Genomic DNA, 55,759 nt, shown 5'->3' with positions numbered 1-55,759 from the left:
TGATGTATATGTTAGCATATTTTTTATTATAACTCACAGGTGTGAAGTTCTAAATACACTTCTCATGGTGATGAGGTATCCAGCTGATTTGGCTTCCAGAAGACATTTAACACTACTGACCTGTGGGAATGGGCTGTTCCTGCTGGGCTCGGAGTTAGTGGCATTGCTGCTCCAGGCCCAGCTGGAGCAGGACACTGTCTTACCCTTGAGCTGCATTCCCATTGCTGACATAGAAAGGCCCAGTGGTGCCAGCACATCCAAGCCATGGATATGCTTATTACAGACCCTGAGCCTCCCACATCTGTCCCTACACTGAATAAATATGGGTAAATCCTCTGGGGAGAGATGTGTGTAACAACTCCAGACTCGGTCTCCACGCTCTAATTTAGATGTGAACAGCAATAATGTAGTCTTCATTTAAACACAGAATTTTTATGTCCCTTAACAGCAGGGATAGAGTGTAGAAGATTCTTTATCAGTATTGCACGGGCAATGTGCACATTTAACTTCCATGGATTGTCCCGATTGCATGACAGCAGAGCAGTTTTGGTGTCTCATGTAAGCAGGTACATTTCTGAGCCTTCACAGCCCTTTTGCTCTTCCCTTGGCAAGCCCAGCATCTCACTGGGACAAGGCTGTCCAGAAGAAATTCCCCTTCTGCCCTCTGGCCCCAGGCTGAGCTGCTGGCCCCAGCAAAGCCAATGGCAGAGGGAAAGCTGAGCTGTGCTGTACACAGCTGGTGAACTTTGTTTTCTCTTTAGGGAGATCATGCCATTGACTGCTGTCCTTCTTGGCTCCTTCCCAACTTGTTTTCAAGCACCTATGTGTATGTTGTACAGAAAGAAGGGATAACATCCAAATTAAGCTCTCTCTCTCTCTGCAAGGTACCACAAATCACCCTCATCTTCTAGCATCTGTTTGTGATGCTAGAACATCTAGACTATGTGTGCTACTATTTTTGGGTTAAGTTCTTTAAATGCAGGTATTTTTCCCTAAGCACATCCACATATATCTGTATCTATTTTGATACAGATTTTTCACTTATGAAAAAGGTTAAACGCTTATGAGCAGTTTAATTCATTTGTATTGCTTGCTGCCAAGATAACTCTTCATAGATTTGTTCAAAAAACCAATTTGTTGTTACTTCAAATATTTCTTCAAAAGGAAATTATTTTTTCACTTTAGTGTTTTCCCTCCACATTCCCTGACCTCAAACTGCTCTAGTCCATGAATAAGTCTATTCTTGTTGAGAAGGAGAACCTACCATGATTCTCCAAACAATCAGAAGGAATCAGCTTTGGGGAAAAGGCCATTGGAAAATTTCACATGAAAAGACAGTACAGTCACCCCATTTTTTCTGCAATTACCAGACCTGGGACTAGCTCACATTTCTGATTTCTCCTCCAGGAAACTTGTGCTAAGCAGCAGCACTACTTTGTGCTTTTATGTAAAACCCAGTCTCATCAATACTTTTCCAAAGATACTCACTGCATTAAATAATTTTCAAGAGATAACAATCTCCAAAGCCAGCTTCCATCAGTGAAATGCATTTACAGAAGGATCCTTTTCACTGACTCCCTCTCTCATGTGTTAAACAGCTTTGGGCCTTAAGTCCAAAGGGCCTTGAGGGATGGGTAAAAGGGAGGCCAAAAAAACCCAACTTCACAAGGCCACTTTCTCTTCCTGCACAGGAGAATGTTTGGAGTTGCTGCCAGCCTGCTCAGCTGGAACAGCAGCACTAATGGGAGCATCATGCTCTCGTTTGTAAGGACCTCTCAGAACCCCTGAGAGCTGCAAAGCTCTTGGCTCCTCAGCGCTGCCCTGCTGACCAAGAGTGCCTGAGGGCTCTGCTCTGCACCATGGGGACCCAAACAGCTGGGCCTCTCCAGCTGCTCAGCTCCAGCAGCTGCGGGGGTGCAAAACACAGCGCTGCCACCCGAGTGTCCTGCCTTAATGCCTTTGCTAATGATGCATCCTTCTGGAGAGCTCCTGGCACTGGCACCCCCTGCCCGCTGCCACCCCTGCCTCCTCTTGTGCTGCAGGACCAGGGAAAAAGATTCCCCCCTCTCACATGCAGCCATGCAGGAAACACTCCTGCCTCTCTGAAGGATAACTCTGAATGATAAACGGTATAAGCCAGGAATCTTGGCAAATTAAAAAGTTTAATTTATGATGCTGCATAATTCTAGCTGCTTAGCAGGTGTGACATTACTTGCTTATTTGAAAGCCAAAAGAGGTAAATTAGATGAAAATGTGCTTTGCAGGAGGTTGTTAATCAGAAAGGACTGCTGGCTCCTTCAAACCGCAGGTGTTCTCAGCCAGTGGACTGCGCCACCAGCAAAGACCTCTCCACCCCATGGGCTCACAGATGCCCATGAGGGCTGTTTGCCTTGTTGGTTTTGGCAGCAGCTGAGAGGTCTTTAACAAGGCAGCTTTCCCTCAGAAGGGCTCAGTTCCTACTGCCTTTTCCCCCAGCACAAGAGCCGATCACTGATTCTCAGCAGGAACTGGCGCGGCTCCTTGGCTTATTCAGTATCCTGCAAATAGCTGCTGAGCAAAGCGATTCTGGGGAGCAGAGAGAATAACAACAGTCTGGAGCCATTCCCACCCAGTGTCAGAGCAAAGTTCATCTGCCAGGAGATTTCTTTTGTATCCAAAATGCATTACATTAATCTCTGTAACAGAAGAAAATTAGCCTCTCTGTTTGGCAAAGTTTTAGTATCGCTCATGCTCGCTACTTCACTTGCTCAAAAATCTGAAATCTCCTGAGAAAATGAGTCCCGGGAGGTCTGAGAACTTCAGAATAGAAATTGCTAAAATGCATATACAGGAATAAAAGGTGCTTTCTAGATCTTCAAGTGGTTTCATCCAACAACATCTGGAAGTAAATGCTAATACTAAGAGGATAGGTGGGAAGGAGTCAAGTGTTTATAAGCAGATAGAAAAAACTGATGTTGGCACTCAGGGCTTAGGGATCTGTCCTAGGCTATGTCACGGACTCTTGTTGGCCCTTTAGCTTGATTGTGTCACCTTCAATTCTCAAGGTTATTATTGAAGAGGCACAGAAACTGGAGTAAAAATCAGTACAGCAAAGCTTAATTCGAAGCCTAGTTTCATCAGTGTGCAGACAGGATCTTCCTGTGACATGATATGAAACATTCCTGCACATTCCTTAAAATAACCTTTTTCTGTGCTATGTGAGTTAGATTGCCAATTTTTTCTTTTTTTTTTTTCAATTCCCATCTCTGTGTGTCTCTGCTGGCTTTTCAGCCTTCCAAGCAGAGCACAGCTGTGAGAGAACCAAAACCCACAGCCCAGAGGGTCACCAGCTGGATGCAGACAGGTGGTCAAGAGCTCTCTCCACTAAGGTCTGTGCTGAACTCACCATGCCACTCCTTCTGGGCACACATTTCAGTCCTGCTGTGTTTCCCTGCCTCTCTCCCATAATAGGTGTGATTTGATATTTTCTGGGGCGTCTGGAGTGCATGTGTGGAGGTGATACTGAGTGAATCTGAGGCTGAGGAGAAATTCATCTTTCTACTAATTCTTGCTCATATTTCTAACTCAGTTGAACCTCCTAATTTATTGTCACCTCCACCTTTTGTAACAGCTCCCTAACAGGGCATGAAATACCAGTGAAATGAACACCAGATTTTGGAGAGCCCAGAGCAAATATGTCCTTCTGGTTTGTCATTGCCATTTATTTTTTGAACTTTCTTTCCCTCCCCTTAAGTCCTTGATTCAATCCATGACAGTTTCTTTGCAGCTCAGATGGCTACTCATTTTTCACACCAGATTTTGTGACACACCATATCAAAAGCCTTACTGAAAGCTCAGAACCGCTTAATCGATTTCATTCCCATCATCCATTAATTTAGTAATTCTATCAAAAAATAATCTAGCTTGGGTGGTACGATTTGTTCTTTGTGAACGTGCACAGACTTTTTTTCCTGGAGGTTTTCTATCGCCCAGAGATGTATGGAGTTCTTTTCCACTTAGTGTTTCATTACTGAACAGCAGCCTGACATTAGACTCACCAGGAGACACGCTCTGACAGCCGTGGCAGGCAGAAGAAGAAGATGCAGAATCCTTCCACTCATTCCACTGCATACAGTGAGAATCAGAAAGCTAGATTTTAAGACAGGTGACATCCCAAGGGACCCATAACACACGGGGAATCTGGTGGTTTCAGTCTGACCATTGTAAGTTTCCTTTCCTTCCCAATAGCTTTGCATCTAAGTCCTCCAAATGTTTTTGCCATGTCCTGAAGTCCCAGGATCCATTTCATGATGCATTACAGAGTCTTTGCTTTTAATCCCATAGGGTAGCACTTAATGTTCCCAAACAGAAAAGGGATTTTCTGGATCTTGATCAAATTATCAGCAGACAGCAGGTTTTTAGAGAAACATATTTAATATAAATTATTTCTTATTTCCTTTCACTGAGAAATTGAGTGTCCTAGGTCAGGATAAACTTGCAAACAAATGAGATATTCTGACACATCCTGGTCCATTAACTTCTTCAGGTCTATCTTCCAAATGAGAAAAGCACTTTGAAGCCTGATGGGGCAACTAAACAATGAACTGCTCAAAGGCTGTCATTTTCAGTTCATCTGTCAGGAACTTTTTCTGATTCCAGGTTTTTCATTTCTCAGCCAGGGCATTAAGCAGGTGGGATGTTTCACTTTCAAGCTTTAACAGGTGTTCATCTGTTGTGATTGCAGGCACTGTCCCTCAGTTAAGCTGACCACTGGGCACCTTAACCTGCAGTGGCTGTTTGCTGAACATGGACAATTTTCTTCTGGGAGCCCACAGAGAAGACAGAGCGGAATCAATAATTTTAAATCCCAGTTTAAAGTGGCTTGAGAGTTTTACTGGCCTTATTTCCCTTCCCCACTACTTTTTCACTCAATGTTCTGATAGCCTAATTGCCATATGGCTTGCATTAGCTATATTTTTGCTTTAAACAAGCTGTGTTAAGTCTCTGTTAATGTGGATAATCAAGATCTGATTGCATGATGTTGTGGGGGACAGAAAAGTTTGGGAACAAATGGTCTGCAACACACACCTTGTTCCCCTCCTTTCCATTCACTTTTTTCTGGTCCCAGTCCAGAAACTTTTTCCTAATTGTTGTTTGGAAGCAGCCAGCTGCAGGAATACTTCAGGCACAGCAGACAGGCTCTAGCAGAGCTTGAGGAGCAAGGAGAAAGGAGAGCTGAAAGAGGGAGGGAAGGGGAGAAGCAAACACACCTTTATTGACTCTTATAATAACTGAAAGAAGCAGGGCAAAAGGGTAGAGACTTGACTTTAAAAGCTCTGTTAACTTTGTTTTTTCCAAAGGAAATTTTCCTCTACATCTTATTATTACAAGATCAGAGATGGCTCATGTGTACTGCAGAGGCTGTGGTCACAAAGCACACTCACAATGAAAAGCCATTTTGATTTCTATCTGCTGTCTCCTTGTCATACAGAGACACTATCAACACCTGCATGCAGACCATGGACCTCAGCCCAGCAGGACTCCCAGAGAAGATAAAAAAATCTCATTTAACCTCCTCAGTCTCTGCTAGGAAGCTGTGATTCCCAGTGTAAACAGCAAAATGGCCTATACACGCTATTCCTGAAATCTGAGGACAGTGAGACCACAGAACTGTCTGATGCCTGGCCTGATACTTGCTATGACTTCCTATAAAATATCCTCATTGGAAATGAGATCGAGGGCCCTCTTTCCTGGGAGCAAGCCATCACACAGAACACAGTCACTTCTTCCTGCCAGACAGCTTCTCAAAGCCTGCTTTCTGCAGCTCGTGAACAGCACCACTCTGCTCTCTGCAGCTCCTGAGCAGCACCACTCTGCTCTCTGCAGCTCCTGAACAGCACCACCCTGCTCTCTGCAGCTCCTGAACAGCACCACTCTGCTTTCTTGCACAGCCTATCACACACCATGGCAGGAGGGACTATCTGTCATTTCTCCCCCTGCTTCCTGTGCACCTCTCCAGTTAGGTTAAAGCGTGCCTGAAGGGTCACAGGAGCATCCTTCTGAGCCTTGGGAGGTCCTCACCAGGACAAAGAACATTTTCAGGCTAGGCTGAAGTTACTTTATTATTTCTTCTGGCCCCTCTTTCCAAGGTTGTGGCCTCCACTGGGCTTTATGCCCAAAGACACTTTTTCTCAGGAAGGTGCAGACAGCAATGCCTGGATTTTCCCTTTTTATGTCAGAGTGGCTCAGGGCTTGAAATGATTAGAGGTGATTAGTCTGACCACTAAGACATTTACCCCCAGCTTGCTAGCTGGATCCCATCTGATTTTTGTCAAGAAAAACAAAGCAAACCACCATTTCAATGACTTAGAATGAGGTGCTGATTTATATTTATTTCAGTAGAAAATTTAAGCCTTTACGAAGAGGATAAAGTTCCACTGAGACTGAGTGACAGATCCTAACATAAGAAGCTTTAGCATTTTATTCATTTATAAAAGTGTATTTGTATTCACTGTAATGCGTGACAATTCCAAATAACCATCTTTTTTTAAAATGTGCTTCCAATGAAATATGTTAACAGAAGCCTGTGTTGAGAAATCCAGTATTTGCAACACATTTTATGCAAATAGCCATCCTTCAAGGTTAATGTCTGTTCTCCAAAGGTGGGGAGAGAGTTCTTACAGTCTTGCTAGAATGAGGCACTGAATCTGCAGCCAGCAGGAAAAAAAAAAGAGGTTAAGTCCTGATTTCACCTTGGTCCAGCTGTGACAATGCATTGACCTCAGTGCTGACAGCCTAATTCAGGTTTAACCAGATCTGCTGGCTTTAGTGAGTGTTCCCCTCCCAGCTGTACTCACATTATCCAGCCATGTGCTCCAGCTCTGCTCTGTGTTTCCTCCTGCTTTTCTGGTAGGTCTGCTGTAGTTTTTGACTGAGTAAATATAAGGGACAAGTGTGAAAGGTTAAAATCTTTCATCTAGCTCTTCAGAGGCAAAGAGGCAATGTGCTAACTAGCATCTCCTTGGAGCAGAGGCATCTTGAGAAAAATGAAGAGAAAACAGGAGGAAACCAACATTTTGAAAAATGACCCACAACTTCAAAAGAGCATTAATATCCCTCAGATAAATGTACTGAGGTTAGAGAACACTGGAGATGTTTATAGATATGGTGTTAGAACTTTTCAAAGCCAAAAATAGGAGTAATTGTCGTTCTGACCTTCATATTTATTGTCATTGTTGTTATTATTATTGAGTATTTGTGTTTCAAAATTTCCTCTGCAGTACCTAAAGGGGTTTATGACAGACACTACAGGAAAGCTTAAGACAGGTATTTTAAATATAAGAATGTCAAAAAAAATATATGTAATCCTGTCGCAGAAAAACAGCTGCATCATCTTTTTCTCTGTGTGTGTGTGTGTCTTAGATGCTGAGTTAGATCCCCAAACGAAATGTCTCCAAAACTTGACCGGAGGATGACATTTCTGTTTTGTGGCAGCTCTTCAGGTTGTGACATTTATTGTTGCTGCTGTGCTTTTTTCTCTGCACAGGGACAAGCACAGCCTGTTTCCGCTGCTGGCACAGAACAGGAGCGCTGGGTTTCGGTCTCGGGCGCCTGTGGCCCCTGGCCATGGCAAGGCTACCGTGGGACACAGGGCTCTGCTCCCTCGCTCTTCAAGCCTGCAGAAAAAGCCCTGCTGACACAGACACCTTCCTGTAAAAAAAATCTGACTGGTGAAGCAGCCTGTTTCCTGTGTGATAAATGAGCAGCACGAACTAACCAGCTCTAATGGGCAGGATACGGGTGAGTGGCTCGAAATTGGTATAAGAATAGGAACAAATGGAATGGACTGAGGGATAGGAAAAATGCCCATTTGCAGTGCATTTCTTGTCACAAGAATAGAGATGGATTTCTCTGAGCATGATGATATCCCCTCTTGCCCCAATGGTAGCATTTTTGAAGAGGATGCTGCCACTGCAGTTTCTGACTCCCTGGGATCAGAATGAAAATGACACCAGGCTTATTTAAAATTCGCATCCCAAATATTTTTTCTTTGCATATTTACACTGTTGATTGGCATTAGCATGCAGTCTGGTACCAGATGAAAGCATAGACTAAGTTCATCAAAGATAACAAGTAATTCTGAGTAATGACTAAATGGCATTCCTAGATATCTACTCTTAAAAAAGAAAATGAATAGTTCTGGTTGTAATTACCAACACAATTTCCATACACTAAGCTAGCATTTATGAATATCGAACTAGGCTCTAATTGACTATGTTAGCTATGTGTCAGTTTATTTTTCTAATGCAAAAAAAATTTAGTTGTTATCACTAGAACTGTTTGTTAAAGTTGAAAGCAGATAAATCATTAATAGGGATGTCATATATTCATTATGGTTAAAATATATATCTCCACTTGTCATTTGGATGAATCTAGTTTCTTTTCTCATCTCAGTTTATTGACATCACAGATGAAAAGAGCTTCTTTACTTCATTCCTGTTATATCTTAAAGCCTTTACAATTGTTTGTTGATGAACTAGTATTTTGAAAATCAAGACTGCTGAGGCTTAAGATTGTAGTGACAATTACATGCTGTTTTGTTGCAAAGCTAACAATTTGCATGGGATTGATGATAGCTTGACATTAAGCAAATAAGGTATTATTATTGTAATTTACTTCAGAATTTTGTAGAAAACACTGCCTTGGTCCAATGCACAGATATCTTTGACCGTGCTATGGAATTTCCTTCATGCCAAAATTTAACCACTTCAGCAGCTTTCACCTTGGCATTTGCAACTGCACAATGCAAACACAGATCTGCTGAGCTCCATCCGCACTCAGGCATGGGAGTAGCTCCTGCCAGGGGACTGGTTCTGCTGCAGGTGACCTGTCTGTATTAAGGAGTTCAAACACCCAGCTCAGAGGACTAACCCTGGAAGACCAGCTATAAGTGTGTGTGGTAGCATACAAGCCTGAGAGATATTGTTGCCAGATGAACAGATTTTTCATCGTTTTTGTGGATTTTTATTGCTGCCTGCGCTAATAGCTACATCCTCATTAGAAAACAACTAAATACATTACTGGTACTGAACACACCTTGATAGACCACTGATTTTAAAGGGACATCTGTAAAGCTTGGCACAACAACAACAGAGAACCAGACAATGTGCTCTTCCTGCCATACTCAGTACCAGGTGCAAGAATCTACTTTGGGACATTCAGACACGGCATATGCCTGGACTTAAATTTACCTATAGCAAAACAATTGTATTCAGCACAAAAAGATATGCTGTGGCAAGCAGGGTAAAGCCTGGGAATTTTGAAACTCAACTCTTACACTGGCAGCTTTTCGCCCATGATGGGTTTATGGTGCACATTAGAAAAAATGTATTCTTTCGTGGGAAATGATCTTTAGGCTTTGGTGCTACAACCTCAGGGCTAATCTTATCTCTCCTAGCTGGATGAGTGCAAGAGAAAGCCAGGAAGGCACTGCCCACTTCCATGCTGCTCACTTGATCCTGATCTGCATCTTATTGGAACGTGTGCTTTGATGGTTTAAGGATTTGTTGGCAGCCTGACCTTCAGTGTTTCAATTTCTTACTGAAAGTCAACAGTTCTGATGATGGTGAGGACATACAGGCATCCTCAATTCCAGGCCAGGTCCAGCTGCCCAAGTAACCTGGAAGTTAAATTGTCCACTCAGTGTATCTCTTGACCAACATCTTCATCAACATGAGCTTTGAATTACATCTTTCAGTTGAAACTGGGCATGTGCTGGTGCCACATGTCGGATCTCAAGATTTCAGTCCTGAGATGCCGGGCCATCGAGACCACCCTTGGGGGGGCTCGGGACTCCTGGAATGTTGCCAGAAGTGTCTGGTGGCTGCACTTTGACCCTACACAGGATGAGGATAGGAGGACTTCACCAGGGTGAATGGTGAAGGGATTAGTTAATTAGAGAGTGAGACACAAGGTTTAAGATTTATGTACAGGGGGGTTTAGAGAAGTAAGATGGAGGAATTGGGGTGTGTCCTGTCCTTCTTCTTCTTCCTCTTCTCCTCCATCTTCTTTGGCCACGGTGGCACCTTTGGATTGGTTATTACTGAGAGTGCACCGAGTTATAAGAATAAATGGTATTGGGGAAAAATGATAAATATTGTACACGTAACAATGGGTATAAAGATACGTGGCTGCCCGGGAGGGCGGACAGTGTGCTCATGGCTGACTGCTGAGCAGATCTCTGTTCGGCTGAAAGAACATCTTTTAGATAAACAATTAATAAACATAAAAACCGAAAGAAGAACTGAAGCCTCTTCTCGTCCTTCGATACGCGGGCTGCCCCAAGGCCACCTCGGGCCTTTCCAGGCCCCTCAAACAGCCGAGATAACCGGACAGCCACACTCAGCTTAATAATGAGAAAATGAAAGTCTCTGGTGTCCTGTCAGCTGTCCAGAAACATAAACTCCCCGCATGGAGTCACAGACTGCCAGATCTAGGAAAATATCACACACTTCGATAAATTCATGCACCTACATAACCTAGTATTGCACTGGGGGCATGTATGGATTAATGATACAGATCCCACAAGATGAAATATGGTGGTTGATGCTTTAACACACCAAGAAGATTATTCACTGCTGACTAAGTCAATAGATGTTTTTTAATGGAGCATCTTTGCAAAAAGATATCTTCCCTTCCCGTCCCCCTATTGTCTCTAAAAGCAATGATGGCATATCCATAATTTTCCTTCCTGTTGTTCCCTATTGAGGCTGTACTGTGGAGTGTATGTTGATGCAATTTCTGTATTCTGTATGAGCCACTTTTTTTTTTGTTTTAGCACTTAAGACATTCAAGCATTATTACTTGAGTCAGAATGTAAATTTCACAAGACAGCAGTGAAACATTTGAACACCACAGATGAAATTTATTTTGTTTTATTTTCATTTGTACTGAATTTACTCAAATTGCTAACTACTGAGAATGCAGAGAGTATACTGTTACACATCTATTTCCAAAGTGTTGCTACTGTTTTCATTATTAATATTCTATAGTTTAGTCTTTCAGGAAAAAAAATTAAAATATGTTTTTCCTTCTTTTAAATCTGCAAAGATTTGTGAATTTTAACCTAGAACAAGATAAAGAGATTTCTTCTGTCTGGTATCTTTTCCCAGTTGACTCCATGGTATTCTAACTGTAATGATAATGTGTCCTGTGCATCCCAAAACATCACTTGCCAAAGAGCAATACAATGGATTGCATATTCTGACTGGCCAAGTCACTTTGGTCATTTCGAGCTTCAATAACAAATTGTTAAACAGAAATAAATGAAACAACATAGCCAATATATTTATTATGTTCTTTATCCTTATCCTACATATATTAAAAACACATTGTTCTTGTAAATATACAGTGAAAGGCAAAAAAGTCCAGTGATGTTAAACGCTCTGGGGCAAAAGCTGCTGACAGCAGTTAGGTGTGAAAGCCAAGCCAAGCCCAGAGGTGCAAGCAAATGAAAGGAGAAGCTGAAACTCAGCACAACCTGCCTTGCAAAGGGCTGGTGGAGAATGAAGAATCTTGTTGCTCGTCTCCATGTCTGCTGAAGCATTTTCAGCAGGTACATGGCTATGACAGGGAAGTGTACGAAGGATGGAAGCAGAGGCAGACATCCCAGGAGAAGAAAAGTCTGACATACACAGGGTGAAGGGATTTGAAGGACTACCAGAAAGGGTTCTCCAAGTTCATAAACATCATGGAAAACAAAACATGGCCCCACTGCTGAATGGATCAAGGGAGCTGGTGACATATGATGTGGACAGGCTGAGGTACTCCATGCCTTTTTTGCCTAAGTCTCTGCAAGGAAAACTATCCTTCAGAAATCCCAGGCACTTAAGACCAGAGGAAAGGTCTGGGCCAGGAAGACTCACCCTAGTGGAAGAGGAGCAGTTTAGGGAGCACTGGAACCAAGTGGATGTACATAACTGCAGGGGCCTGACAGGCTGCACTCATGATGAGAGAAGTGGCTAATATTGCCAGGACATTCCTAATTATCTTTGAACAGTCATGGCAACTGGGAGAGATTACTGAAAGAGAGAGAATATCACTCCTATCTTCAAAAAGCCCAGAATAACTATCTCAAGAAATACAGGACAATCAGTTTCAGCTTAGTCTCCATCAAGGTTTAGGAGAAAATTTTCCTGGAAAACATTTCCAAATACAAGAAGGACAAGAAGGTTATGGGGAAAAGTCAACAAGGATTTGCACAGGGAGGAACATGTTTGACCAACCTGGTAGCCTTCTACACTGATATGACTGCTCCAGTGGACAAGGGGAAAGCAGTGGACACCATTCACCCTAAATAGAGACTTCAAGATCAAGTCCTGTAATATCATCATGGACAAGCTGACAAAATATAGATCAGACAAGTGGACAGTGATGTGGATTAGAAGGCAGATGAATGCCCAGGTCCAGAGCTTTGTGATCTGTGGCCCTAAGTCCAGCTGGAGGCAAATCCGCAGTGGCACAAGTCATGGGGAACAATACTGAGCCAAAACTGTTCAACACCTTCATTAATGATCTCAGTGCTGGGGCAGAATCCACCCTCTGCAAGTTCACAGATGATATAAAAGAGATGAGTGGTTGATACACCACATTGTGCCACTGTTGAGGGACTTTGGCAGGAGAGCAGGGCAGAGATGAATCTCATGAAGGGAGAGTACAGAGTCCCACACTCTGAGAGGAATAATTCCAGGCAGCAGCACACACTGGGGGCAAGAGGCTGGAAAGCAGCTTTGCCAAGGAAGACCTGGGATTCCTGGTGGATAACTATCTGTCCCTGAGCCAGCAGTGCACCCCTGTGGCAATAAAAAGGCCAGCAGTGTCCTGGGCTGCATGAGGAGGAATGTTGCCAGCAGGTAAGTGATTCCTCCTGTGTGTGCAGCACTGGTGGGACCACACCTGGCATGCTGGGCTCACTTCTGGGCTCATCAGTAGGAGACAGATTTTGACTTTCTGGAGCAAGTCCAGCTAAGGGCCACTAAGATGATGAAGGGATGGCAGGATCTCTCATGTAAGGAAAGGCTGAGAAAGATGGGACTGCTCAGCCTGGAGAAGCATCAGGAGTAATTTATCAATTTATATAAATATCTTATGAGAATGAGTGAAGAAGACAGGGCCTGGTTCCTGTCAGTGGTGGCCAGTGATGAGAGAAGAGTCAAAGGACACATTAAACCACATGAAGTTCCATCTGAACATGATAAAACACATTTCTACCATAAAGGAGGCCTAACACTGGATCACATTGCCCTGAAGGGCTGTGGATACTCCATGTGTGGGGAAATTCAAGATCTGACTAGACATGGGTGAGCAATGGGATTGGACCTGAAGGTCTCAGAATCACAGAGTGCCTTGGGTTTGAAGGGACCTTAAGTATCATCTGGTTCCAACTCCCCTACCATGGGCAGGGTGTCACTCAGGAGATCAGATTTCTCAGGGCCCCATCCAACCTGGCCTTGAACACTTCCTGGGATGGTATATTCTAACCTCACACATTCTGTGATTCTGTAACAATGGATATAATCTGGCTGGTTGATTCCACAGATTTAGGGATGCTTTTTCTATTTCAGTACCACTTACAACGGGTCACTTTCATCAGATAAAATTTTGCAACAGGATTGTAACTGCAGATTATGCTTCCAAGGAAGAGACTGATCAGGATAAGGGAGGAATCAGCCATGACTTCCAGTTTAATCCAGTTATTTCAGGGTCTAATACCTCACCACACTTGGTGTCAGTCAACAGACAGTCTATCCCATGGTTTCACAAGGGCAATCAAGCAATGGTCACATAATAACAAATTAGGAGAACTCTCTTGGCATTGTTTGTGACCTTAGCTCACCCCTGTGAAAGATAAGTTACCCAAAGGGCAGTAACCAGAGAGCAGCTCAGCAACAAGAGCCCTTTATAAGAAACATGGACAGGGTTAGGACTGAGGAATTGCAAGGCAGAACTTTCATCACAGTAAATTTGCTGGACTGCTCCACAGGGAGCCATAGAGAGAGTTAGGGAGCCTCAGACAGCAGACATTCCAGGATCCCTAAGTTTATAAATACTTCCCCTGAACCAAAGTCTCCATTCAGAGCACAACTAAACTTTAGGAAAGTCTTAAATCCCATTTTATGTGGCTTAGGACCATTTCTTATTAGAGCTAGGAAGACTAGATATAAATCTCTGTCCAAAACAGTAATCCTCTTATATTTCATTACTAGCACCACAAGCCTGTGTGAAGTGGTCTCTATCAGAACCATAATAACACTGAGTTGTGGCTAAGCTCTCTATCCCAAGTTCAGTCACAGCAAACCCACTAACACATTAAATCTGTGCCTGCCTTTGATTTATTAGCACTCCCTAAGCCTTTCCACAGTCAGGTATGGATCTGAGGCAGCAGCTAGCAGCTGAAAAGAAAGTTAAAAGATATTCTAGCATCACATCTCTGCTGTGCCTGACTATGGGAGTACTTCATTTCAGGCCGTGTTATCTTAACAAGTTGCTGAAGATAGTTCAAACTAATCTGTTATTTTGCCTTCTATGAATTGGGTAATGTATAACTCCTGGCTGAGAGCTGGTAACTGGCTACAGGGGTTCTGTTCCATCTATGGGAAAATTCAAACAGCCGAATGAATTCAAGCTGTTTTTTGTCCTAACACAATTCCTTAGGGCTCACATGGGCAATTACTGAGTTGCAGGTGTTGGCCATGACTAACACATGAGGAGCAGCTAAGGACAGCTTCCAACTTTCTCCTCTTGTGTTCTGATCTGCTCAGCAAGATATTAACCCTGTTTCTTCCACTGGGTTGTGAAATTAGCACTTGAGCTCCAAGGAGAGCTTGACTGGACTAAACTAGTCAGGTTAGACTAGTGTCCTTGTCTTTTGGTTCCTGGGGGAATAAAATGTCCTTTGCTGGGACTGTCTACACCTAACTCAATGGCTCTCCAAAACCAGATGCTGCATTTAAAAAAATCTGTTGTTTTAGCCTTTGCTACAGGCAGGAAAATTCAGGTTTTTGATGGTAACCTATGAAATGTAGGACAAGAATACAAAAGTTTGGTTCTTCAGCAAAGTCAGTGCATACTTCCTGGGAGATGGCCTTTGTCAGTAGTCACTTCTGTCTGTACCTGCTTAAGACTATTACTGCACACAAGTCGCCATTGATAAACATTTATTTGCTATTCATTCTCCACATGCATATTTCTCCCCTCACTTTAGCACATGTACAAATTTTTGTTTCCAGCAAGCAGCTGGTTAAATAATAGCCCTATACATACTTTTTAAAAATAAATGGACATTTGGAACATGCTTATCTTCCTTTTAAAAGGATAGTAGAGTAGAAAATAGTACTCTGAAAATTAAGAACAAATACTTCACTTTTTTCACACAAAATTTGGTGTTAATTACTTTGAAATTGTTCTTTAGCTAAAAATGCTGTTGAGTTCTGTTGTTGCCCTCAGCAGCCATGTAACAAATACACTGTTGACTTGTCACTGGTAGCCATGGCTATTTGCTTTTAAGAGAGTGCTATTATATTCTACTTGCTTCCTGTAAGCAAATAACAACCTGCAGGAAAAAAAACAAGGATCCATGTGGCATTGCCCGTGTGGTTAAAGTGCTTCTCCTCAGTTCCAACAGCACCACACACAGGTGTGGGGCAGTGAATTTGCTCCCACTCAGAGCTCAGTAACTATTTTCAGAAAATGCACTGGATTGCGCGACTATTTTTGTTGTTAGAGAGCCATCTTGTGGTGCATCTTATTAGTAATACATAATAAAAGAAATTTTAAAAAACCCCGGTGTATTACAGTTCAGAAATTGTTGTTTATAAAGACTCCAGTGGTTTTGCATCTTCCACGTATCCACTCTTCTCAAAGCTCCTTTTGAAATGGGCATAACCTAATCTCAAATTGCACTTCTGAGTCACAGCAGTATTTGTTAGGGACTGGGGAAAAGGACATATTTCTCTTCCTTTAAAAAAAAAATTCAAAGGGTTTGGAGTGCAAACAAAAATAGCTACAATTTACAGCACAGTTTTATCCCTTCCTAACACCCAATGTACTGATCAAAGCAGAAGGCAGGTGGTCTAGCTCTATTAATGAGATATATGATTTTTTGCAGCGACAAGACTTAAAAAGTATCCTGGAAACAATTTAATTTCAAATAAAGTTTGCTGTCACTGCAGTTATATAAAAGATTGATTTTTAAAAATAGCAAAAGTACACATTGAAATGTCATCCAGGATGCTGACAGATTACAAGATTTTTCCAGTGGCAGGGACATTTGACATCACACTTCAAAATCCCATTTTCAAATCTGCAGTTAACTGAAAAAGATCAACACAATTGAACTACAGTCAATAAACCAAATCAGAAACATCTTTGAATTTTGGCAGATTCCTCCTTCCATAAGGTGCAAATCCTTGCACACTGCTACATAAAATAATGCAGCATGCAAGATATCACTGAGCTTCCAAAGAATCTGTGTTTAGAGGAAAGAAAAAGACCAAGTCCTTTGATAAAACAGAATGCCTCTATGCATTGAAAATTCCCCCCTGCATCTTTGAATGAGACCCTAACATTTTTTCCTGTATATATATATAACTGTTCGCTTGTCCATTAATAAGCTGTAATTATCTATTGTCCTTTCATTGAAAGGAAAAAAGTACCATGTAGCCAAAGATCATTCGTGGTCCACCCTCTGCTATCAGTGAAGTCAGTGAAAATGAAAAGGTAATTATAGAGGGTCTTTAGAGTAGTATATAATGACTAACATCTTTTCTAAAATCATTCAGGTTTAACTTTAAAAAAATCCCCACAGTATTATGCAATTGCTTCTGCAGGACTTATTTATTTAATCTCCTTTGCTCATCTTGTCTGATATTTGTTCCAGGTGGCCAACAGTCTTTCACTAAAAAAAGTCACAGGGGGAAGCCCAAGGAAAAGGAGTCAATGACAGGGTTAACCCTGAAGAACAGAATAGTCTGTACTAGATTAGAATATTTCCTTTGGAAGGGACCTACAATGATCCAGTCTACCTGCCTACTGAGAGAAACTGCTTCAGTGCTCAGACTGGAGAGAGGGCAGGTGTGGCTCTCAGACTTTCTCTAAGCAAGTAATGAACTTGGAAGTGAAGCTATGAACACAGGCTACAGCTGGAAAGGTATTCCCCTTTCTTTCAAATTCCCTAAGAGTTAGAAGTTAATAAACTGAGCAGGGATATCTACAGACCTCATGCTGACATTGCCCTGCACCTTTCTGCATCTTTCAATCATATCTCCACATGCTTTTCATAGCACAGCTATGAAAAATTAAAACTAATATTCTAGTAATGCCATTCTTATTGATAAAGTCACTTCCCTGGTTCCCTTTGCTCCTTCCTCCTAAAGCATAGCCCTAACGTTTGATTTCGAGATGATCACCTTCACTGAGCTTTCAGCTATTCTTTGCATCACTCATCTACCAAGATCCAATCCAATCTGAACCAGCTGGATCCAACCCAATTCAGACATGCCTGAGATGGCCCCTAAAAGTTAATCAGAATACAGTGGACAGCACAGCCAAAAACACATGCCAAGACCAGGTAGCCCTGCTGAAGAATACTCAGTGCTGGCAAAGACTGTTGTGAACTGTAATGACTCCTAGTTATAGATGTGTCTCTTCTGAATCACAGTTCTTTGGACTCTGCAATTGCATTTAATTAGGTAATGAGGTCCTCTCTGTAAAGCAACTTGTATTCATTATCTCCCTGGTCGATCTTTATGTCATCTTTAAACCATCCAGGCAAAGATTCTGTATCATCATCTACCCAATTGATTTTTAAAAGAGCATTGAAGTACTTTAACGACCCCTTTGGAACCTGCTCAAGGCACCCAGGTCTGACAGCCTGGTATCAGCTGCATTTCAAGACCTCTTCAGTCCAACTTTAATTCTATATAGTGTGTACACTGGTTGTCCTATGAGAATCATAACCTTTTTTTTTTTTAAGAATGTGCTTTATTATATCAAACCCTCTGGATAATTCCAACACTACCATATCAATACAACTGTCTTGTTCCATCAGAAGCACAGTTCACTATGAAATAAACATGACTGTTTGGAAAGTTCTATTTTCCATGAAATAACACTTATTGACAGTTTATGATGTTTTTGTTAAAAAATTAACTTCATTTTTACTTTGTATGGCTATTTTATTTTTTTTTTAACTTTGTATGGGATTTAAGCAAATAAGTAGATCCTTCCCTTTCTGTAAAACTGTAAATCCTCACTGGCCTGTCCTCTGGTTTCCAAGTTAATATGAAAATTAGTGTGATTTAATATTATTTCAAGAAGAACTTTACCAGCACATTAATTATTGATATATATATATTTAATTTTTAAAGATGCTACCCTATATTCTCCTCTCTACCTCCCTCAGGTAAAGTAAATGTTCTGTCCCATTCAGAAAATGAGATGCTTGTTGTGGTGATCTTGGCATTACTGCCATAAAGAAGACACCTTCCCTACAAATAAAGGTCTCCACCTTGTAACTTGGGCAACTGTGTGATCAGACACAATTCTGCTATTTGCACACAAATTTCTGAACAGTGACATTCACTAAGCAGGTCCTTTGGTCAGGCTTCCCATGCATAGCTGAAAAAAAAATCATTAAATAACTGATGGTTTTCAGGAATCTAGAATTTAAAGCTTTGACCCCACACAGCTGGTCACTGTTCACTGGGGCAGGCTCTGTCACAGTGTCTCTTCCATACCCCAGACACGATTAAAAGCTGTTTTTCTGGCAGATCTCTAGAGAAGGAAATTATGCAAGCCATTACAGTGTTCCCCAAATCATTCTCACTTTTACTGCGGGGAAACAAAATGTGTGCTACAAAGTGGTGACATGGACCAGATGAGCTTGACACTTCCCACCCCCAGTACATAACATTTTCATTTTGACTCTATTTAATGAATATTACACAGTGCTGCCAGTATGAATAGTGAATGCCAAATCTCTTGCTCTGAAAAAGGAGAGGAAATCTGCAGCATAGAAGACTGACTGGATGGCCCCAAACCTGGCAATGCCTGTTAAAAACAAGAGCTTCAGAAACATGAATGGGAATATCATGCCTGTCCCACACAACTGGTAACCTGCACTTTCCAGCCAGGGGTTAAAATGATACACTGATGGGTTTTCACTGTACTGAAATTACAGGTGGAATCCCATTAGCTTAAATGGATTTAGGATTTACCACTGAAAAATAAAACACTGAGAGTGTTTTGATTCATGTTAAATTTTCTGGATCATAACGTTGTTCTGGGATATATGACTTGCACCTTGCAAATAAAGAGAGAGGAAAGCAAAAGCTAAACATGCAGGAGGTTCATGGTTTCTAAACTTTGCTTCAGAATCTTAATCATGTTCTTACCATGACATTGCTCCCTTGTGCTCTCTGCCACCTAAATATATGTTCTCTTATGACAATCTTTAGATGAAGTATTACTAGAGAGATATTTTATAGAAGTGATGAATCTCTTCACCTGGACGACTAATTTTCTTTATTACACTGTTTATTCAAGCATTATTTTTTTTTCCAGATGTTGAAAATAATGTGTACAGCTTCATTCTTAGAGTAACTTCACTGACATGAAGAGAACAATTGCACTTTTGCAATTTTTTATCTAAAGTTTTTGAAAATTTTTGATAATGCTTAGTTATGCTTTTCAGCATTAGTTTCACATATTTATTACTCTTCCTACTGAAAAAATTATCTACTTGAGTCAAAGGAAAAATGAAATTTTATCTCTTCTTCATTAGAAAGAGAAAGTGGTATCAAACACACATAGTAACAATAAGCTGGTTTTCTGCATACTGGAAATTTTATTTCAATGTTTCATTTATCATAATATGCTAATATGGACAAACTATCAATGCTCTTTAATTCTATTTCTTGTCCCATATTTATTTCTAAACTAGTCATAGGATCACAGAATGTCCTGAGTTGGACGTGGCCCACAGCTCCTGCCTTGCGCAAGACAACCCAGGAGTGACACCATGTGCCAGAGAGTACTGTCCAAATGCTTCTTGAACTCTGTCTGGCTTGGTGCTCTGACCACTTCCCTGTTCCAGTGCCCAGCCACCTTCTCTGTCAAGAACTTTTTCCTGATATCCAACCTAAACCTCCCCAGGCACAACTACATGCCATTCCCTCAGATCCTGTCACTGGTCAGCACAGAGCAGAGATCAATGCCTGCCCTCCTCTTCCCCTCAGGAGGAAGCTGTACAGTGCAATGAGGCCCCCTCAGCTTCCTCTTCTCCAGGCTGAACAGACCAAGCGACCTCAGCCACTCCTCATACAGCTTCCCTTCAAAGCCCTTCCCCATCCTTTTGACCCTCCTTTGGATGCTCTCTAAGAGCTCAATATCTTGCCTATATTGTAGCTCCCAATACAGGACTGGAGGTGAGGCCGCCCCAGTGCCGAGCAGAGAGGGACAATCCCCTCCTTTGCCCTGCTGGTGATGCTCCCCAGGACAGGGCTGGCCCTCCTGGCTGCCAGGCACTGCTGACTCAGGTTCAACTCGCCAAAGACCAAGAATTCAAAGTTCTTTTCCATGGCACTGCTCTCATTCCCCAGGCTGTACGTTCATCCAGGGTTGCCCTGCTCCAGCTGCAGAATTCTGCACTTGCCCTGGTTTAACTTCATACGGTTGGTGTTGAACTTCATACAGCAGTCCCTCTTGTAGAACACAGAAATCCAGGTTTGTCAAACACAGCAAAACCACAACTGTTTCCATGAAATTTCATGCAGCCATGAGCTTCTATTGTCTGTGGATAGGTGACACACATGCCATGATTGCTCTTGGTATTTCATTCTTAAGCATTATTTACAGCTATCCTGGACAGGCTGGTTTAAAGCTAGAGATCTGCATTTTTTTTTTCCTATTATAAAACCAAGCAGAAAAATCTATTCTTCTGCTCCTGTCTGTCCTTAATCTGCAGTTGCATGTACAGAATTAGCAGGTAATGAAATAAATTAGGAAGGATTGACAGTTAACTGTAAGAAATCAGCTCTTCCCATGTTGTTTATAAAACAATAGTTGTCTCATTTAAGATGATAATGAGCATCAGAGCTAAAGTGAGATTATAAACTTTTAAGTGAACCTTAATTACATTTTTCAATTTTCAGTAATTGCCTGAGAGTAAATCCCTCCTATGCCAGTCAGACTAGAATATGAGGCCTTTTTAGGTGTTCTCCTTTCTTAAAACACTGGAATGGCTTTTTGCAGGATTTTCTTGATATCTTTTATTCCCCATGTCAGTAATTGAGGGCTCAAAACTAAGTGGCCAAGGAAATGCTTCTTTTAACTAGACAACATAAGCCCTCTACCATAGTTTTTATCTTTATTCTCAGTTATTTGGATTACAGTGGGAAGCAAAAGCCCTTAAATTCAGTTTGATACTATGAATAATTCACATAATTCCTCTAACTCACTATGAAAGAGACTGTAACATTTGCTGCAGTGAATAGGCAGCACCTAGTGGTCTTGAAATGCATAAACAGATCACTTTCTTAACAGTTTATTCTGACTTTCTCTGGGATCTAGAGATTTATCTAGAGTGAATTTATCCTTTAGTATTTCACAGAAAAATACAAGAAAGAAAGAACTCTTGAGTTTTTAAAAGTCTCATTGCTTACCATAAAGGGAACCCCATATACAGACCTCATGCTTTAGAAAAAAAATCTGCTACTTCTTGTAGTGAGCAAAGTATTTTAATGTCTTCATCTCATTGTAGTCCTTCCATATTTAAATCAAGGCCTTCAAGTTAATCAAGTAATAATTAGCAATATTGATTATCAAACCTCTGAGTTTGTTTCTCTTTATTAAACAAAAATTTGAAAAATATCTAACAATAGCTCTCTGAAATCACTCAGAAAAGTGCAGAATTAAAAGTAAGGAGAAAACCTGGTCAGTCAAGTTTATTATAGCAACCTGAGCTCCATAAGATTGCATACTTTGAAGGTTTCTTTCACATTTCATCATATTACAGTAGTCAGAGATTATTGGACCATTAGATTTAATTCTAATCTAAGAATTTGTTTGTAGGTCCCTTTATCTTCAGGATTTATTTTTTGCACTTTACCGAGTTTCTCATTTCAGTAGCAAATATATTTCACTTGAAGCATTGCTAGAAACAGGACTGAGGTAGATATGCTTGCATCAGGAAAATGGCTCTGTAAATCTTTTAGTGGACTTCAGAACTTTATTGGAAACTTCAACCACAGGGGAAAAAAAAAGTATGCACTTTGATTTCAGTTTGATTTCACAGATGTCAATGAACATTTTTCTGTGAACCAAGGAATTCAGCAAAATCTAGTCCTAAGACAGCCTTCCACAAGGGATGGGGACCTGCTTACCTTCACAGGACAGACCAGAGTTCCTGTGGCAGACTACACAAACCCATGGCAATAGCTAAAGGATATTAGGTGTTCTGTATGCCCAAATTTGTTGAAAAATGAAGGTTAAGTGAGTGCCTGCTTCTCCTGCTTGCTTACTTCCTTCCAGTTCTCCCGAGTCCCTGCATATGAAGCAGCTAATTTGGTTTCCAAGAAGATGTGGAAAGCTGCTCACTTCTGCCTGAAGAAAGGCATGGATTACACATGTAAAGCTTTTTACATGTGCAAGATGTGTCAAAGGAAAACCTACTCAGAAGTGACAGTGATCAGAATGCAGCCTATTAACCCTCACACTAATGATGCTAGTAAGAAAGTCCCCCCCTCACATAAAATCCTTTTATTGTCTTTAATTTAATTTAATTCAAATGTGCAATCAGGAGGCCAAAATCCATGCTGAAATAAATGAGAAGACCTGCTTAAAACTGATAGCAAAATAAAGAATTTTCAAAGTTGTTTACAGTAGGACTTTTCCTAATTTTTATTTGCTTTCTTGTTGGATTTAGTCATACTCAATTTGACATGATGACACTGGATGATAAATATCCCACACATGTAAGGAATTTTTCAAAAATGAGGCTAATATGGATGAAATAATACTAATATTGAATTATAAAGGGAAAAATACTAAGGAACTAAAGCAAGGTGTGATATCACTCAAAGTTGCTATTTTTGAAATCTCAAAATGGGTTCTTGGCCTAGGTAAAAGTTTCTTTCAGTTTACTCACACAGTAAATAAAATATTCAAGCCTAGAAAGGAACAAACATTAAAAATTAGGTTTCTTGCTCAGAATAAAAGCTGCTCAGTGAGTACATATAAAACTCACATGGGAACTCACATATAGTACTCACATGGGAATCACAGTGGACCACTGCACTGCAAGGGAAAAGTAGTCAGAGTTGATGAAGTTTCTGAAAACAGGAGAGAAAAGGTAATTGTTAAAAATTAAAGTTAAAAATATTGTTAAAAAATATAGAAGAGGAAAAAAAGAAGTTGCAGATAGATATTTTTTCACAAGTTCATGCAGTAAAAAAATGAGCAATGAAGCTAACAAAAGCCACTGACTTATTTTATACTTCATAAGAGTTTGTCTTAGGGTATTAATCTGGGAGGGAGAATCTGCATTCTGCTATGCACCTTGAAGAAGCTCTATAAAACTTTGAGCTCTCTGGGAAAGAAAGATGTTAGCTATACCCCTGTGCTTAGTATTTCTTCCAATGTAGGTCAGGACTACTATTTCCTGGATCACTCCTTCGTAGTGCTATGAATTTTCCAAAGTACTATAGCAGAAGCCTTTGAAATCCCACATTTTGACTATTCTGGCATCATAGGCTTCCAGTCTCTGTCTTGTGTTCATTTTGACTGCCATTGTCTTAAAAATCTTCTTGCCACCCTTTCCAATACAGTGTAGTCCAAGAAGTTTATGAAGGAAATCCTCAAGACTTAACCATCACAAATTTTTCCAGTCTCAAAGAGTACACAGCCAAAATTACCAAGGCCTCACCTGTAATGTGGACATAACAGCATCCCTTTAGATGTTTACTGCAAACATAAATAAATTATAATAGTAACATAGCTCAGATGTGATGGCATAACTATCAGAACAGCCTGTGAGAAAGATTGATTAAAGAGACATTCAAATGAACTACACTGTTGTAGTCAATTGAGTAGTAAGTTTCCTTCCACGGGAACAGTGACCAGGCAGTCAATATTCCATCAATATCCTTTAAGCTTAGAGAGACCGGGTTTGGCAGCCAGGGAAGCTGATCTATCCAACCAGCCCTGTTCTGCCCCCCCTCTCTCCAATGGAATACTTAATGTATTTTCTTTACAATAATTCTCTTGAAATAAGTTCCACCTGGATCAAATCTAGAAAAGCACAAGATGTAGCAGAAGGCAAAAAGAAACCTGCATGAAAATAAAGAGTTTAGGCCTGGGGCATGACAGATTGTTGTGGTGTGTTGCAATGTCCTGTTTTAAACTTCCGAGTCCCTTCCCAGGTGTGCCTATGCCTCTCTCCCTGCCCCCTCGCCCCCTTGCTGAGTGTGCCCTGTCAATCAGGCTAACATACCAGCAAGGCGTCGTGTGATTCGACAATTTCAAAGGATGCTTCTCAGGCCTGGGGGTCATTGGCCTGTCTAAGTGTCATCCTCCCTTGAGACCCTGCCCCCTTCACCTGGTTGGTAACTCACCTGTCCCCTCCCCTTCCCCTGTCCCCGAGCTTATAAAGTTAATGAGACCATGCGGCCGGTATTCTGTTAGCAGCAGTGGCCCAGTGCAGACCTCTGTACCAATGGAATAAACATCTGGCTACCTTCTAGCAGAATCCGCTCTCTTTTATCTCCACCATCGCCAGAAGCTCTCTCTCCTGAGGAGAACGGAGTCCTGTCTTGTGCCCCGCTGCACTCTGCCGCCAGCCAAGGTATCTCTGGGGTAAAACACCGCAGTGCTGCCTCTGGCCCAGCAGCGAAGGTCAGAATTGGCCTAGGCACCATCTAACTGGTTATATTGGGATACTATTCCAATAACAGATGACATATAGGGGACATATACTAAAGGCTGTACAGTGGAAATTCAATGTACAGACACAAAGTGACATCTCCAAGCAGTTCCTCACATTGGACCAAGTGACCTCCCTTCACATTTCTAAACATAAAAACACATCTTGGCTGCCCTAAGAGTGTCTAGGATGCAGAGGAAGGTTGGAAATTTTAGCTACAGTTTGCCCTAAGAGCACAGCTGAATCATGTACTAAAATAGCCCTTTTTTCCATACATATGCTTGTTAATCAAATGAGAGGTTTGAGGGTTTGGGGACTTTTTTTCCTTTTTTTCTTTGCTTTTCAAGAGGATAGAAGCTGCTTTTCTATTTCATCCCTGCTGCTGTAGCAATCCTGTGAGTTCTGCTCCAACCCTTTTTCTGCTGCCCAATACCAATTTAATTTGTAATGAAAACATTGCAACTCAGACTACACTACCTACTAGCACATTGATTATTTTTCACCAAACAATTACAAGGAAATCAAAATCCCATCTCTTTCTCTGTTTTTTGAGCTAGTTTTTGATTGAGATTTCCCCCCTCCTATGTTCATCTTTTATTTGTGTTTATAAATGAGTTGAAGTGCAGGCCAGGAAATACAATAAAAATTGTACAGCTTCACAAAAACTTTTTATGTAGTAATATAGGTATATTCTTATGTTGGTAAGATTCTGCTAATGTACATACACTTAATAGTTCATATATACAGGCTCCCATTTAGGGAAAGTGTATGAACCACACCAATATAAATCTCTTTATAAAACTAAGAGCAGTTACATAATGAATGGTGACAGATGCTGAAGAAAATGTCTGGATTCCAGGATGTAGGTGACATAAAAAATTCATGCATGCTTACTGAAATGACCCCACCAAGAAGCCAAAGAGATAAAAAGGAAGAGTGGCAATGGCTGGCAACAGCCTGGAGGCACAAAGGAATACACTTCATGTTTGTGGGTTCTCTGCAGCTGTGGACTAATCAGGACAAAGCTCTTATTGCTGAACAAATGATGCAAACCTCTCAAAGCTATGCAATTAAAGCCTGGTATTCACAGTTCAGTTCATTTAATGAAGGACTGAAAGTATTAATGTTGCTGAATATTTGTGTGCAGGTACAGGAATAAGGTGGTCAGCATAGATTTGCTTGAGTTATCTTGTTTGAAAGTGAATTGTTAGCACACAAAATAACAACTGGAAGTGAGGCTACTCTAATGACCAATAATGAATGTACAGGAACAGTCTATAACATACCTAGGGGCCTGAACAGAGGAGTCTTGAGGATCTAGCAGAGTTAGAGATTTGGAAGAACATTATTGTTATAGAGGATGGACCTAAGGGATAAAAAACCCAACTAAAACTAAAAGAGTTATCTTGTTATGATGCTGTACTTGCTAGATTAATTCACTCTCAGTGATTAATTGCCCCTTCAAATATCTAATTATAGCATTACATATAATCAATAAGGAGAGGGTGGGGTGAGTGTAATGCACAAGAACTGTGGGGATTGAAATGGTTTTTTTTTGTTTGCTTTAAGGTTTAGACCATTCTACTTGTTTGAAGAACTGCCAGTTTTTATTGTAATGAAAATTAGTGGCAATTAAGAAAAATGTTAAATTGGTTCTAGTTCTCATTTTGTTTGTGGGGTTTTTTAAATTTTCTCATGTGGGGGTTTGTGTTTGTTTTTTCTATTTTTGTTTATTTGTTGTTCTTGGAAACTTAGCCTCACTATATACAAACAGCCTCACTTGGTCAAGAAAATTAGCTGTTGAGAAAATCATTCCTATATGGCAATGGTTTCCTAAACGTACCCCAATTTTACATTCCCTTGACAAAGTTTCTTAGCTTACAAATGGTAGTGAGATTCTAGGAAATGGAACCGAATGTTCTCGCATCTCCACCAGCTTTGACTGTCTGTGCCCCTCATGTTCATAATACTTGATCCTACATGTAGATTTCAGATTCTCTTAAGAGTATTAATCCCTCTTATGTCTAGAAGAGAAGCTGTGGATGCCTCAGCCCTGCAAGGGCTCGAGGCCAATTTTGATGGAGCTCTGAGCTACCCGGTCTAGTGAAAGTTATCCCTGTCCATAGCAGTGTGACTGGAATTAGATGATCTTGAAGGTCCCTTCCAACCCAGGACATTTTATGATTCTGCTCCTTTTGCTGCAAGCTGCATTTGAAAAATCTCTATTCTCTGAACTCTAGGTCCTCAGAGCTTGGAGAGATAGAAATTTCCTCAAAAACTACAATGAGCAACACTCATTCCTGTCATTTGTCCCTCATATGATTTATTACACTACTTCCTCTTCAGTCATAATTTCCTTTGCTTGGAATTTGAACAGCTGAGCTGGCCCAGGTGGTAGTTACGAAAATGCCGGTGCCCAGGATCAAGCGGGTACCAGGTTCAGAAATCAGACTGTGAAATCCATCCCTGGATGACTCCAGATCTGTGTGTGCTACCACACACAGGAGTCCCCCCAGGGCTGAGTGTGCTTGATTACCTGAAGGTAAATTTAGGTGAGGCAAAATCAGGCAATCACAAAATCAAGAATTACAGAACAGGTCATGTAGGGAAGGTTCACAGATGGTCATCTGGTCCAACCTCTGCTCAAGCAGAGTCATCCTAGAGCACAGGGCACAGGATTTGTGTCCGGAGGGCTCCTGATAATTTCCACTGAGGGAGACTCCACATCCCTCTGGGCAACCTGTTCCAGGCACAGTCACTGCACAGTGAAAAACTTCTTCCTCATGTTCAGGTGGAACTATCTGTGCATCCCCTTCCCTCGTCCTCTTGTCCTTTTTCTCGGCACTACGGAGAAGAGCCTGATCTTCTTGGGACCTCTCCCTAGATATTTATATACACCCTCTCAGTTGTCTCTACTTAAGGCTAAACAAGCCAAACTCCCTCAGCCTTTCCTCCTAAGAGCAATGCTCGAATCCCTCAAAGAGGATGGAGACTTCGCCCTCCCGGCAAAGGTAGCTCCCACTGGGATCTCGAAGCAAGATCTGGCTGCGGGTCACGCCAGGAGGGGCCAGGGCAAGGCTGAGCCCCTGGGCCACACTTCCCAAGCCGCTCTCGGGGCGCTCAGAGCCGCGGCCGGGCCGTGCCGGGGCAGGACGGGCGGGCGCTCCCGCTCCCGGCCCTGCGTTGCGGCTCGGCCCGGCCGCGGCTCCGGCGCGGCAGAGGGCGCTGCGCGGGCGGGCGCGGGCCTGGGCGCGCCGCTCCCGGCGGCGGCGGCGCAGTTCCCGTTCCTGTGGCTGTTCCCGTTCCCCTCGGGCAGGGCCGGGCGGCGGCCGCGTCTCGTCCTCGCTGCCCCCTCCTCCCCGTGCCTCGCAGTGGTCGGCGCCGGTGGCGGGGAGGGCGGGGAGGGAGCGCGGCGCCGCCGCATGCATCGCTGATGGAGCCGGGCTCGGGGCTGCCGCAGCGCAGGGCGGGGGGCGGCGGGCTGGACCTCGGGGCGGGCTCGGCGGCGGGGTCGCCGGCGCTCTCGGGGGGGCAGTCCCGCCGCAGGAAGCAGCCGCCGCGCCCGGCCGACTTCAAGCTGCAGGTGATCATCATCGGGTCGCGGGGGGTAGGCAAGACCAGCCTTATGGAGCGATTCACCGACGACACCTTCTGCGAGGCCTGCAAGTCCACCGTGGGTAAGGGAGCTCGTCCCGTCCCGGGGGAGGGAGCGCTCCTCCCTCCGGTGCTCATGGGCCCGGCCGTGGGAACGCGGGGTCGGTGCGCGGCCGCCCTTCCCGGCCCCTGTCCCGCCTTTCCCCGAGTGCGGGCCCGCTCCCCCCGGCCAGGCATTCCCTCCCAGACCCTGCCCCGCTCCCGGGCGCGCCGTGGTCCCCGTCCCCTTCCTGCCCAGGGCAGCCGGGTTGGGGTCCCCAGGTGGGTTCCTCGGCCGAGGGAGGCTCAGGGGCTTGGTTGGTGCCAGACTTCAACAGCTCTTCTTGGAAAGCTGGTAGATGTCCTAGTTACCTTTGGGAGTTCTGAGCTCTCCCGTTTCAGCCTTGCTGACGGCAAACAGTGTAAAGAAAAAATTGGGCATGGTTGGTGAAGCAGGTTTTTGTGCTTAAGTCTTAGAGGTTGCGTGAAAGGAGACAGAAGTATTTCAGGAGCTGAAAAGTTGCAGTGTGTATTTTGTGTACTATTCCAGTGTATTATTCAAGTATTCTTCCAGACCGCAGTCAGATTAACTCCAGATGGCTGCTATGGCTTCGTGAAGAACCCCCCTGTGATGTTAGATCCGAGGTTAATGTTTTGTTTCTCGAGAACACTGCGTGTTTGGCTCGTTATGCAGCTAACTAGAGAGCAAGCTCCTAGTTCTGTAGTGTACTCTCTTATTCATGATTTAGTCATCTGTGCATCTCTGCAGGTAATTTAATGCCTGCTGTCTTTTTAATACACAAGTGTGTAAAGGGAGGAAAACAAGCTAGTTATTCTGCGTTGTTGTTAGAGTCCTGTCCTTGGAGTTGAACTCTTGAGTATTGCAGCAAGGTGGTTGTTAAAGTCTGTGTCACTGGAAAGTATGTATGATTAGCTTAATTGTAGCTTGGAATGTGAGGGAATTTAGGCATCTGATGAAAAGTGATTGTATTGCCTTTTAGAAGCTGAGTTATTACTATCCAAAATTATCTTCCTGTAAACAAAATGATGCACAGTTACTCATACTTTTGTTTTAATGTGTGTTTTACCAGTTATTTTATTCTTTCTAAGGCTAAGAATCCAGATCTGGTCGTGCAGATTAGCACTGTTATGTTGATAAGTTCTTTGGTTTGAAGTTGGCAATTTAACCTTGTAGAAGTTAGAAAGATAGTTTCAGAGGCATTAATACTCTAGGGATGTGTTGTAATGAAGAAATGTTGATGGCTTTTCTAGATGAACAGACTAATTGAATGTATGGTACAACTAAAGTACAATTAATAGAGGAATGTATTCTTTATAAATTCTCCAGGTGTAAACATTGATATTAACTCTCCTGCATCTTGTTTAGGTTGACCCACATTAAGGGCTCCATCAAGTTTGGGCTGCTCTCTGTAACTGGTGTTAGTTTCCTGCTGTGAATCTTGGGAAGTGATGGGAGGTGGTCTAGACCCCAGTCCAGACTTCCAGGCTGGTGCCTTTTCAATAAAACTGATTTCCTAAATAACTGACACAGTGATTTAAGCAGAGAAGCTTCCTTATTTTAGGGAAGAAACAGGAAATAAGTAGTGATATGCTGCTAGACAGAAGGTTACGTAATGTTTGTTGTACAAAATGTGCCAACATAAAGCAGCATAGGGAAATCAACTTGTGCCAAAATAGATGTAGAAGGACTTGATAGTAATGGCATTCTTTCAAGGTCCTCAGACTAAACTTGAGAGCTGTTGAGATTCCCCCAGATCCTTTGACTGCTAAATGAAGGAGCTTTTCTCAGTCAGCACACACTCTGATTTGTTTTTTCACTAACAAGTAAGAAAAAGTAACCTCTGCTATTTACATTTCATACAGATTGAAAATAACCCACACTCCAAAACAACCTGAGTTCAGCCTCTAATACACAGTTGAAATCATAAAGCTCTTACTTTGTCACCACTTAACTGCAGTGGTTTTCAAGAATTTGCAAGTGGAGAATGTGTTTTGAGACATCAGTGAAAATGCTGTGACTGATCCTGTTACATAAACTGATGATACCTTGAGATTCAATTTGAAAAGGCCATGTAACCAAACAAAAAACTGCATTTTGTTGTATGTACCTTACATTAGCAAAGCTGTAGTTAAAATAGAATGCTAGAATACATATTTACTTCCTTATCTTGGTATTTATGGTCTCAGCCTTACTTTCCTACCTTTACACTAAAACTTGTGGTTTTATAGGACCAAAAGAACAAGATTTAGCACCTTAAGATTTTGTATGAAAGCAGAGCCTACTCAGAGGACTTCCTCCAATAGTGGCAGGATTGCAAATGTCCGAAGACCTTTTCTGTCTTCTGCCCCTAAGTGCTGATAATAGTGCCATGTTATTGAACAGTGGAGCATTTCTGCAGAAAAGGGAAGGTGTGGATTCAGTTAAGAAAAATACAGTATTTAAATGCTTATTTAAAAAGACTGCATTGCCCAATTGGTAAAGAAAAATCTGTAATGAAAACACATCAACATGTCTTCAGTCTCAGCTCAGATATGGAACTTCTTTGAAAGTGTTCAAAAATAGCTTGGCAGATTTCAGCACATTATTCATAACAGCACACAATGTGCTGTTGATCTAAAATTCTTTTGATGTATTTATTTTGGGCATTATATTAGTTGCATGGAATATTGTGTCTCCTTAAATCTGCTATTTACATAGCACTGAGAATACCCAATATGCTCAAATATTTACTGATTTTTGAAGAAGTTAAAATTACTCTCGCCATGCCAGTGTCAAATCCCCTGTCTTTCTATAATGGGATAATAACTTGTTCAGGGGTAATATTGGGATCATATTAGCTTTGTCAACAAACATAAATCTACACTTCTTTTTTTGACGTAAAATTTCATCTTCATTTACTGTTTGTTGCCTGTATTATTCACACGGGAGCAGAACCCAATGCTATCACTTGAAGGTTTTCCAGAATTGACAGTTTAAAAAATATGCACCAAATATGGTGTGAGGAAGAATGATCTTCCCAAAGGTAGTGGATAAATACTCATTGCCACATCTGTAAGAAGATTCAAGCTTGGGAGTGAAGAAACAGTGTTTGCCTCTGCTTCTTCCACCCCTTTATCCCACCTTAGCTGGTTCTTATCCTAAAAGAAATACATCCTAATTCAGTTCTCCATAGTCATGATGTTAAATTTATATTTTAATATAAATATTTTTAAAGGGACTCTCTTTCATCAGAATCCCTTTATTAAATATTCAACAGCTTCTGTTCTCTTCCCAGCATCTGTCCAGCTGCTGCTCAGTCTCCTGGTTCTAATCCACCAATTCTTAGTTCATCCCCAGTCTCCCTGCTGTTTTTCTTCCATGACAGATCTACAGAATTCCTGCACTCAGCAGTATTTCCTGTCAATCTAATTCTTCTGCAGACATTACACTTCTCTCTTGGTTTTATTCTCTGAGCCTGAGGCTCCTGCTCTTGCAAAGGTGGGGTCTTGCACTGACTCACCTCTTAGGATGCTGATTGTCCTGGTCCCTCAAATCAAGTTGGGCTCCTCAGCTTTTCTTTTACCTGCTGGCTCAAAATATGAAGTCTCTTGAGATCTTGTCTTGTCTTTCAGCTCTTTTCCACCAGGTCTAAAATCATCCCAGGAAAGAGGCCTTGCCCTTGATAATGCCAGTGCAGTTCATGTGCCTTGTGCATTGATGGCTGTTTTAGCAGCTGTTCATGGGGAACCAAAGTATTGCATGTTGTGAACACTGAAGCTTCCTTCTGTCCTCGTTTACAAGCAAAATAATAGTGGAGTTTGTAATGGGAAGGGTTGTTGTGGATCAAGATGGGAATTTAGTGACCTGTGATCTCTTCTGGGCCTGAGGGATCCAGATAAGTGGCATGTAAATGCATTGTGGTGCAAGACTCCTTTGACTTGACAGAAATGCTCTTTGACCTTGTTTCACCTTCATGTGAAATGGTATGGAAGTCAGAAACTCCTGAGATTTACAGAGGTCCATAGCTTTCCCTTCCAAGTGCTATTTTCCCTATCATTTAGTTTTAAAATACCCGTATCTGTGCAAGATTTCTAGTGTCCATCAAATAAACAATAGCAATAGTAAAAACTTTTGCTTTGTCTTCTATCAGAATGTCTTAAGTCAGGCAACTTCTGTCTTCAGTATATAGACATTTATATATGGTATACAAATACATACATATATACCTTTTATATGTATGTGTACACATGTTTGGGGTTTCTGTCACAATTCAAACCTGTATTCAAACCTGTATTCTGTCACAATTCAAACCTGTATTCTTTATTCTTGAAAAATGGGGGCTAATAACATAAATGTCCAGTTTCATTCCCATAAGCTTGTCATATAACATAATGATTTTTTCACTTGAAAGTATCAGACTACTCACTTTTGAGGTATCTGTCACTTTTCAGAACTGCCCACTGAGTTACTCCTCAGTCTTTTTAGTTATCTAATCAGTATTCTCGCACACACTGTAAGCATAGTATGTGGCTTACTAATAATTTGATTGGATTTTTTTTAGTAAATCAAAAATACGGCTTAAAAATAAATTTAGTAATTTGATGTAATCTGAGATGGACAATCTATATAAAATTTTCAGAAAATCATCCTGAGTCAACTATAAGAGCATTTCTTTCTTTATTAAACTTGTGTGTGCATGTAGGCTCTCTGACAAGTATAATTCATTTTAATTTTTCTTTTAACATTTCCCCCCTTCAGTAGGATGTCACTGAAAGCTTACTTGGTGTGGGGAGAAGGGAGAAAGAGTAGAAATAGATATTTCTTAGTTTACCACATCACAAAGTAACAGTAAGATGTTCTTGCTTTAATCAAGAAATAGCTCTTAAAGTGAGAAATTTATGCTGTTATGTTAAAAAAAGGAAGTTTGGATGAGGGATGAGTAATTCTGTGAGAATTGACTGTTTTTTCTTTTGCATATCTAGGGTGTTAATACACCTGGGTTTATGTATTGGCTTTTTGACTAGTGCAGAATAGTGTAAATAAACCATACCAATGCCTTATTAATGGCGTGCTGCAGTCTCCTGCCAAACTATAAACAGAGAGGAGCAGGAGGCTGGAAACTCACAGAGAAAAACAGTTTTGTCTTACAGAAAACTTTAAGATAATTAGGGAGCATGTATCAACCTCCTTGTTTGTCTTTGGAGGTGCAAATTCTGACAGAAGCCAGTGTCCCCTGGAAGCTGCCTTTTACCTTTAGGAGCGGTGTAGTCACTTGTAATGGACAGCATAGAGACTCCAGCAAGTGAAAACAGCTGGCCAGTGGTTGTTTGCCCCAGATGTGCCAACTAAGTGTATTTTACAGCATTTGGTATAGTCAGCATTGGTTTGCTATGCATAATCATTTGAATCCTCATAAGTGAACAAAACTGTAATTTAAAACAGGAAAAGGTAGGTAGATACTATAAATTATTAGGGTTTAGGAATAGGGTTTTGTGGAGGTATGAGGTTTTTAATTAACAAGGGGTTGCAAGAAAGAGTAAATTTGAAGTTGAACTTTGTTTTTTTTTATTTGTAAACTAGATGGTAACTTCAGCTGGTAGAAGTATTCAGGCACTGGGTTGTATCAACACTACAGGACTGTCAGATAGCCTTGTAGTCCCTAGCCAGGACATATATGAGAATACACAAATAAAACAACAGGCAGAGTGAAGAGGCCACTTGAGTGGTGTCAAATGGGGAGTTGGGTTTGCAGGGAGACTGGAATGCAGCTGTCAGACTCAGTCTCTGCTGTGAACAGCTGAGTGTGTCATTAGCAAAGAAAAAAAATCAAATAGGGCCATATGATTCTCAGGGACTTCTGGAAGTTGGTTAGCAACACTTTTAATGCTTATTTCTGCTGATATCCCAAGGAGAGGGAAACTTGATACCCAAAACAAACTGACTTGTTCCACCTTCTAAAAATCTGGGTAGTGTTGCTCATGAAATAACCTCTCTTTTTCCATTCAGTTTTCCCTTCAGGTCAGGTAGTTGTTGACCAGTAGCTCAGTTTGTTTTTCTGCTTTGCAATCAGAAGTTTGAAAAGAAGTTTTGTTCATGAAGCCGCAGAGAGACTTAATCCTTCCAATTTCCTCTTCCATCTTATTGTGTTTGCCAGCATTTTGGTACATGCTTTGAACTTAGTATCCTAAGTAGTGTCAAAAGCCTAGATTTTCTGAAAGGCCCTATGATTTTATTGTCCACAAGAATGTAAAGAAAATATAATTTCCTTCTTTCTCACTGAATTGGGCAGTACTAAGCATCTGAAATGTTATAGAAGCTGCATATTGGACATTCAAAAAAAATAAAATCACTTGACTACACCTTCAACATTTACTCACTGCATGTATATTACACAGAAAAAAAGAAAATTGATATCTGTTTCATTCTAGTGTGTAGCCCAGTTGCCAGTTGAGGTATGGGTACACTTTTATTTTAGGCAAGCAGTCTCAAATGTCTGCATGTTAGTCATTCTAGAATTACACGCTTGAAGCTCTGTGGACAACGTACTTTACCTGCCTCTAAAATAATCCCCAAACATACTCATATCTGACTTAGCACTAAATTATTCCAGATTTCTTCTTTGAAAATTTGTAACATGCATTTTGAAAGAGGCATTTCCACTTTGGTGTGTTTGAAAAGCTAACTGCTTGCCCTAGAGTCCAATTAAAATAAGACAAAATGGTTTAGGGTTTTTTTTCCTGGTAACAGTTTCTGTAACCTTTTCCTGCCCTCCCTGTGTGCATTTTGTTGTTGATTGCTTCCCCCCCTCAAGCAGGCTGATAGAAATCAGAAGGCACACTCTTGAGCATCTTTTGATTGACTTTGGCATTTTTGGGATAGATGTAAGTATTTTTTGAGTTACAAACCAGGATATTTTGTAATAAAGATGGTTTTTACCTCAAAACTCATGTGATCTCAGTTATCAAATGTAGCATAAGTAAGAAATATTTTTTTTTGCATAGTGGTGTCACATGTCCAGATTCAATAGCCTGTGATAGTCTTCAAATTATATGTCTGTTTTAAGGGTTAATTGGTATATAACCTCTGAATTTTTAAACTGATTGTGTTTCTTTAAGCACGGCCTGAATATCTTTCACTGATTGAATTACTTTGATGCAAATCACTAATAGACCTCTGAAAATTGAATCCATTGGAATTGATTTTAGTTAGAGGGGTTTTTTGTGCTCTATTTGCATCTGTTTTCCCAGCTCTTCCATTAACTTTGTTACCAGGAAGTCTTGTCCACTGAAAGGTCATTCTGTGTGCATTAAGCAAAACTGTTTCCACTTTCTTTTTCTGTCTCTCATGAAAGGAAATTAAAAATTGCAAATTTAAACATAAAATGCATAGTAAGAAGTTTCTTTACTGTTTTATTTCTAAACAAATTCTTTTAGCTTTAAAGAGAAAGGCTGCACCCAGTTGTGTGTATTTGAGTTTATGCTTTAGCAGATAAGCTCTAGTTCTCTTTGGGGTGAGAAATTAATGTACTGTAGTCAGTTCTCGGCTGGGCTTCATTTTTGTAGGAGTTTAGTCTCAAGTTTGAAACAGTCTCAAGTTTGGTTCATTGACAAGAGATGTCATCCTCAGTGACTTGCCCTTATCTAGAACCTCATTAGTGTGCTTCTATTTTGAGTCTCTGTTCTCTTTCTTTTAGGGCTGTTTAGTTTTGAAAAGAGTGCAAACAGGTTGTTTGGCTGTGTGTTTAATATACTTTTAAACCCTTCTGTCCCAGTAGCCCTTTGTTTTTCCTGGAGGAGGCATAGCTTCAGTTGAGCCCATGTTGTAATAGATGTTCTTTGCACAAAGTCAATTTTTCATCCAAAGTTCACATGCTACTAACAACCATGGTGCACATTAAGTAAAATGTGGAAAATCCTTAACTTAGGTTACACACCGCAGGTTAGTGTTGCTGCCCTTAATGCCATGTTTTACATGTATCTCACCTGTGGGGAGAGGAGAAATGCTCCTTTGCAGTTTTAAGTTGTAGGGCAAACTTAATTAATGTACCTTCAAATGCCTAAATAATTGCAAAATAAGAAACCAAATCCAGAGACTGAGATCTGTATTTTTGTGCCTTTTTCATTAATTTTTGTGGGATATTTGTTTGGACTCCTGAAAAAGGCCTTTCCAGTGAAAAACGAGGATCAAAATGACATCCAAAGTGACATCAAAACACATACAATTTTAATCTGTAAAATCCATGAAAAGAGAGATGGTGATTTGAATTTACTTGTTGTCTGAGTGTAATAATTTTAGAAAATTACTGATTGCCAGTTGTCCATGCAAGCCTGGTATATAGAGACAAGGCTGATGTTTTAATGGGAGGGGAGATTGTAATAAGCTTTTTGGCTCCCCTTTCATCACTGTGACCTGGCAAATGGCATGCTTCAGTATGGTCATAAGCACATGCACTTGTCAGATTTCCTGGCATGTGTGTATTTTGTTATTCACTGACAATAAGCCAGCAGCCTTTAAATTCAAGCTAGGTAGCATGCAAACCACTGATAGTTTGCTGGTATTGTAGCAGCTGAAGAGAGCTTTTTAAAATCCTTTTTATATGTTATTCAGATTTAATGTAGCTGTCAAGAGTAATTTTTGATTCTTCTGTTTTGTTGAGCTATATATAAAACCATGCAAGAGTAATTGTATGGATAACAAAACTTTTCATGTAGGTATTTCCATATGTCGAACTAAATAATTTCTTTCATTGACCTTTTTCTTAACTCATTGCAATATTTGAAATTGAAAGGGAAAACAAATTATTGTGTTGTTTTAATTGAATTACTAATTTGTATGTAAACTCAAAAGCACTGGCTTTGGCAGTCTGTGGTGAAACAGGCTAATGAAACCTGACAGGCTTAGGAATTTGTTTCTTCGTGTGCAAAAGGAAAGCTGCCAGATTTTTTTCCTTCAGTATTGGCAGACATGAAGCTTTTGGTATTGTGTTGATGCTTGCAGAGCATTACTAATTATAAAAAAGTAATTGAGCAACCTTTGAAGAGTTCTGGCACTCTGTCTGACTTAAGTGTTAAATGATTCAAACAATTCTATAGAAGATCCTGTCTGCTTTTCCAAAAGTGTTACTTGTTTGTATCATTCCTTGCAAAATTTCACCTTAGGGAAATATTTCATGGTATGACTTCAAGATGATTAATAGAAAGATCTGCCTTTAAATTAAGAATGCTGTTGACATATTATTTATTTTGAAACATCTCTTTAATGTGTAGTCTTTTTTCTACTTCATTTTATTACTATATTGGACCTTCTAATCCCAGGAAGTTATTAAGTATGTTCTGTATGACAGAATGGCAGGATTGGGAATTGGGATTGAGATGTCTGGGCAGTTATATTCAAACTTCCTTGAGGACAGGAGAGGTTTGAGGCAAGTCATTACAGTTCCTTAAGTTCTATCTTGCAGACAAAGCTGTGACTATTAAAGCAATTGCATTTTATAGTTTAAATGCATTTATATCGAGAAAAGACTTATAACAGTAGAAATGGATGTGTTTTTTTAAAAAATAATATTATTAGCATAGAATTACAAGAATTCTCATTTCACATGCTTTGGATACTAGAACATAGCTGGATCATTTCTCTTCTGCTTTTACACTAAGAGAGTCACTTTTCAGAAGTGTACAAAAAGACTTCTTGGAGTTAAGATTAATAAATTATTTGAAATTTTAATAATTTGAATATATTTATCAATTTGCGTGTGAATACTTGAAAATTGCCATTAAAGGGTTTGACTGTTTAGTACAAATCAGTTTAACACAGTAACTCATGGGGTTTGAAAGAGATACATGTTTGTAAGTGAAGTGCAGGCATCATGTCCTGAATATCTCTCCAAGAACTGGTGATTAAGTGTGCTAGAAACTGTTAAGGACATGGAGAATGAGGACAAATGTCATGGTGTGATGACCATTACTTTTATCAATATGCAATGTGCAACTGCAGGCTGTTAGAGGGGATATTTGTTTAGAAGAATGAAGGTCAGTGATCCTTCCATTTATTTAATCTGGCTGAAAAATGTCTACCTGCTCTGCAAACTAAAAATAAGGACATAATGGCCATTTTCGGTCTCTTCTGTTAAAGTTTAAATTCAGTCTCAATTCTTAATATCAGCAGGGACACTCAGCTTTTACCAAGGGTAGTCCTTGGAAAAATGTGTTGGTTTTGTTAGAGAAAATAAAAACCATTTTTCCTCTTCAGTTTCATCCCTGTTCTTAGTTTACAGTTGCATTTGAAATGGCACAAGTGTTTCCAACACATTATGCTTCTGCACTTCTGTGTGAGTTTTAAGTGTACAGGTCTGAACCGTGTTCTCATGTCTTTTTATTTCTCCCTTTTTGATTTAGCTCTGTTGGGAGGGATGATGTGTAGAAGGATGAACTGAAGCAAAAATTTTCTTACAAATGTATCCTAAAATGAACAGGTTCACAATCTGCAAATCTGTGATATTCTAGGACATTTATTCTCTAATACATTTTTGTAGTTAAGGTGGTAATCTTTTGTGTCTAGGTATTGTTTGACCACAGTATGTCTTATGTGTTGCTAACCAGCATTATTTTTTTTATAAAAGCTAAATCTTTCTGTATAACAAAGTCTTTGTGGTTCTATCTTTGATATTTAGCTTGCATTCAAAATGTGCCTGGAGTTTTGAGATGATGAATAAAAGTACCATGCAGGTATAAAATAAATTTTTAAAGTCAAATACCCTCTTTTAATATAAGAAGTTTGCTAATAAATATTTGCAGGACTTAAAAATGACAGTCTTGACAAACTTCTTCATAAACCAACCTCAATTCCAGCACTTTATTACTTTACAGATGCTAAGCATCCATCCTGGAGGCCAGGCCTATATTGTTCCTGCTTCACAAACAGCAGAACTGATGTGCAGGGATGGGTTCTGCTCCATCCCTCCAGGGCATCTGTGCCAGTTGGAAGTAGAACAGGCTTGTCCTTGACAGTCGAGGTGAATAGGAGAGAAACAATCCTACTGTGCCTGTTGTTTTACTGTTGTGCTGGGTTTACCTGCTGCTGGAACTTTTGCACAAAGGGGAAGGTTTATGTTGTGATGCTGCCACATTGGATGGCTCACAGGCTGTTTAGTGGTTGTCAAATCCCCGTGGTGTTCTCGAGTTGACCATAGTGGTGCAAACTCTTCTGATTGTTCAGACTGTTACAAGTTGATCTAAAAAAAAAAACTTATAAAAAAATAATTGCACCCTCATTACTTTTGCTTCTTATTCCTCCTTTTCTGTTTACTGTATTTTATTTATAGGTGTTGATTTTAAAATCAAAACAGTAGAGCTAAGAGGAAAGAAAATTAGATTACAAATCTGGTAAGTAAAACAAACATGCAACCAGCAGTATGTTTTAATTTTTATTTTCTAGCATGAATTAATATGCTTGTCTAATACTACTATTAACTGTTATAAGCTGGTTTAGCTCTTACCCTATTACTTCTCTCCTCCATTCCCACAAGACTTAAACCAAACCAAATAGCTCTTAGATTTTTTTGAGGGTAAAAGGAGGAGAAGGAGAGATAAAGTTAGAAGTAGGGCATGAATGTAATTACTGAAATATTAATGCATCACAGAGGCCTTGAGCCCCTTTTCCTGGAAGAATGACATCACCTACATAAGAAATAGGAGTTCTACAAACAACAAAAGTTGACTGTGTTAAATAGACACTAAAGAAAGTATATTTTGTGTTCTTTATTTTTCTGGACTGATTAAAACTGACCTTCATTGTAACAGCAATTATAAAGCAACTGTGAAGTATTTTCTAAACTGTTTTTTTGAAATGTGGTGTAGGCAGTGCTGTTTCTTTGACACTGTTTTTAAATGACTTTAAAGGGAAGGGCATTCAGGACTGAAGTAAATCGTATCCACGCTAAACAGCATGGAAAAATAAAGTAATCCCATGCAAATAAGGCTATACCTTTACTGGTGCTGATGTCCTGCTAGAGAAAGCTCAGTGTCTGAGCTAAACTCTTCCTTTCTTTAGTAGGCTACATGATTTCTGGTAATGGTTCTCCATGTTAGTGATTAATACTATTTTTATTGCTTAGACGTTGTTGAGCTAAACAGCCCTTTGTTTTGCAGAGTAGTACAATACATAAACACAATTATGAGAGAATAAACCAGCTATGTTCTATACATTAATCTTACATACTACTATGTAGAAGCTTAGCTTTGGTTTATTAACAGTGTGTGATGCATAATTAGCATTGTAGTTAAACTGTTTAAACTGCTAACAATCCATAGAGGGGGGAAAGCTCTAAATATTCTTTTTATTACACTTTTGGGATATTCTGGTAGTTTTTCATTCTTAACTGCATGGATGCAGTGAATTCAGTGTACTAACTCCTCTTGGCAGGTCACCATCAATTCTGTCTGTCACACCATGTGTCTGTCTTGCTTCCCTCTGAGTTAACTGCTGCTCATCTTTGGTCTCATCCGTCACCTAACGCTTGAATGTTAGTGGCATGTCTTCATTCATCTGTCCCTGTTTGGAAACCTATGACCACAAGACTGGCAGTTGAGCCAGCAATTGTTAGCCAGGGTCTGCTGGAGCTGACAGAGGTAACAAAAAGTCCTGATGTGGAGATGCTAATGTATACCTAATATGCATTCTTACTGTGAAGTGTACTAAGCTTATAAAAACAATTCTTGCTTTGAATAAATATATTATAGGAGTAAAAATTTTTGGAAAAGAGATGTTTAAACCATTATTTTCCACATATTGAGAATATGCTAGTAGGATATAGGACACTTTAAAAATTGAATTTAAAAGTTGATAGGTTGTTAAGATGTGATAATTACTCCTATGGGAAGCCTTACTAAAGTGGCAAGAAAAACATAATGTAAAGAAATAATATTTTAAAATATTATAAAATTCATGAACATGACAGCCTGCTCTTAAGTGTCACTTTCTCTTCAACAGTGGCTGTTAAAATGTTGTTTTTAATCTTTAAAACTGCCTTGGCATGCTTCCAGGTTTTTAGAAAAGCAATTAGTTAAGCATGACTTTTGCTAATTAATTCTGAATTCTGTTGTGCATGTTGTTGGGCCTGCCTATAAACTCTTATTATCGCAGAATCATTTAGGTTTCAAAAGACCCCTAAGATCAATGAGTCCAACCATTAACCCAGTGCTGCTGAGTCCACCACTAAACCCTGTCCCCCAAGGGTCAAGTCTGCATGTCTGCTAAGGTGACACAACCATTGCCCTGGGCAGCCTGTTGCAGTGCTTGACAGTCCTTTTGGTGAAGAGATTTTTATTCCTAAGAGCCAATATAAACCTCCCCTAGTGGAAGGTTTGTTGCTAGCCTGTTTCCTCTTGTCCTGTTCCCTGTTCCTTGGGAGGAGACCATCCCCCACCTGGCTACAGCCACCTTTCAGGGAGTTGTAGAGAGTGACAAAATCTCTCCCCTGAGCCTCCTCTTCTCCAGGCTTAACACTCCCAGCTCCCTCAGCTCCTGCTTGTACCTCCAGTTGTTGGATTGAAGAGGAAGGCAGTTTACCAAGTCCCAACACTTGAAAGTTTAGAAATGCAGACTTCAATTGCATGGCTGATCATAAGTCAGTCTCCTTTCATACCTACACAATGACAGAATTAGGCTTCCTCATAGTTCCTGGTAGTGTTACAGGCTCCTGATGCTTTATCTACACTGATTGCAGTAACTTTACTACAAAAAGATCTGTTTTGTTCAGTGAACAGATAATTTTTGAAGTTTATGCTTATCTGTCCTCTTAAAATGGCAAAAGTTACATTTCAAAGCATGAAATTTTGCTTATTTTTTAGTAATCTGATAATTCTACTTCTAGAGTCAAACAAGAATAGTTTTTTAAAAGTTTACTTCGGTGTTTTTATGGTCACTTGACCTAAACTTGTCTCTCCCCTAACTACTGTCATCAGAGTGTCTTCCACAAAGCCCTACCACTTGAGATTATCAAAAGATACATTGAAACAGTACAGGGTTGAATATTTCAAGCTATTGGGTGTGTAAGACGTCCTTTTGAAAGCAGCTTTCACGCTTGCTGCTGTTAGGAGAGTAGAATACAGAAGGACTTGTCTCCTGTCTTCCTTTCATAATGGGGAGCTGTGCCCTGATGATCGCAGAAGCATCTGCTCTCACCTCTAGCTTCCTATCTGTTCCCTGCTTCCCTTATTTCCCCAACTTCCAGTCAGGAAACAACCTCCTACTCCTTAGATGATGCAATGATAGAGCTTCACTGAGGACACAGGGTAGTATCCACCTTTTCTGTGTCACCTGGAGGAATTAGTAGTGCCCCTTGGGTTGCCAGAAGTGTTAGGATTCAGTAAATCAGCTTCTGCCTTGCAGTTCTAGGCTGACAGAAGCTCCTGTGGCCTGTGAGAAGCAGTAATACCTGCATGCAGCTCAAGTCATGAGGTAGAGTAACCAGAACTACTGGATAGTGTAAGTGTCCAGGTAAATCCAAGCATCTGTGAATCAGTGCTTCTTCAAAGCTGGAAAACTGGATCAAATAAATAATAGGAGCCCCTGAGTGATGCTTTGAAGCAGGACAGGAAGGTGTGTGACTGTGCGCTCTCAGCTGAGTAATCCGGGCAGTCGCTGACACAAGCAGTGACACAGTGACTCCCAGCTTCCCTCTGAAAGGAAGGAGCTGGCTGTGGGAAGCAGGGCTGCCCTGCACGGCACCCAGTTCCTCCCTAGCCAGGGGAGCTCTCTGACACCTCTACAGGCTTCATGCTCAAGGCAGCCAGCGACCTGGGAACAAAACAAGCTTCATTTGCTTCTGAAGGTGTTCTAAACTGGTGCATTCTCATTCAAAATCCACATTTTGCCTGCTCTGTTTTCTCAGAGACAGTTGTCTTGGAATGTACCTGTTCTAGAATATATAAGAATGTTGTTTCTTTGGTTCAGTACCTCTGAAATAAATTATTTATATAATAAAAGATTTTAAATATATTTATGGTTTATGGGACCAACAAATTATTATTTGACAAGTAGAATTAACCTCTAAAATTACCTTAAAGCATTTTTTGAAATAGTGCCTGTAGGTTCCATAGAAGCATAGCACATGTGAAAATGTTAAATTAGTGTTAAGTTTTTATGTAAGTTTCAAAATATTTTCACTTCTATTGCCATTTTGCACCACCACTCATAACAAATAAATTTAACTAGAGAGCCACAGACAGTTTTGAGTCTGTCCGTGTGTTTGTTTCAACTGGTTTGGATAGACACAGAGAACATTTATGTAAAAGAGAAATTATCCAGAGATATTTTAATTAAAATTAACTGTATTTGTATTGTGTTTTATGCAGTCTGCCATAGAACATGACAAGTCAACAGTTGAAAATGGGCTTTGTGTGATTTTTTTAATTTGCTTTTGTTTGTTGTATGTTTGTATTTTTGGAGTGCTGTCTAGTTTCTGTTTGGGAGCAAAAAACAATCAAGCCGTTGGATTCTCTAATTGCAGATTATAGCTGGTTGAGGAGTCATACACTGTATGTTTCTGATTATAGATTAGAAAGACAAATGCTTTTCATTTAGAAAAAATTCTTGGAAAAAAATCAACAGAAGAAAACTACTTTTAGCATTAAAAAAAAAAAGAAGTAATCTGATGAGGTTTTTTTTCAGTTATGCCAAGTGCTTGTTTAAGTTGTAGTAACTTATTTGAACTTCTGGAGTTTATTTAATTGGAATTAAATTCAACTCCCTCTGCTGTTGTGTTGATTCTGACCAGAGTAAATAAAGAACTAGTAGCACTTAGTATCACTCATGAAAGTCATGAGTGCTAAACAGTGGTCATCTTTTCTTCCAGCTTTCCACTAGTGCTTCAGTAGCTATCCTTACTAAAATACTCCAACTGCAGGAGTGTGATACATCCATGAAAATAGTATAGTAAGAATAATTACTCCAGCCCTGCACATTAGAAGAAGGCATTTGAAGTTGGATGTGCTTTTTATGTTAGCTCTGCGTTACAGGTGGTCATTTTTTTCTCAACACTAGAAGAATTTGCAGCACATTTTCATGAAAAATATGATGGCACCTAGTAGAAGAAAAGATTTTCCATGCTAAAGATCAACTTGATACTCAAACTGCAGTTTACTTAGGTAGCCTGGGGTTGCATTTTAATCTTACTTATTGTAGAAATAGTTTTCTAAATAGCTTTCACCTTACAGTTTGAAGACTAATACAACATGAGGGTAATGTTAGAGACAGCAAATTCAGCTTACTTTCTTCCACTTTTCAAAGGAAGTAAGGGTTAGAATGTCATGCTCACAGACACTTGCTGACTGGTTTCATTTCCACCTGCTGCATGAGGAGAGGTGAAGTGTGGGGGAGTCAGTGACTTCAAGCAAGGTGAAGAAAGTCAGCCATAATCCACTGGAATTGGCATGACCAGGTGACAGTCAGTGGTCATCTGGCCATTTATTGTAGGCAGTGGGCGGCCAGGCTGTCCATGGGTGTTCTGAACTGACCACTGCATGTGGTGTGTCCCAAACAGCCAGTAAGCCTGACTTGAGGTTGTCACATGTGGGTGAAGGACCTACACAAACAGGAGCACAGGGTGGAGCAGCCTAGGAATGCTGTAAACTTTTAAAGAGCCTGAGGGTGTTGTGGAGAGAGGAGAAGCTGATAGTGCCAGGTGAACTTGGAGACAGAGCACTCAGCAGGGCTGGGGAAGTGTGGGGTTGGAGATAGCTGGAGTGGGAGAGTTTTGTAGTGTTGCATAGTTCTTCTCTTCATGGCCCTCTTATCCAGTGCGCTGCTGCCTGCCTTCAGGGAGGGTAGTGGGACATGAGTGTTTTTATAATATATGTGCTCAGTGATCTGGTACCCTGATGGAGTTGCTAAAGGTCCTTAGCACTCACCTGAAGGCACAGATAGGTGACTCTGAAATGCCATCTTTATTTCTGTTTTCCACTAGGAGCACAGAAAAAAGGGAAAAGAATGGCCAGCAAAACAAACTGAGAAAACTAAAAAGCAACTTTTCCCACTACTCTGAACAAAGACAGAATTGGTGTATTCTCCCACATGAGATATACCCTTCCACCTGCCATGTAGCTATTTATGCTCAGAATGATGGAACTTACGGTCCCCCACCCTAATACACTTCATCAGTAGGCTGGATTAGCAACAGATGATACAGGCTGCTCTGTGAGGTCATAATTCTGAGTTCTGTTCTTAAGCACTAGAGCAATGTTATCCATATGTGGAAAATCAACGGTTCATACTAAAATTACTAATTTTTAACAGACTGAACATCCAAAGGACCTTCCAAAAAATGAATCTGACCATAACAAAGAAGTAATGGGAAAGAATGTGGCGTTACTTGCTCTGAGTAATATTATATATATATAATTTCAGCTGCCAGAACTTGTATTGCTTTACAAAAAATGCCTCATTAGTGAAAAGAAAACCAATTAACCATATAAAACTGGTTTGCAATATTACTGGTGCTTGACCTTTATGAAACAAACTATCTATTTTCATTTTCTGTAGGGTCCCAGAGGTTTATATGAATGTAATTCTGAAGTTCTGAGAGTGGGATTTGAATAAAAATAAAACAAAAATGGACACAATAGGAATTTGTTCTTCTCTGCCCTATGTTGCAGTGTCATTGGCCTGCAGTGAAGTATAAGTCATTATTTTCCCACAGGCTATGAAGCAGAGGTTGCAAATCTTTTTCTAGTGGACTCTGCTTTACTTTGTAAAGCAAGTTAAATACTTTACTTTGAAACTTGCTTGAAATTCCTAAAGATTTTATGCAAAGTAAGATAGGTTTGTGGTAGTATATTTTACTGCTTGTGGATAGAATCTTAAAGGGGTTAAATCTTCAGGACAATCAATGTGGCATTTTGTGAACATGACTTTTTTTTTTTTTTTGTAACAAGTGTTTCAGGTCTCCATTGTTAATCTCATTCCCAAATTCATTCTCCTCCTCCTTTTGTTTAAAATGTGACTGTTGAAGAGGATTAATTTTGAAGTTTTGAGTCCCAACACACATGCACACAATTTCCCTCCCTCTACTCTTAATTTTGATCCATCTTTTGACTTGTTCTAACTTTGAAATTCCAAAATTATCCGTTGGCTTTGGGGACTGAATTCAAGCAGCAAATGCTTGATCACTTTGGAGCACCATATAACCTACTTTCCAGTTGAGATGCCAGTCACATTTTAAGACTTAGGATATGCACCAGGTATTTTTTTAGTACAACTGCCAAAACCCCTCCCTAGGGAGGCTTGATGATGTGATTAAAAGCAGTTCTGAAGTTTTCATGGTTCAGTAAAGAGCAACTCTTCTGTCTCATCTACTTTGGAACAGAAGCCATAGCTAGTGTGGGTGACTTAGTGTCGTTGCTGGAAATTATTCTCCAGTGTGAATGCATCCTGTCTGAAATACCTGCAGGGAGCACAGAAATGTTACTTGCACACCTCAGATAAGTAGATGTAAGTGTGTAAGCCAGGTCTCTAGTGCAAAAGTTGTCCCACTTAGTGATTCCTCACTCTTGTGAGCGATTCACTTCTGTGCCAGGAGGTTTTGCAGTAGTTTTAGAACCGTGGCTGAATTGCTGTGGTTGATCCAAAAAGAGTCTGAAAGCTCAAATGATACTGATCAGTGCATTGATCATTTTATAGTTGGGTGTGTGGATGTGTTTAATAAACATGTATCCATTTTTTTCTCTATTTTTTTATTTTTTCAGGGCTGTTAAAAAACCCAACCAAAAGTCCACAAAACACACAACAAACCCCAAAAACACAAAACCAGCTTTATCTCCTGTTACATTTTCATTGGATGGCTTCACTCTTAGACACATATAGAAATGTTTGGTGGCCTTTCCTGATGAAGTTAGTATGGGATAAATAGTTTTAATATGAATAAGTTTTATGATTGAAAGTACTGCTCCATTTTTTTCCTGAAATTCACAGATATGGTAGGAAATGTAGTGTCTCTAATGAATGTGGGAGTGTTGTTATTAAAATGTGAACAAAGTTATTCTGTACTTTGCAAATTGGTGAAATATTTGTGCCACTGTTTGCTGCTGCTTCTTAGGGACACAGCAGGTCAGGAGAGATTCAACAGCATTACCTCAGCTTATTACAGAAGTGCCAAGGGAATTATTTTGGTGTATGATATCACCAAGAAGGAAACATTTGACGATTTACCAAAATGGATGAAAATGATTGATAAGGTATGCCTTAAGTATTTTCTTTTTACCTGCTTTTTTTAACAAGGATTTTTTTTCCCCCTCAGAGAAATTTACAGCATGGGTTTAGGATCAATAAACTACTGTCAGATAGTTTGCACTGATTACTTTTAGCCAGGATTTAACGTTGATGTGTTTTGCTTGCAAAATGGTTGTCCATTCCTGCTTTCTTGAACTAGAATTGTCCCAGTTTGAAGTGTCAGTGAAAATCTGTAACATTGCTCATTTACCTTTGCAGTGGGGGGAGGGGGGTTTGTTTCCTGTCTGTGAAATAAGGTCATTGTGTTCATTCTTAGATAAACCAGAGCAGCTAGTTTAAACTAGAGCAGCAGTTTTGAAAATGAAATTTAAAAATTGAAATTTTTTGAAATAATGTTTGGGAAGAACATTTACCTATAAACTATATTAGTGTGGTAGTGGAATTGCCCTTTTTTTGTATTGTGTTTGCATTACAAAATCTTATGTTTCTAGGTGTAGTTAATTAGACATGTTTTAATTGCAGTATGCTTCAGAAGATGCAGAGCTTCTATTAGTTGGAAATAAACTGGACTGTGAAGTTGATCGAGAGATTTCTCGGCAGCAGGGAGAGAAGGTAAGGACAGGTCTAGAGGCAAAGCTGTTGTGGCATTGCTGATGATGGTCTGTGGCTACTCTTGTTCAGACTGCTGGATGCAGGAGGCTTATTGAGAGTGGTGGTGGTGGTCTCAAAATCCATGTGATGATTGCAAGTGTTCCTGCTGGAGTTGTGTGTCTTTGGTCTAAAAAAAGAGTAAGCTGCAAGTCAGCTTCCACTGTACCAGTGGTGTAGGGCATACTCCTTTCTGGGCTCTGAAAGGGGGCATAGTGAAGACTTGAAGTAAAAATGGAGATCTCTAGTCAGGAAATCTTTGTGAGCCTTCTTTCAGATGTTTGCTTCTCAGTACTATTTTTGGACAGGCAGCAGCCCTGCTTTGATTATTGGCTCGCCTTTGTTTTCATGTTCCTTTTGTTCTCTTGCAGCCCCAAAAGTGTTAAGGAAGCTGGCAAGAGAGTATGTTTGTAGTGTGATACTCAGCACTGTCTTAACCAGAATTATGTCAGTATGGGCGTACACAAACATCTGGAAATGAAGGTTTATTCCAAATTTTTTCAGGTCTTGCATCTGTACTTTCCTTTTCTACATTTTGAATAATAAAGTTGAGATTAGCTGTTCTGAGAAGTTCTTCCTTTTTGGCAGTCTGCAGCAGTACATGTCAACTGAACACATGAATTAGGTCTGGAAAAATGCAGAGTACTTTTCTAATAAACCTATTTTAAGCAAAAATTAGCTATATGTTGCAATATTTTCTCTACCATGCAGATTCAGGATTATTAATTAAATTAGATTTCCATCTCAGATTTGGGGAAAGTTGTGTGTTTGGGGGTTTTTTTATGGTTCCATGAGGAGAATATATTTGCTATCTGTAACTGTTGGCACATATCTTCATTAAGTTATTTTATTTTATCTCCCTTCAGTTTGCACAGCAAATAACTGGGATGCGGTTCTGTGAAGCAAGTGCCAAGGATAACTTTAACGTGGATGAAATATTTTTAAAACTTGTTGATGACATTCTGAAAAAGGTAAAATGCTCAGGTGGTAGTATTCCTCTGGTCACACAAATGGTCAATGTTTAAATAATGACTGCACATGCTTGGGAGGACAGAGAGCAAGTACACATTGTCAGGTGAAATTTTTGGATAATACATAGTGGGGATGATGCAGCTCGCAGACTGCTGCATTTCACTAATAAGACCCAAAAGACCCTGAAATTGAGGCTTTGGCTGTCAGTGAACTCTTGAAATGAGTTCTTTCTCTGCAGATGACTGTTTACAGGTGATTTTTCTTTTCTTTAAGATGCCACTGGATGTTATAAGAAATGAGTTGTCCAACAGTATCCTGTCCCTGCAACCAGAGCCAGAAATCCCACCAGAACTGCCTCCTCCAAGGCCACATGTCCGTTGCTGTTGACTTTTTACTTCCTCCAGAGTGAAAAATATGAGCAGGAGGGTAAAGAAAGTATCTGTACTACTCTGCACTACAATCATTTGGCAGTTTCTCGTTGCACTTTGTTATTCGAGTCAGAGCTACACACTAACTTGTAAATATGCAAATATGCAATCCTATGTAGGATTCAACTATAACATTTAATTATTACCCCTCTCCCTCACAATGATGTTTCGTTCATTGCCCCAGTGTTATAAATACTGTACAGTCGGTGGGGGTTTGCCACACATCCAGTTGGGGAGGAGGAGAAATTAAATCTATACCTATTCTTGACCTATAAATGTTGTAATAGTTCTTTGTTATTATAAACAGGCAGGCAGAAGCTCTTCTGGTATGAAGATAAGTATATGGTGCTTTGCTAACTATTTTAAAGACAAATTTTTTAAAAACAGAGGACTTTATGTACAAAGCTTCCATAATCAGCATTATGTTTCCTTTTAATGTAGTGAGAACATTTTTGGCTGTAGCATCCTCTGCTGACTGGATTTATTGAAAAGCTAAGTTTAATTTTTGGCAGTCTTTTATTTATTTTGTTGAATGCTGCACCCTTTCTTTGTGTACCGAGACATCACACCTGGTGCAGATCTAAGATTGCACTTTGAAAAAACATATATAATTTTCTGCATAAACATAAATTTGGTTACAAGAATCATTAAGTTTCAATAAAATAATGGAGATATATCAAGCTCTAAAAAAAGGTATAAAAAAGCAATGCTGCTGTCCTAGACAAATTCTTGAGAAAAAAAAATTAAGATGATACATTTTCCTGTGTTAAGGAATATATATGTGTATTTTTGTCTGGACATCTGTAGGGATGGGGGAAGGGAACCTAAGGTAAAATTATTTTCTTTCCTAATGGTGGAAATTATTCCCATCAAGCAAATACTGTGTTAGGATTTTGTCTGATAATGAACTTGTGAATTATATCTTTGGTATATCTTTTATTAAATGCACTGTTTAGTTTAGCTGTGGTAAATCAGTAGATACATATTTGAATAACTTGGTGTGTCCTGAATGTTGTGGTATTGAAAAACATTGTGGTCTTTCTAAACTAATGAAGTGCAAATAAAATTTTGTATTTATGAATGACAGTGGAACTGCACCTGTTATTAGAATGGCAAGTATCAAGTGATGGGTAAAAGGTAGAATCTGGAATATGGAGCAACACTTGTGTTAATTTTGTTATGATTTAATTTTCTGTTTGACAGTTCTTTAGGTGTAGTGGGAAGAGCAGCAGACATTAGTTGTTCACCTTGGTCACTGCTCTGTTGGGAGAGCAGCTGATGACCTGGCCCAGCTGATATCTTCAAATAGCATGTGACTGCTTGTCATGCTGCCTTAGCAGGTGGTCGCCAGACTATTAGTTACACTGACAACACAAGTATGAACCAGTCTTTTTCACACTACAGCTTCTCTACTTCGCATTCTCTGGTGCTGGAACCCATTTTGTCACCTTTGCCACTCTTCTAGCCAGAACTGGCACTGAACACTAAAGTATACCACTGACTTAAACAGATTCTCTCTGTTTTATGGGAGAAAAAAAAAACACAACAAACTGCTAACACACACCAAAAAAAAGCCCTTATTTCACTGAATAAGCTCTGACATTCTGAATCCAATGCCATGCAGGCCTGTAGCACACCTGGATTTCTACTGAAAAACTAAGGAAAGCATGGTTGATATTTGTGCTTATGTCTTCTGCCACCTTGTGCCTAAACAGTTCGCTTTTTAAAATAGTAAACTTACAGTTTACTGTCCTATTGGTAAGATAAAATGAATTTCTAAAGCACTTCTAGGAGTTCAGATGATACTGTGGGCAATAGCAAGGAAGGGAAAATTATGGAAAGTGGGTTTTAACTTGACAACCATTTTATTTTAGCGGATTTGTTTTTATTTGTACTTAGAAATTTGTGATTTTTTTTCCTGCAGTTTTTGAATTTAATAAAAATTAAGAAATTTGACTTAGATAAACTTTCTTTTTGTAATTCTGTGCTGTTTGTATATAGGCAGATTGGGATCTCAGTCTCTTGTACCAAAAATTAAAAACTATTGCATTTAAGAAGGATATATTTATTTGAGTGCTTGAATGTGTGTTATTATTCATTAGAAATCATAAAAAAAAAAAAAAGGAAACCTGTTTGCTTTCTATCCATTATACTATGAAGAGGGTTTTGTCTCCTGATTTTATCTCTACAGCTTTTATATTAATCAAAACCAGTGTATTAATGCCCTTGCTCCACCCAGCAGCGATTAGTGGTGGGATATGGGAAGAGGGGAGGAGGGAAAAATATTCATGCTGCTTCCTTGTCTCACGGAAGTTCAGCAGTCAGCCCAGCCTATGTTGGCATCTAATGATGGACCATTTGAATGGTCTGCACAACCCTCAAGGATCACAGGATGGAAAAAAAGGGCTCAGTGAGCACTGCCACAACTGTGGTTGCACATCATTGTTCTTTAGGAGCCCTGGTTAGAGGGGGGCTATTCCCACTCTTCAGGGAGTGTGTGGGTGTTGTTTCCTTCTAACACTGAGCCCAAAAAGCTTTTTACACTTAACTCATCAGGTGCTGTGAGGTCCTTTAGTCCTGGCAGGTTCTTCATGACGGTCAAAATAAATGTGTGAGCATGCCAAGCATAAAACAGGAGTGTCAGCTGCTCTGAAATAGTGGGGGATTCTTGACTTTCTTGAATCAGAGAAATAATGAAATACTGAAATTGTTAGATACAGTGTGGTCATTGAAGGGTGGTTTACCTCTGATTTCAATGTAATGGGGAATTAATACAGTGAATTCCTGATACTGTATTACATCCAGTTAGCACTTTTACCAAAACTAAAATTCATATCTGTTGGGAGACTCAAACAATATTTGATTGTGTCCCTAAACTTTTTAACCTGACTGTAATGGACATTCAGCCAGTGAGTTGAGTTAACAGAGCATTTCTTCACAAGTGAACAGGAAATAGGAGCAGTGGAAATTTGTCTCATGTCTAATAGTCACAACACAGAAAAAAACTGAAACCACTGGCTTACCAAGGCATCTTGAATTATGCACTGTTGTCCTGGCTGTGCTAGAGAAATAGTGACAGTCAAATCTACCTTTCACTAGATTTCTCCTTCAGAGCAGAGATACACAACTAATATTAAGATTTTGTTGAAGAAAGATGAGAAGAAGGTGGGGGGAAAAGGACTGGAAGTTAAAATACCCAAATTAAATCTCCTCAGCACAACTTTAGGCCGTTTCCTCCTTTTCTGTCACTTGTTACTTCGGAAAAGTGACTGATGCCACCTGGCTATAGCCTCCTTTCAGGTAATTTTTGAGCACAATAAGATCTCCCCTGAGGCTCCTTTTCTCCATGCTAAAGAACCCCTGCTCCCTCAGCCCATAAGCCTTGTGCTTCCCCAGCCTCATTGCCCTTTCCTGGACACTCCAGCACCTCAATGTCTATTTTGTTGTGAAACTGAACAGACTGGATTCAAAATGACAGAAAGTGGCTCATTGAACACTATCGGCAGCTACCTCAGGACCCTTGGATCCCATCCAGCCCTGTGGACTTGTGTGTGTCTTAACTGGTGTAGCAGGTCACTGACTCTTTCCCTTTGGATTGTGAGGGCTTCATTCTGCTCCCCATCCCTGTATTCCAGCTTGGGAGGCTGGATCCCCAAAGAACAACTGGCTTTACTATTAAACATAGAGGCAAAGAGGGCATTAAGTCCCTCAGCCCTTTCCTCATCCTTTGTCACTGTTTACTCCTGCATCTTATAAAGGGTGGTAATTCTTCTTAGCCTTCCTTTTGTTGCTGATGTATTTATGGAAATGTTTTTAATTGTCTTCTATGGCAATAGCCAGATAAGTTCTAGCTGGGCCCTGTTGCTTCTGATTTTTTTCTCTATATAACCTCAACACATCCATATAGTCCTTCGTTTCCTACCCATTCTTCCAAATGTCACAAACTTTTTTTTCCTGAGTTTCAGCCAAAGCTTTGATCAGCCAATCCAGTCTTTTTCTCTGCCAGCTCATCTTTCAGCACAAGGGGATGGCTACTGCAGCTTTAAGATTTCCTTCTGGAAGCATGTCCAACCTTCTTGGCCTCCTTTACCCTTCAAGACTGTCTCCCAAGTGGCTCTCTTAACCAGAGATTAATGTAATTTATTTTAATCTGTTGTATATGTCACCACACTGAAGGAGCTGGAATTTCTGGCAGCAAAGGTTTTGCCTGAATTGGTTTGCCTTTTATCATTCTTGTTTGTGAAAGTGATACCATAAAATGATCATTACTACTTGATCATTACTTCCTGCTAGATTTAAGCAGGGTTTGAAATTTGGAGGGTCTTTTTGACTTGGGCAAGGATTTTCAGTTCATCCAGTTAGCCCTGGATGCCAGCAGTTTTCTTACAAACCTAGTGCTGTTTGTCTAAAGGGGGCTGTTCTGCTGGCTGTCAGTGTGGGCATTGGCTCTGGGGTCCTTTTTGTTCCATGCCATTGCTTCTGTGCATCAAAATCTCTCTAGTTTGGAAGCTTTGTAGCAGGTACATTTCTGGGGTAGGAAGGAAAGCAAGGTGCACAGGAAAAGGGCAACAGAGCAACCAAACTAGTTTAAAAAGAATGTGAACAAAACTCTTTTCTAGACAGGCAATGGGAAATGCAGCCTGTTTCCAGCTTGGTCACTTTTCTGTGTTGGGAGTTCATTGCCATGAGTTCATCTCTGCAGTCTGAAAAACAGAAAGAAACTGCCCCAGCCAGCCTGGATTCATTCTCCCCTCTGGTGCTGGCAGTTTCTCACTCAGTGGAAATGGGAGCAGTTTTGCTGAAGCAGAGTGTTTTTCCTCTAATGGAAACATCTCATTGCTCTCCTGATGGCAGCTACAGTCACTCCTTGGGGAGAAAAGGCACAAATACTTGGACTGTGCCTTTCAAATTGCTACCATCTTACACAGATTCTTGATTGTGCTGATTGCACATCTTCCTTTTAAAGTAGTTTAAATGGGTCAGTTATAACGAGATGTTAGTCCTTAATGTTTTTTATTTCTTGTTGAAAGATGTAAAACCGGTTTGCTTTAGTTTTTAAAGCAATTTAAAATTGAAGTTGAATTTGCTGTTGAATTGAAGTTGAGTTTGTTCTGTCCTAGAATGTGTCAGAATGGCTGCATTAGACACTGTTCACCTTCCTCTTCCTTCTGGCTTCTTAGAACTCTTCAGAGGGTCAGATACAAAGGTGGAATAAAGAAGTTTACATTAAATAGTGAAAAGCTGAGGTGCCAGAGTTCATATGAGGCTGAAAGGAGGAGTGCTGATCAAGGTGAGGTTTTGTGGCACGGCTGGAAATTGCTGCCAGGACGGGCACTGTTGGGGATTGTCCATTAGGGGTCAGTGGAGCTCTGCCAGTGGAGGAATCTGTTCCCTGCCCTGTTGGATGAGCAATTCCTTCCCACCGCTCCCTGCCGAGCAAACGCCTCTTCCGTCTGAACTCTTGCTTTTTCCAAACCAGCGACATAAAGTGGTGCTTGGCTGTGGGCACTGAAAATACGGCCAAAAAGATGCACGAGTGTGGTGTTTTGGTACAAGGAAGGAAGTACTGAAGTATTGGAACGATACTTTGTTTTCTGTATGCAAAACTGTGCTTTCTTGAGTATCTTTTCTGGCAGAAAAGCTGTTCTTAGCTAACTTCCAGTTAGCTAGCTGCATGATAGATACAATCTGTTTAGTTGTACTTCTTGATGATCCCCTTCAGTGACTTATTCAACAGTCAGTAAGTATCCAGATGGGCCTTCTTAATTTCCTAATAAATTAAGCAAAATGCCAAAAAAAAAATAGACAAAAACAAAACAAAAATTAAAAACCACCACCCTCAGTGTGATTTATTACCTTGCGTTTGCTCGGGACTCATAACAATTTTTTTTATTCTTA

The 55,759-nt window shown here is 40.3% G+C and overlaps 1 protein-coding gene across 1 annotated transcript; it reads left to right on the top strand.

The window, feature by feature from the left end:
• The first annotated feature begins 28,240 nt into the window (after positions 1-28,240).
• Positions 28,241-51,929, top strand: RAB12 (RAB12, member RAS oncogene family). The gene is made up of 6 exons (XM_064705871.1): positions 28,241-28,632; positions 39,910-39,970; positions 47,680-47,818; positions 48,336-48,425; positions 49,328-49,432; positions 49,707-51,929. The coding sequence occupies exons 1-6, from the start codon at positions 28,389-28,391 to the stop codon at positions 49,818-49,820; spliced, it is 753 nt and encodes a 250-aa protein (XP_064561941.1). The 5' UTR covers positions 28,241-28,388; the 3' UTR covers positions 49,821-51,929.
• The last annotated feature ends 3,830 nt before the right edge of the window (positions 51,930-55,759 follow it).

The sequence above is a fragment of the Zonotrichia leucophrys genome, chromosome 2, assembly GCF_028769735.1.
Source record: "Zonotrichia leucophrys gambelii isolate GWCS_2022_RI chromosome 2, RI_Zleu_2.0, whole genome shotgun sequence".
NCBI lineage: Eukaryota > Metazoa > Chordata > Aves > Passeriformes > Passerellidae > Zonotrichia > Zonotrichia leucophrys.
This window is presented reverse-complemented; position numbering and strand designations above follow the sequence as displayed.

Excerpts from the sequence above, each read along its gene's own strand:
- RAB12 (XM_064705871.1), top strand. The coding sequence starts at position 28,389 with ATGGAGCCGGGCTCGGGGCTGCCGCAGCGCAGGGCGGGGGGCGGCGGG. Across the intron at positions 28,633-39,909 it reads GGCCTGCAAGTCCACCGTGG|GTGTTGATTTTAAAATCAAA; the intron begins GTAAGGGAGCTC and ends TTTTATTTATAG. Across the intron at positions 49,433-49,706 it reads TTGATGACATTCTGAAAAAG|ATGCCACTGGATGTTATAAG; the intron begins GTAAAATGCTCA and ends CTTTTCTTTAAG.